At 34.2% G+C, this 72,089-nt stretch overlaps 1 protein-coding gene across 1 annotated transcript; it reads left to right on the forward strand.

Annotated features, from left to right (window-relative positions):
* Positions 1 to 24,194: 24,194 nt before the first annotated feature.
* LOC116141173 (protein PHLOEM PROTEIN 2-LIKE A1-like) lies at positions 24,195 to 25,214 on the forward strand. The gene is made up of 2 exons (XM_031426703.1): positions 24,195 to 24,320; positions 24,696 to 25,214. Exons 1-2 carry the CDS (start codon positions 24,195 to 24,197, stop codon positions 25,152 to 25,154), a joined length of 585 nt encoding a protein of 194 aa, XP_031282563.1. The 3' UTR covers positions 25,155 to 25,214.
* The last annotated feature ends 46,875 nt before the right edge of the window (positions 25,215 to 72,089 follow it).

Here is a 72,089-nt window from a genome sequence, read left to right on the forward strand (position 1 = left end):
CTTGGATGAATTGTAACTTTTTTTTTTTATCATCGAAGGTGTCTGCTTATTCTATCTTCTATGTGTGAAACCCAAAGGCTACTCATCGTATCGGTAGTGAATAGTATTACAATTGACAATCAACCAATCGTCCCACTCGACACAGACCAAGATTGCCATCTAGCCAAGCATCATGGCCACCTAATAGATTCAGATTCAGTGAAACAACTACCTATCAACGATATGGTTACTATGAAATTCAATCCTTTCATCATTTATTATCTCATCAAGGTCGAGGCATAGAAGTAGTGTCAACCTCGGATGTCCTTGATATCTCAATATTTGATTATTGGACTAACGACCATAATATATTGGATTGAGCTACAACTCAATCCCGTTGTGGCCACAAATTTAATGTCGTTGCCATCTATCGAATTATTTACTGAGATAATTTCTCCCATACCCAGCAGTGATGAATCCTCTATCGATCCACTGTTGTCTTGATACACTCCTCGATGTAGCCAATCACTACTATATTGATAGCTCTAAATAGAACTATGTTGGGCTAGTGTCAAACTACACCAATCGGTGCACAAGGCACTACGGTGACCTCAAGTCTAAGGATCACATGCACCACTATTGATTAGAGGATTTATTCCATAGATACTAGGGTTACAATCCATATGGAATCCCCTGGTGGGTCGGTCTGGTAAACTTGCCTATAACAAGCACCTATATGTTGCACTAGTTTGTCACCAAACAACCTTGACAAGCGAGATCTATCACTGTCTTTCAACAGGGTTGTCCAACATTATGATAACCTTACCGTATTATTTGTGCTCTAGGTTAGGATAATATTGGGCTATGGATGTTTCTAGAATGGCTAACATATGCGTTCATAGGGTTCTCATTAGTGAGATTTCAAACACTCGATGCCCTCGTCACAATTCTACCATCCTAAGGACATATACCATTTTCTTATACAACATAATCTGATCATATGGTATAGATAAATGCCTTTTATTGATAATAAAACATGTTTACAAAGAGTCAATTTACACAATTGGATTGGCTCTACGGCACCTACTCTAACACCTTTGACATACCACAAAATTCTCTTGCAAGCTTGCCACTAAAAAGTAGTAGGAGTAGACAGAAATTGGCTTAGCTTATTGACAAGGACGCTAGGGTCAGGCCTGGTGAGTGCAAGTTATTGCAGTGCCCTGATTGTGCTTTTGTAGTGGCTGGGATTCTCAAACAACTCACTATCATCAAAGGCCAATTTTGTGCCAACAGCCATAGGAGTGGAGCAAATATTGGCATCTAACAGTCTGGTTTTTGTTAACAGATCAAAAGCATATTTAGTTTGCTTCAAGTGAATACCATTGCCATTTCTTGTAGCCTCAAGACCGAGAAAGTAATGCAAAGAACCAAGTGTTTTTAGTGCAAATTGATCATTAAGATCCTGCATCAGTTGAGAAATATAAATTGGATTCGAACCTGTTAAAATGATGTCATCTATATAGACTAACACAAAAATGAGGACATAGTCTTCGTTGAGAACGAAGAGACTAGAGTCTGAAACAAAATTTAGATACTTTTGCTATGCAGAGCTGTTTTCAACTTGTCAAACCAAGCCCTTTGAGCTTTTTTAAGGCCATAAAGAGCCTTATTTAATTTATATACATAGGAGGAATTGACGGAATCTTCAAAACCAGGAGGCTGTTTCATGTAAACTTCTTCATTCAATGTTCCATTAAAAAATGCATTGTTTAGATCAACTTGTTGCACATCCCAACCATTTGTAGTTGTCAAAGTGAGAATGATCCTGATGGTTGATGGTTTGACTACGGGACTAAAAGTTTCAAAGTAGTCAAGACCAGGGGTTTGTTGAAAACCTTTGGCCACCAACCTAGCTTTCTACTTTTGTAGGGTCCCATCATAATTAAACTTTGTTTGAAAAGCCCATTTATTCCATACCACATTCATGTGAGAAGATAAAGGAACAAAGGTCCAAGTGTTGTTGTGAATAAGAGCATCAAATTCAGCTTTCATAGCTGATTTCCAAGTAGGATTGGCTAAAGCTTCAACCACTGAAACTGGTTCTGATTCAACTGGACTTTGTTTAGTGACCAAAGATATGGGAGGACTCCAATCAATAGGCAGTAAAGAAGATATAGTAGCAACTTTAGACCTTCTCAACATAGGATGAATATTGAGAACAAGTGACTTGTTAGCCTGTGTAGCTTTAGAGAATTGAGATAGTGTAAGATCAACTTCAATTGGGCAGGATGGAAGAGTGGTATTTGAGGATATAACAGGAAGGGAGGAAATATGTAGAGAACCAGTTGCAGGAGAGTTTTCAAAAGAGAAAGAATGAGAATTAAAGGTAGTATCGAAAGAACAAGATGGTATGGATAATGAAGATAAGTTGTCAGGTGAAGGTAAGTTAATATGTGGAGAGGAAGAGATATTTGCTATAAAAGATTGAGAAATAGAAACAAGATATGATGGAGAGAGAGTTTGAGAGTGAATTACCTCTTGTTGTATTGATGTCAATGGACTTGTTTAAAGAGGTTTGTACTGCAAAGGGAATAGAAGATTGAACTGGAAAGGTAGATAAAGACTGGACAGTAAGAAAAGGAAAAGAACAAGCCAGTTATGAAGAGATGGTTGACTCAGACAAGGTGTTCAATGTTGATGTGGAGCAAAAGGGACCTTTAGAAAATGGAAATTCGGACTCATTAAACTTAACACTTGGAGTGATAATGATTTTTCCATCTAGTTTTAAACACCTATAGCCTTTATGAACTAAACTTTACCCAACAAAAACACACTTTATAAAGTGAAAATTAAACTTGTTGGTATTATACATTTGAAGAAAGGGAAAGCAAGAACAACCAAAAACTTTCAAAGTATCATAAACAGGCAAATGATGGAATAATTATTGATAAGGAGACATGTATGCAAAGGTGGTTGTAGGCATCCTATTGATTAGAAATATTGCGGTTTCAAAGGCTAACCACAAAAAATATAGAGGCATAGAAGCATGAGCTAGAAGGGTCAATCCTGTTTCAACTATATGATGATGCTTCTTCTCACGTCTTCCATTTTGTTGATGAATGTATGCACAAGGATGTCAAAAACTAATTCCTAATTCAGTAAGATAAGGTTTCAGGGCAATGTATTCCTCTTCCTGATAAGATTGTAAGCATTTGAGATTGTGACCAAATTGCCTTTCAACAAGATGCTGAAATTTAGCAAAGACAGATTTGATTTCAGTTTTGGTTCTTAGTGGGAATAGCCAAGTGTACCTACTATAATTATCTAGGAACTACGCATAGTATCAAAATCCCTCAACTGATTATAAGGGTGCAGGACCTCACACATCACTACAGACTAATTCTAAAGGGAAACTGGCGTGAGAGGATGAAGGGAAACTAATAAGGTGTGATTTTCCTAATTGCCAAGCATCACAGAAGGCAGGAGTTGAAGATGATTTAGTGAAAAAAAAGTTCTTTGGTAAAGTTGAAAGTATTTTTTGCAAGACAATGGAATGAGGATGTTCAAGTCTTTTATGCCATGTCATGAGTTCATTTTCAGTAGTATGAGCTACGAAACAAGAAGTATCAGTATCAATGGTGAGAATTTGTCCTTAATGGATGACATTTTATTAACCAAACTAAAATCTTTATTGTTAACAGAATAAACATTATATTGTTTAACAACATGTTTAGTAGATGCATCAATACAAGAGGAACAATACACATCAAATGTTGACTCTGCATTTTTTAACTTGGCATTATTAACAATAAGAGATACATCTTGAAAACTGGATTGATTCTTAGTGTAGGAATGGATTGAATTTGAAACAACCATAGACTCTGACATACCAGGACTTTACTCAACCTTGCAAGGTACATTATTATAGGACTCAAGACTACATATAATAGCTTTAGACTCAGCTTTATTAAGAATAGTAGTACAAAAACACCAAGACATGACACAGTAAGATTAGATAGAATGTTCAACTGGTAAAAGCCTCCTTTAAGTTCCCCTTGCAATAATGTTGCTCAGGTTAACTTGTCTTTGACAACACAACATCAACATTAAACTTGACCACTACATCATTATCTTTGGTGAACTTAGAGATACTTAGCAAATTTTTGGTAATTTTAGGAACACATAAACTATTCTTTAGAAGTAAACATATAGAATGAAGGGCACTAGTAAGTTGAGAATAGCCAGTATTTGAAATATTTAGAAACTCACCATTTCCCACTTGAAGTTGATTTCCACCATCATAATTCTTGTTAAGGCTCATGTGGCTTAAGTCTGTTGTTACGTGATCTGCTACTCCATAATCCATGTACCACACAAGATCAATAGGTGTAAGAGAAGTAGCAAGAGCAGAGTAAGGAACCTGCTAATTGTATAACGACAACGAACCAGTGTTGTTAGGTAGTGAAAAACTTGAACCGACAGTTGCAACAAAGGCTTGGCTTCCTCCTGTCAGTTGTTGACTAGGAACACTTAACAGAGATGCATTAGATATATCAGAAGTCGGATGAGAAACATTAGGTTGCTGAAGATTGCTATCTAATGTTTGCACATCCTTTTGTTTAAGCACATTCGTATCTTTAGCTCACATATGTCATGACATATAGAATTGATGTGTGCATTATCTCTTAGTTTGATTTTATAGCATATCATGTGGGCACATTAAAGTCAGATGTGCCAACAGTTGTCTAATCAGCTTTTTACGCAAATGCTGAGTTTTCATTGGTTGTTAGGATTTTATCCAAGATTGAAATATGCATGAGTGGTCCATATAACAAGTGTCAAATATTTCAAACATTGTCCTAGAATTTTTTTTTGCTTTTCAGAAATGGTCCTAACAAAATTGTTGACAACTTTCCTTTTTTAGCTAAACATGTGTAAGGGTTGTCGGCTAGTTATCTAAGGGTTTCTTGCGCAAGGATTCTATTTAATCTTCTTCATCCTTGCATTTTCGTTTGAACCTGAATATTCTTCTTATTGTTCTCTAAAAATTCTTTGAGGTTTATTTCATTTTAGGTCTAGTTCCATTATGCTTTGGTAAGCTTAAGATACCTTGCTAAACTTTGTTGTAAGAGTTGTTGGAACGTGGTTCCATTAATGAAAGCTTGATGGGATTTCAAGTTGTTGAGCTAAAGGGTGTCTTTGGCATTGAAGCTTGAGTGGACTTGAGCTATCCAAGAGGCGTCTTGGATTCAAGCAAGTTGTGGCAAGACAATGGATCATCCAAAGGGTGAAGTTGGAACGTTGTTAAAATAGGGAGTGTTTTACATTTGTTTGCTTAGCTACAACTTTGTAATGAACCTTGAATGTTTGCTATAATGTATTTGCTTCATCTGGACTTGGTCCCATGGATGTAGATAGTTGGCTAAACCATGTAAAAATCATTTGTGTGCTTTACTTCATGTCTTGGATGTTTAGCAATGTGTTGATGATGAAGAGACATGCCACAAGCACAAATGAACTTGATTAATTTATTCTGCATAAGTTTAATGAACTTGACTAAGACATAAACTTTCAATTTCTTTTTTCTTTTTTCAAAAGTTACATAATCTAGACTGTTATAGTACTATATAAAGATTTTGCACACCACCACTATTGCTAGAGACTTTGTTGGGCATTGATCACTTACAAAACCATGTTAAGATTATTGTTTTCGTCAAAACAAAAACTCATCCATGACTCTCATAATTCTTCCGACGAATCTAAATAAAGTTACATAGTTAAAATTTCTCCAGTACAATTTTCATTGTTGCCAGTCTTTCCGCCATTTTTGAATTCCAACAAGTGGATATACAGCTCAGCATTTTTTGAGAGATTTACTATTCTTCTAGCATCAAACTTCTAGCTAGTTGATATACATTCCTCTGATTTGATTTATTTCATTTTCTGGTCACTGGGAAACAAAAGGAAAAGTAAAACGGTCGTGCATTTGGTTTATTACATTTTAGTCTTATTCCTTATTTGAATGTGGTCCTCTAATTCATGCTTTACATCCATTTGATCTTAAATTGCATTTATTAAATTAGTTAAATAGACACATTTCAATTAATGGATGGCCTAGGATACCAGCCTAGAAGTTGTACCGTGCATATCTTGGCAGATCATCTCGGAGATCACCCTTCGTTTCTTGTTGTATACATAGAGTATTTAAACTGCAAAGTTGGATAGCTGAGTAGGTTGTGTTGAACAGAGTACATAATCTGTTCCAAATTTTTACATAGAATGATAGAATATCAATTATTTTCTCTCATTCATTTTTCTATCAATCACATATTTCTAGTTAATGGCATACCAGCTAGCTTTTGATGTTTAAAAGCTTCTTTAACCTTTTTTTTATTTATCCTTTATAATAAAAGCATTATTTCAAAATTAGCATTAGGCACACTTAATTTTCATTTTTCAAAATATTTTTTATAAAAACTTTTTTGGTATATAACTTAATTAAAAATCAATAATTATTTTTTTTAAGATACAACAATTGGAAACTCGACAAAATTTTCTGTTTTTTATTTGACAAACATGACTTCAAAAATTTGAGAAATATTTGAAGTATACTACTTTTTTTTAAAACCTGGACCAGATCGACCGGTCGGATCGGGATCCGACAACCTCTCCAGTTCCGTTCGGTTCAAGTTCATGTTCTAGAGGGTTTTCTGATTTTTTTCAAACTTGTAGGGACCAATTTGTAATCGTTTGGGGGTTTTTTTGAAATATTTCAAAAAATTAGGGATTAATTGTAATTGTTTGTGGTATTTTTGAACTAAATTAAAAATTTTGGGCCTAATTTGCAATTTTTAGGGGTATTTTTGTAATATAATAAAATTTAAAAGATTAATGTGTAATTTTTTTTAAAAAATTTGTTGATGATGTCATCGTGTAATAGCCACTTTCTACTCAAATACTCATAATAAAATACAAATAAAATAATATAAAGAAATTGGGCCCAAAATTTTTCTTTTTATTAAATATATATATATATTCTTTACAAACATATACATTTTTACACAAACTTATAATGTGTACAAAAGATATTAAAACATGGTGGACAGTGTAACCGCTTCCCCTCGCATGTCGACGTCCATCCGACTGCGTTCTCACCTGGATCCTGCAAAACATAGGAAAACAACGGGGTGAGCACTAAAATAATGCTCAGCAAGTAAATCGTTTACTCATTCTATCCCCGTAACTCTCTCTCTAATTCTTTCCTTACAACTCTTCATTCAATATCTCTTTGGGTACTTCTCTCTCTCTCTCTCTCTTTCTCTTTCTCTTTCTCTTAGAACTCTTTTCTAATAACTCTTTCATAATTCACGGCCCCATCTTATCGGGGGCACGGCCGGGACTCGCTCCCACTCTACGTGACCTCTACTCATTCTAGCCGACCGGACTCGGTTATGCATGGATTCGGAACCCTTGGCCATGTAAGTGTATAATCTCTCTCTCTCGGGTACTCGGGTATAGCCCTCATCCGCATGCACTCTCACGGGCTACACCACTTCTCTATCTCATACTCATGCCGCTCTCTCAATGCGGCGTACATGCGGGAATACTCTACCCATTACTCACGTGTTCCCCATCTCACAATCTACTCTATTCTCTTTCTCTTAACTCTTAAAGAACTTATACTCAAATTCTTTACTAAATCTCAAGCTACTTCTTAAGTGTATAAATAAAGGTGTAGAGCTATCTCATTCTCACTAATGCACTAATGAAATGCCAAATACAAGATTTCCTCAAAACCGTCATTCTGCACAAGTCACACTAAAAAGACCATAACTTTAATTATACACCTCGGATTGCTACGGTTTTGGTCTCGTTTTAAAGCTTAGAAACAGGGCTATAACTTCTATGTTTTGGTCTCAGCCCAGTTCAGTCTGTAAGATTCCCAAAAATTACTTAGAAAGTTACGGTAGTGACAGGGCAGATTTCACTTAGGCATTTCATCAAACATAATGCATGCATACTTTAATTCTATTTTTGATACCTCTTTACTTCTTTCTTTAACCATCCATTAATGGAGCAAAACTACCCCACAATAAATCTAAACATGGCCAAGAAAAAACACTTCAAATATTCTACTCAAATTCTTCCTAAATGTAACAAAACTTCACTTGGTTACCACAACTTCATTTCTACTTCTCATGGCTCAAATCTTCTCATCAAAAGCCATCAACTCATCAATAATATCATTCTCAACAATCAATCTCAAGCTCATAAACATAAGCATACATATGCATCATTTGATTGCTTGAACCTTAACTTGGGTTGGATTTACTTACCTTGTCAAAATGTGACTTCTTTAGCACTTTTCCTTTCCTTTGTTGTCTTGTCTCTTCTCTGCAACTCAAAACAACAACAAGAACAATAACAACCAAATAAGCCTTCACGATAACTATAAGAAAACTCACATCTAAAGCATGCATCCTTACCTTAGGAAGCTTTAGATGAAATCTCTACTCAAAATTACCCAAAAACTCTCTTAAATCCCTTAGAAATCTTGGAAGATTGGATGGAGAAAATGAGAGAACTTAGGCAAATGGAAGAGGCGGTGGAAATGAATGAATAAAGGGTTTCTCTACACTTAACCCTTTTTAGCTCATATTATAAGCATCATTTCCCATTTTGCCCTTTCCCTTCCTTGGAAATTCCATCTATATCCTTTGATTCTTTTCAAATATATCCCCATCCAAACACAATCTCTACTAAATTTCCTTACATTTTACTCCCCACTTTTCCTACTAATTAGGGGTAGAATGGTCATTGTGCCCCAAAAGAAGAATTCTCTAGAAAACTCAAGAAACTTTGTATTAGGCTCGTCGCCGCGGCGAAGAACTTTCCGTCGCCCCGGCGAAACAGGGCAGAACCTACCCGTGGGTGCAGCTCCTCCTCGCCGCGGCGAAGCTTCTTCTTCGCCCCGGCGAAGATTGGATTTCCAACTTCACCAAAACTCAACCAATTTCAAGGCAACAAATCAACCAACTCAACATACATGATAACAAACAAACTCAATTGAAGCTGAAACAGTAAACTTTTAACTAACACAGCAAATCTTAAATACGTACCTCAAGTGGGATATTACACATCGGTCCAACTGGTTGGACTGGTTGACCCCTGACCCAATCACCTTGTCGGGCCTCACAACAAGTCAGGTTTTAAAACAATGGTATAGTACCATTTATGGGTTACAAAGATTTTCATTTATGTCATGAACAGTTAATAAGGTTTTGATTATCAGAAAACATTATCATACAATTAATTAATTAATTTTTTATTTGTTAAAAAGATACTGGGCAAGGCGAAGTCTTGCGCTTTATTCCACAACTAGGTGTAAAGCCAACACACTGCACAGATATACGTTTATTGCTTGTATATCAAGTATTCAAGTTTACCAATAAGATATGAAGACTTACTTCACATTTTGAATCACACAGAAAAGACTATTTATCGCAGAGAGGTCTACTGAAAATTATGGAAAAATGTCAACAGTTGCTATTACATTTGTCAAAGCAAAATAGAGTACGTTATACATAATTAATTAGTCAGTTGAATATTTGGGAATCAGTAAATCGTTAATTTGAAATACAATTTGAAATATTTGATTTATTAGGTTTTGAAGTGAATTTTATTTAATATATTTTTCTCAAGTACTATTCAATGGTGTAGATAGAGGTTATTTATTCTTCTCCTCATGAATTTTCAGTTCCTCTTCATTTGCAAGAACCAAATAATCCTATGTATTTAGATTAGAAATACTAACCATGGCAGAATCCATGATATCAAATGTAAGTTATTTGTCAACTTATGAACCTAGAGTGGTAACTCTCAATCCTGGTATGATTATCTTACCTTGTCTTAGCACAATCAATTTTATTTAAACTTCCAGTATGACCACCTCATGCTTAAGGTGACCACCTTCTCTTACGTTGGTTATATGCAGTATCAGGTGAGCACTTCTCAGTCAGAGTGATCACCTCATATCTGGCAGTCTTTTTGAGTTACACATATTGAGCTTCTAGAATGCATGAGCTATATTATTCCTTTTTATGATATTTGTGTGGTTCTTAACATCTGTCAAATTTATGTTCAATGTGATGGAAAGTTGTTATTCTCTTTGATAGGTGGCATCTTGATATTTGATTTAACTTTTATAAAGGTAAATTCAATAAAATGATGCTTCCCACCTGTCCTTGCAATGGCCAGCTGTTTTCCTATATAAACTCTTGTCCATTGCACTTTTTCTCAAGCCTGATGTTTACTCTAAAATATGTACTGAAATTCTCTGAATTTTTCTTTGCTTTTGTCAGGTTTCTATGCTTAGGTAAAGCTTATAAATACCTTCACTCAAGTACCCAAAATATGTCCTTACTTTCTACGTGTTTTTCGTAGCTTATGTGAGAAGCTTGTTGAGCTTCTTCAACCGAAGTGTGCCTTCATTCTGCTCCTTGAGAGGAGCTCAAGATCAACTAGTTGTTTGGGTGTTTTTGTAGCTAGATATGGTTGTACGTGGTTTAACTAAAGGGTAGAGATTGAAATGTTGCAAAACAGGGGGGTTTTGGCAACTGAGGCTTAATCTCTAACTTTGTAATTAAACTATAAAGTAAACCTACTGATTAGCTTTAGTTATGGACTTGGTCCTATGGATGTAGACATTTTGCCAAACCATGTAAAAATCTTGTGTTTTACTTTATGTTTATGTAATTACTTTATGTTTATGTTTAATGGACTCTTAAAATCAACATAGCAATCCATTCCGCTTAAGTTTTGAATCATTTGGTAAATTTAAAATTTTCAATTGGTATCAGAGCTTGTTCTGGAAAGTTATTTCAGCTGATCCTTACTTGTTGATTTTTTTTACTGCATTTTTTACTACTTATTCTAGTTTTTTTTTCTTTTTTTGCTTCAGACCTTAGGTGACCACCTTGGGGATTGTGTGATCAGCCCATGTTGTTTTTGTTGTCCTGTTTCTATTCCTTTTTTTTTGTAGGTGACTAGCGTTATCTTGTGTGATCATTGACGCTTGTTCATCATGGGTTCTTTTGGTGAAGGAGGGTTTACCACTAGACCACCCTTGTTGGAGGAAACTAGCTATACATTTTAAAAGCCTAGGATGCGTGCCTTTCTAAAATCAATTGATGAGAGGGCTTGGCATACGTGTTTGGTTGAATGGAAAGAACCTAATACTGATGAAGCTAGTGGGAGTGAAGGGAAGTCAATTGATAAATGGACCAAGGAGGAGTTAGAAGCATCTAATTTTAACTCTAAGGCCCTTCATGCGATCTTTAATGTTGTTAGCATAGGACAAATGAAAAACATTTCAAATTGTGAAATGACTAAAGATGCGTGGGATAGAATCCAAATTAAAAATCATGGAACTGACATTGTGAAAAAGACCAGTCTAAGAAGATTAATCATGGATTATGAGAATTTTGTTATGCATGATAATGAAACCATTACTAATTTTCATGGCAGATTGTGTTATATCACTAATGAGTGTTTTGCTTTAGGAAAAATCATTTCTGACGCTGAACTTGTTAGGAAGGTGCTATGCTACTTACCTCAAAGATTTATGCCTAAAGCAACCTCTATTGAAGAATGTCGCAAACTTGATGAAATGCAACTTGATGAACTAATCAGATCTCTGCAGAACTTCGAACTTAACCTGAATCAATGAGAAAAGAAATCAAGTAAAGGGCTTGCATTAAGGCATTAGGTAACTTCTGATTCTTTGGTTTTTTGTGATGTTAGTGATAATGAAGATGATGAACTTGCCCTAATCACTAAATTTTTCTTTTGAAATTCTTGAAAAAGAACATGAGAAAATCAAATGTGGCTAAAAAGGGAAAACAACCTTTTGTCAAAAGATTTTCTGACCAATCTGGTCAAGGAGGATTTTTGAAAAGATTTTCGAAGGAAAATGAAAAGAAAAATAAAAGGTTCAGATGTTCTGAGTGTGAAGGCTATGGCCATTTTCATTCTAAGTGTGTGAACACTCTTAAGAAAAAGGGAAAAGTCATGGCTGCCACCTAGAGCGAAAGTGACGACTCTGAAAGTGAGGCTGATGACACACTATAAAATAAACAATTCCTAGCCTTTACGGCTAATCAAGAGGACATTAACAGTGTGTCCTCGGATGACTCTAGTGATGTTTACAAAGAGCAACAGGAAGCTTATGACAAGATGTATGAAGCTTGGTTAAAAGGCATCAAGAGAATTAAATCTTTGAATATGAAAAATCTCACTTGTTAGAAGATAAGAAAATTTTGAATGACAAAAAAAAGTCTTGTTTTCTGATTGTCCAATAAAGAAATTTGTTAAGTCAAGCTTTAAATGAATAATGAGGCCAAGGCCATTGTTGACAGGTTAAATGCAGATTCATACAAGCTTGATGAAGTTCTTGGAGAAGGGAAGATATTTGGTGATAAAACAGGGATGGGATTCTCTCTTGATGTTAGCAGTTCCGAACCTGGAGTGACCACCTATGTGAAAGTCATTGAATCTGTTAAAAAATATGTTGCTACCCCACATGATCAGACCTTGGTGGTAAAATGTTTCATTCCTATCTATCATTTTTGCCAAAAGAAAGGTCATATCATACCAAAGTGTTTTAAACTCATTTCATATTTGAAAAGATGCATTGGAAATAATTATTTTAATACAGTAAGGTCACCACCCTAGTTTCTCGGGTCATCACATCAGAAAAATTCGTTCAAAAACCATAAAATATGGAAACCTAAGCTTAGTGCTAATTGTCTTGTTGCTCATACCTCGTTGCTTGCTTTTTAAAATGATTTGTGGTACTTTGACAGTGGATGCTCAAGACACATGACTGGTAACAAAGCCTTATTAATCAATCTTGAACTTGTGAAGGAAGGTCATGTTACATATGGTCATGGGAAAAAAGGTAAGATCCTTGGAAAAGGTTCTATTGTTTTTTCCTGATTTCCAAATGTTAAATGATGTGTTTTATGTTGAAGGCTTAAAGGCAAATCTTATTAGCACTGGTCAAATCTGTGATAAAGACTGTGTTGTTTAATTTTCAAAAAATAAGTGTCAATAAACATTGGAAAAGGAAAATCATTGGCTAAGGTATATAATAAAGTCGCATGAAAGGTGTTTCATGGTGGCATGTTTAATGTATCAATTAACAATTTGGATAAAGATTAAGTAAAGAGTTTTGACATATCATGAACCTATTCTTGACAGAGGGTGTATGGTATGTACAGTTGGTTAAAAGGTTCATTAAGGGAGTTTATTCTTCATTCTGGTCTAGGTTTATGGAACATTGCTAGATGTCTACCATAATCGATGGGAGTTTCGATCATAAAGAGTTATAACAAAACATATCAAAATCCGATATTGGGCCCACGGCTAGATCACAATGAACGAAAATGGTCACACACAAAAACCAAGCTCAAGGAGAGAGAGTAATGCATATCATTAATTAGATTAATGATGTTCTGGCCTAAAAGGTTACATCCAAATTAATGTGTTGGTGAGAAATGATTATCCATGGATAGGTAGTACTAACCTTGGCTAATAAGCAAATTCAAATAATATTGAATTAGAATCAATAATAAAAGTGCATTGGCTTTATTCTAAAAGGTTAGAATATCTAATGGAATTAAAATTTGTGGAATAATTATGAATTAACCATAAAACTAAGGACTTGACAAAAAATGTTATTTATCAAGTTATTTTTATATTGTTTGAGGACTTCCCAAATTAATTTTGAAATTACACATTGCGCCTATGGTATATAAAACAAGTTTTATATCCTTTTGAAGAATAAGAAACATAACCACTCTCTTTGAAATATTTTCTTGGAATCAAAGTGTCTCAATCTAACAAAGTATATTTCTATCACAAAAAAAGGTATGCCTTGGATGTGCTACAGGAGACTAGTATTTCAGCATGTCAACCAACTGATACACAATAAAATAAGGTTTGAAATTAGCAGTTTAGATTGATCAAGTACTAGTTGATAAAGGGAGATACAAGAGATTTGTGGGAAGATTGATGTATTTATCGCACACTAGGCTAGATCTTGCTTTTGCATTGAGTATAGTCAGTCAATCATGCATAATCCTAGAGAACAACTTAAGAACGCAGTTATGCACATCTTGGGATTTTTAAAACATGCTCTTGGAAATCCTATTTACTAAAAATGAGGACTACCAAAACGTGAATGCATATATTGATGTTGATTAGGCTAGAGGAATGGATGATAAACGATTTACTTCTAGTTATTTCACTTTTGTAGGTGGTAATCTAGTCACTTGGAGAAGCAAAAAATTGAATGTTATGCCACGCTCAAGCATTGAAGCAGAATTTAGGAGAATGACACTTGTGATTTGTGAAGCTTTGTGGCTAAGATTTCTCCTGCAAGATTTGGGCTATCAATCTAATCAACCAATCCAGTTATATTATGACAATAAACTAACATGTGACATTGCTCATTCAACATGATCGTATAAAGCATGTAGAAGTAGATAGATTTTTTATCAGAGAAAACTGGATGAAAAGATTTTTAAATTGCCCAAGATTCGATCAGAAGATCAATTGGTCGATATTCTTACCAAGGTTGTCTCCAAACGTATTTTCTCACAAGTTTTAGATGGGTTGGACATGTGTGACATCTACGCAACAACTTGAGGGGGGGTGATGAGATTTCAACAATATTTCCTGAATATTTCAATATCTTATTTTGTCAATTTTAGGACACTCATAATGTTCTTGATATCTTATAATCTTCTAATTATGTCTATATATTGTAATTTAGATAATTAAGAGGTTTTGTAGATTGTATGCTCCTTGTTAACCAAAAGGTGATATGGTTCAAAGTACAAGTCCTCAAAGTATGAAGAACTCAATTGCAATTTCCACAAACGTTGTCGTTTTGAATATGTTTGTAAATGTTTCTACAACGATTTAGCCCTAGACTCATGTCAATGGCTAGAGCAATGGATGATAGACAATCTACTTCTAATTGTTTCACTTTTGTAGGTGGTAATCTACTCACTTGGAGAAGCAAAAAACAGAATTTTATGCCACGCTCAAGCGTTGAAGCAGAATTTAGAAGAATGGCACTTGGGATTTGTGAAGCTTTGTGGCTAAGATTTCACTTGCAAGATTTGGGCTATCAATCTAATCAACCAATCCAGTTATATTGTGATAATAAACCAACATGTGACATTGCTCATTCAACATAATCATACAAAGCATGTTGAAAGCATGTTGGAGTAGATAGATTTTTCATCAGAGAAAACTGGATGAAAAGATTATTGAATTGCCCAAGATTCAATCGGATGATCAATTGGCCGATATTCTTACCAAAGCTGTCTCCAAACGTATTTTCTCATAAGTTTTAGAAGGGTTGGACATGTGTGACATCTACATACCAACTTGAGGGGGAGTGATGAGATTTCAGCAATATTTCCTAAATATTTCAAGATCTTCTTATTTTGTCAATTTTAGGACACTCATAATGTTCTTGATATCCTGTAATCTTCTAATTATGTCTATATATTGTAATTGACATAATTAAGAGATTTTGTAGATGGTATGCTTCTTATTAACCAAAGGTGATATGGTTCAAAATGCAAGTTCTCAAAGTATGAAGATCAATTCCAATTTCCACAACCGATGCCGTTTTGAATATGTTTGTAAATGTATCTACAACGATATTCAACTAACTTTGTTAGCTGCTCTTTCTACTCACTGTTTTCTTCTCTTTTGTATAAAAGCAGCTTCTATAATCAAAGTTACTCAATTAATGAAAAAGGCATTACTCATTTACAGTTTCTACTTTTATTTTCTCCCAAATTAACATGGTATCAAAGCCCTAGACTCATGTCAATGGCTAAATTTTCTGGTGTTAATTTTTTTGCAAATAGCATGAGTAAGCTTCTAAATTCATCTAATTTACGTTCATCAGTCTTCTCATCAAGCCTACAAGTGATAACTCTGAAGTTGAAAAGAGAAAATTACTCTGACAATTACCAATTTTGGCGGTCACAAGTTCTTTCCATAATTGGAGCTCATGAGCTCGAAGAACACCTGACAGGTTTAATTCCTTGTCCTGAACCTCTAATTTTGTCAAAAATTACTGATTCTTCTGAAATAGAAGGTGTTCAATCTAAAGATAACCTAGTCAAAAACAAAATTAATACGGCGTATATTGCTTGGAAATGAACTGACAAGTTTCTAGTTACTTGGCTCCTTGCTTCAGTCTCTGAATGCATGTTTAGTTGTGTGTCAAAATGTCAATTCTCCTCTGATATTTGGTTCACTCTTGAGCATGAATTTCAAAGTGACTCCAAAGCAAGAGCCTTACACTTAAAGAATTTGCTTCAAACTATGCAAAAAGGCAATTTGAGCATTAGTGAATACATAAAAAAATTAAAAAAAAAAAATGAAGAGTATAGCAGAGAGCTTGTCTACTAGTGGTCTAGTTATCTCTAATGAGGATATTTTACAATATGTCTTAGACAGTTTAGGACCTGAATTTGATGTTGCAGTAGTTAATTTGACTACAAGATTAGAGTCTAAGTTTGATACAGTGACTCTCCAAGAAGCACAATTTTTGTTGCAAAAGTATAAGATGAGACATGAAAATTTTAATTCGGTGGACTTCTCAACTAGTTCTATCAACATTGCTGTTGTGAGTAATGGCAATTTAAAATTGTCCAACTTTACCAATAGTAGCAACACTCCAATTGCTCCTATCAATTTATCTAGCTCCTTTTCTTCATTTGCTCCATCCTTAAACACATTGTCAAATCCATCATTCACACAACACTATCCTTTACCTACTCTAGAGCCTCATGTACAACCTAGTTAATTTTTTCACTTAGCACCTCATAATACCTTTGGTGCTTTAGTCACTCTCTATCAACCTATTGGTTATATCAATTATGGATGAGATCATGGCAGAGGAAATGGTAAAGGCAGGCCAATTTGTCAATTATGTAGTAAAGTTGGTCACACTGCTGTGTAATGTTACCAAAGATATAATTCTAACCACAATGGTGCTTCTCCCCAGTTCAACTCCAGTAATCATCCTATAGGTGCTGGAAGCGGTGCTCCTTCTTAATTTAGCACCATTAATCATTCCATTGGTGTTAGACCTCTTAATCCTAGTGGCCAACACAACTTTATCTCTTCTGGCAACTTATTTGGTTATGGTTCATTTACTAATCTAGCCAGTCAGAGCAATCAGACTCTTGCACAATATCCTACTCAACTTTTTAGCTTGGAGCTATTCTTTTTAATACAGGACAGTCACATTGTGCCTATCCTGGTTCTACTCAACAGTCACAACATTTCATTCCATAGTAACAAGCACAGCAACAAGGTTTTAATGTCCCTAGTCAATAGATACAACAAGCATAACAACAAGGTTTTAATGTGCCTAGCCAATAGATGTCAGTGCCTTCTTAAGCCTATTTTGCTTCCAAACAGCCTATACTCAACTCACAAAACTCATCCTTTGTACCTGTAGCATCCATTGCCTCAACATCTTCTCAAGATCCTGCCTGATACATGGACTTTGGAGCTACAAACCATGTTACCTCTGACCTTAATCAGTTGGCTATTAGCAGAAACTGTGATGGAGTTGATTAGCTACAAGTGGGCAATGGTGTATTCCTTGATATATCCTATATTGGATTTACTACTTTACCTAGTTCTTTACAATCTAAATGCTTACACTTAAAGAATGTTTTGTGTTTCCCTGGAACAACTAAAAACCTTCTTAGTATATCTAACTTCACTAAGGACAATAATGTTGTTGTTGTTGAATTTAACTCTAATTGTTACATTGTCAAGGACAAACTTTCCAAGGCACTGTTACTGTACGAAGAACTTAATGCTGGACTCTATTAATTAAGACTCCCTTCTGCTAATTCCTTACCTCATTTTGGTCACTCCACTGTCTCCTTCAATTCTAAGAGTTTTGTTTCCTCTGTTGAACGTCGGCCCTCTAAGATTAATCCTACTGAATTTGTTATCCAGAATGAGTCTGTAAATTGTACTATGAATAGCTATACTAAACTCTTAAGTTATGGTGATCACCATACTTGTAATAACTTTGTGCCCCTATCCAAGAATAAGATTACATATTGTCCTATAGGTAGTTCCAATAACAGGCTTACTGAGTCTATTTCGAATACTTGTAATGATCATGTTTCCAATAAAAGTGTTGATTCTGTTTTGCCATCTTGCTCTGTCAATAATAATAATTCTGTTTCTTCTGATGTTTTTGTTGTTACTGGTACATTGCACACTACAAATGTTGTTCTACTCCTAGCAATTCTACTTTTAGCATCACTGATAATAAAACAAACGTTGCTTGTTCATTGCATAAAGCCAATGACATTAATGCTATTGATGTTTCTGCGGTTTCTATTCCATTGCACACTACACATGTTAATTCTGCTCATAGCAATCATGCTTTTAGGACCACTAATGTTGACACTGATATTAATTCTTTATAACATAAAGTCAATTCCATTAATGCTAATGGTACTACTCATATCAATACTGCATATAGCATCAATAGTTGTTCACAATATTTTTCACCCTTAGCCTTGCAAGCTATAAATCATAAAGAAGCCATGTCATCACTATGGCACAATAGGTTAAGTCACCCTCATTTAGTAGTCTTTAACAAAATCATGCAAAAAATTCATTCTGACTTACCAAGGTCTGTTCTAGCCCTGCCTTTTTGTGATGCCTGCCACCTTCGTAAGATGCAAAGAAACCATTTTCCCATTTCAAATACCAGAGCTACTAAGCCCATAGAACTAATCCATGGTGACATATGGGGCCCTACTCCAATTGCCTCCCTAGAAGGATTCAAATACTATGTTCATTTCCTGGATGACTATAGGTTATTTACCTAACTATTTCCCTTAAGAACTAAGGCTAAAGTTTAGTCCGTTTTTGTTAAATTTCACCACTTAGCCAAGAGGCAATTCAATCATAAACTTCTTTGCCTACAATTTGATCAAAGGGGTGAGTATAGGGGTTCAGTTCCTTATTTAGTTAAGTCAGGTATTCAATTTCGATATTCTTGTGCACATGTTCATCAGCAAAATGGACGTAGTGAAAGAAAGCATAGGCATATTGTTGAAATGGGTCTAACTTTGCTTGCACATGGTTTCATGCCTATGCATTTCTAGTGGCTTGCTTTTGACACTACTGCTTTTCTAGTAAATAGAATGCCATCTATATTTTGGACTTTGTTTCACCTTATCAATTGTTGTTTAATAGACCACCCTTGTACATCTCTTTAAAAGTCTTAGGATGTGCTTGCTTCCCTTACTTGAGAGACTATAACAAACACAAACTTAACTTTCATTCTTCAAAATGTATATTTGTGGGGTATAGTTTAATCCACAAAGGTTATAGGTGTCCTAATTCTAAAGGGAAAAATTTCATTACTCCTAATGTTAAGTTTCATGAAGAGGACTTTCCTTTTCAATCTGGTTTTTTCCAACCTATTGTTCCTACTTCTCCAGAGTCTAGTTCTAATGTCTCAAATACTAGTTTTACATACACTAAAGTCTCATCACTAGTTGTGTCCAAAAGAAAAGTTTCTCCTACAGTTGCAAGATCTCAAGTTAGTCTTTCTCCAGTAAATGGTGCACAAAATTCCTTTTCAACATTACCATCCTCCAAATCCATTCTTGTTCCTGATACTAATCCAAGTCCAACTTCAAATTCCTCTCCCGATCTTCCTTTAACTAGTCCCTGTTCTGCTCTTTTACCAAATTCAGTATCTCTTTCAATTAGTCCTTTCCTTACCTCATCTGAAGAACTACCTCATATCTCTCAAAGCCTGATCCCAAATCATGCAACCATATATATATTTGCAATTGATTTAACCTCTTATTCATACCCTCATTCCTCAATTAATCATCCAGCCACCTTTGATCAGGAGCTTACTCACTGTCCTCTTGTAGTTGATCTAACACCCTCACAATTCTCTTCTTCTTGAGCTGATTATCCACTATCTCTTAACACCCATCCCATGATAACAAGGTCAAAAACCAATATTCTAGGCAAAATTGCACTAATTCTCTCCAGTACTCAACTTGTTCTCATTTAACCTTGCTATATGAAAGAAGCTCTAGCTAGTATAGAGTGGAAAGAAGCTATGCAATTGGAGTTTGATGCCTTAGTCGAAAACAATACCTGGATTTTTTACCAAGAACCTGTGATGTGCATGTGGTTGGCAATAAATGGGTGTTTAGGAAAAAATTTCATCTGGATGGCTCTATGCAAAACTACAAAGCTAGGTTGGTTACTAAAGGGTTCCAACAAACTCCTAGTTTGGACTATTTTGAAACCTTTAGTCCTGTAGCAAAACCTTCCACCATTAGAATTACCCTCACCCTTCCTATAACCAATGGTCAGGACATCCAACAAGTGGATGTTAACAATGCCTTTCTCAATGGCACCTTGAATGAAATAGTGTACATGCAGCAACCTAAGAGGTTTGAAAGCTCAGTTGGTCCTTCCTATGTTTGTAAATTAAACAAGACACTTTTTGGATTAAAACAATCCCCTAGAGCCTGGTTTGACAAGCTCAAGTTTGCACTACTTTGCTAGAGGATTTCATAACTTTGTTTCTAACTCAAGCTTATTTATTTGTAAAAGTTTTACCCATATTCTCTACATTCTCATTTATGTGGATGACATCTTTGTCACTGTATCAAGTTCTTCATCAATACATCAACTTGTCCAAGACCTGAATGACCAATTTGCTTTAAAAACACTTGGTACTAGTATGTATTTTTTAGGGTTAGAAGCTACAAGGACACCTGTTGGTCTTCATCTAAGGCAATCCAAGTACATTGCTATTTGTAAAGACACAAATGTTGGATGCTCATGCCTGTTCCACCCCGATGGTTGTTGGGACAAAACTTTTCTCTACAGATAATGACTTATTCAAAGATCCTAGTCTTTATAGGAGTACCATAGGAGCTCTCCAATCCTTACACTCACTAGACCTAACATGAGTTTTATAGTAAATAAACTTAGTCAATACCTTCAAGCTCCTACTAAGCTATAATGGCAGGCCTACAAACGGGTGTTAAGATACATCAAAGGCACTCAATGTCATGGGTTAATCTTCAGGCCAATAACATCCCTCAGCATTGAATGTTATGCCGATGCTGATTGGCGCAATAGTTTAGATGACAGACGGTCTACAAGTGGGTATTGTGTGTTCCTAGGTCCTAATCTCATTCAATGGAGTTTAAGAAAGTAGAAGGTTGTTGCTCTTTCATCAATCAAGGCTGAGTATAAAGCTTTAGGTCACATAGCAACTAAACTGCATGGCTATAGAGCATGTTCTCTGAATTAGGCTTGAGGTTGAAATCTCCTTCTGTAATCTGGTGCGATAATGTAAGTGTTGGTGCTCTTGCTGCAAATCCTATCTTCCATGCACGCACCAAACACATTGTAATTGATGTTCATTACATCAAAGATTAGGTGCTACCAAAGAATATTGTGGTGCAGTATGTGCCTTCTCAACTACAGATTGCAGATGTGTTAACTGAGGCCTTATCAATGGTTCAATTTCAAGAACTTAGACAAAAATTGGATGTTGTTGTTGTACTCAGTTTTGAATCAGAATATGCAGTTCCTTAGTAAAACTTATTTGTAACTTCTTCTGCCATTTTGTAGAAGTTTTGGTTGTGCAACTAAGTCACTATACTTAGCAAAGCAATGGTTGAATGAAATCCCCTGCCAGCCAACTCCTCTTGTGTGGATTTAGAGTTTAATGCTGCAACTGAGTTACTTAGCTCAATGACGCAGTAATGAAGTGAATTTTTATTTATTTATTTTTTTGAAATAGTTTTAACAGATCATATTGGGTGCAGTTCAGTTCAATTCAGGATCAATTTAGTTCAGTTTTTGTTCTGGCTATAAAGATTTAATAAAGAAGCTTCAGTAAGGCAACAACAAGAGTTTCTCTATAAGCTCAAGAGTCCAAGCTAATACAATTGCTCAGTTTCTTTGTGTTAGTACATAGGTCTGAGGCATTAGTCAAACAAGAGAAAAAAATAACTTCAGCTAAAATAAGCAGCTCAATTCTAAGGGAAGAATTGGAGAGTAAAGCAGCTCAATTTAAGGGGAAAAGTTGGAGGATACAAGTAGCTCAGTTTAAGGGGAAATGTTGGAGAATAGAAGCAGCTCAGTTTAAGGGGAAACGTTAGAGAATAGATGCAGCTCAGTTTAAAGGGAAACGTTAACCAAAGGTGATATGGTTCAAAGTGCAAGTTCTCAAAGTATGAAGAACTCAATTGTAATTTCCTCAAACGATGCCGTTTTGAATATGTTTGTAAATGTTTCTAAAACGATATTCAACTAACTTTGTTAGCTGCTCTTTCTACTCACTCTATTCTTCTCTTTTGTATAAAAGCAGCTTCTGTAATCAAAGTTAATCAATTAATGAAAAAGGCATTACTCATTTACAGTTTCTATTTTTCTTTTCTCCCAAATTAACACTCCCTATATAAAGAATGTAACTCTTACTAAAATATCAATGAATTGAAAACATATAATTCTTCAATTTAAGATGGTATTAGAGATCGTATACTCCCTATATAAAGGGTGTAATAAATCAATGAATTGAAAACATATAATTCTTTAATTTAAGATGGTATTAGAGATCGTATACTCCCTATATAAAGGGTGTAATAAATCAATGAATTGAAAACATATAATTCTTCAATTCAATCGAAACCACTCTTTAGTTAATTTTTTGAAATTATATTATATTAATTCTCATATCATGAGTGTAAAGAAACGTTTTACTCAACAGTTTTTATTTATCTTTTTATTTTTGTGTTTATAAAATGAAAAAATTATAAACCAGTGTATTAGTTAAGAGTTTTTTGATGGACTTTATGTATCACATATCCTTCCTACTCTAATCCAAAATAAATGTTCTACCATAATTTTTACAGCCACCACCACTGGACGAAAAAAATATTTGCACAACACAAGAACACAAACAACAAGTCCTCTGTTTGAACTTGTATTTCAATTACTTAGATTTGTTAGGTATATAACAATAATGACTTTGTTTCAATTTTGCATTAAATTACTATAAATTTTCATGGTTTGAGTATATTTGAGTTAGCAAGCTTTCGTGGAAGGAACAACGGCAAGTGTGAGAAATAAGAGAAATTAGTCTTAATTAATGTTTAATGAGACTGACACATGTCAACTTTTAAGTGGCTTGTGGTATCACCATTATATTATAGCATTTCTTTTGAAAACTTATATGACAACAATGTATGGGTTGACGGTGCAAATGATGTGATACCTCTATAATACCATAAATGTTAAGGACCAATATTCTACAGTGTTATACGGAAGCTCTATATAGGGACCTGCCATCAAAAGAATGTTATTCAACCGATAAACTAGGATGAGGAAAATCAACAACTCACTCTATTCATCATTATTGGACTAATATAATGGTGAGCCCCTCATCTATTACCTCAAGTTTTTAGATGGAATAATAACTTAATATGGTACTAGGATCAAATGTCTAAAGATAGAATGCCCATATTATATAGTATATATGCATAGTCCAAATGATTAACACTCACATCCGATAAATCCAGCTACAGATGCGTAGCTCTGTCTCACCAAAAAAAAAAAAAAAAAAAAAAAACTGGGGTAGATGGACGGTTGAAATTAAAAGTTAAAAGCCAAATTGTCAATGGATAGCACTCTCCAAAACACCTGGAAAGATTGGAGACGAATTTGTTCTGTGTCTCAATATATATGCCGTCCAAGTTCGTTATGAAGTACATCTGGAAAGGTGGTAATAAATGGTGGATTAGAATCATAAATAAATATCTTGTAGTGCCCGAATTTGGAATACAACGAAAGAAGAAATACTATTAGGAAAACGTACCGAATACGGCCTCTTTGGTGGGTTGAGAATATGATTCATCCTTGGGAGTAAAGTGATTCAAGATGCTTAATTATCATGATTAGGAAAATCTTTTCATTCGGTTGAAAGAATAATTTTAAATATTCTCTGATGCATGCTATAAATACAGGACTGCTTGAGAAGGATCATTAAGAGTTAAGGAAATTAAGAGTATACAGTACAAACAGGTCACGAAATGGCTCAACTTCCACACAACTTACATGACATTATTAAAGATGCAGACTCACAGATTGACACCTCTTCTCCACAGAAGGTGTTTAAACAGCTCCAGAATGGAGTTCTCTTGAATCAGAACACACAGGTAAAGGCCCCATCTTACAAATTGTATTAGTATCATATTATTTTCGTGGTTACTCTTCTCACAGTTTAGTAATATGTAACTAAGTTTTAACTTCAAGGTAAGTACTTAATATTTAGAGAAATATTTCCAAGGTACAGTCGTACCATGTCATCTGGGCGACGTGGTAAGACCCTCCAATAGTCAACAATCATAATGGTAGTTATTGATGAATGGTAGAGGATAGTTATTGATGAATGAGAAAAATCAGCATATACATAGCAATATCTATCATTATATCATTGGACGGTCTCATGTCACATCAACCAGGTGGCTTGGTAAGAATGTCCCATGTAATTTTTTCTTATTTTTCTAATATTTTACATATTATTATTGCAGCTGTGTAAGCATAACGAGGACTCCGATGCCATCGACTTTAGGCTTTTTTCAAAGGGTCTCACATACCATGGGGGAGACTGGAAAAGGTGCAAAATAAAGGGCGTGGAAGTGAATGAACTAATATGTGGAAAGAGCATCGAGGTAAAAACGAATTTCAAGACACGTAAACTATCTCCAGACAAAACCTATGAAGTTTCTTTCCTTATAATGATGAAGGACAGAGCCAAGGGATGGGATAAACCCGTCACCCTGAAATTTCAACTCCCAAATGGAGAAACTGAACAAACCACCGAAGATCTAAGTGATCTAGAAACCAATGTTTGGATACAACTCACAATTGGAGAATTCAACAGTACCAGTTCTGGTATGTCTGGTGATATGAAGATCTCTTTGTCTTCACCGGATGCTCAAGAGAAGACCAGACTCGTTATCAGGGAAATCGACATTACTGCCAAGTAATAAGCATGAGGATGATCGAAGAAAGGACGTTTGTAGAACTAAGTTTGTAGATATATAATGAATAAATTAATTTAGTTCTCATGCGTCATATATTAGTTGTATAAGTAGCGGTCTCTATGACTGCGACATAAATAAAAATGTATGGGACTTTTGTGTAATAATCTATGGAGTAATCAAGAGTCTCAGTGTATGTATATATATATATGCTCTACTTTCTCATTCTCCTTTTGAAATCTAAGCTTGTCAAAACCGTAAACCGTAAATTTGCTGTTGCATCAAAGCAAATATCATCCCATCAAGCAGCTTATCAATCCCAAATATTAATGTTGAGCCAAAGGCCAAAAGTTCAAATCCTCACATTTTTTATTGGACAACAAACATAATCCAAGTTTCATGTGAAAAGGTCTAATCCCTAACTACTAGCTTAAGTTTTTTAAGGTATAATGGCAACTTAAGACGGTTGAGGTAATAAAATATTTGCACCGTCAATTGTATATAAAATACGCGGGTGACGAAAAAGAATCTCATGTATATATCCTTTTTGGGTACTTACAAAACCTTCTAGAAAATCACCTTTATAACTGCGAAAAATCATCATTCGCCAGTTCGTCGGAGAACTAAGCATGAGGATAATCAACGATGAGGCGTTTGCAGAACTAAGAGTTTCTAGATACTAAATAATGTAGTTGGCTTGCGTCTCATGTTGTAATCAATAAAAATGTGAGAGATATATGTGATAATGAATAACAGCAGTAATATGAGATTGCTTCATAAAAATAATTTCCCGCATTCTACTTTTTCCATTAATTCTACTTTGAAGTGTGAACTTGATCTGAGCTAGCTAGAAGCACAGCATTGTATTATCCTGATAAATTTGATGTATTTTTCTTTTTTTTCATTTCATGATAGCGTGGAATCAACCTTCAGTTAATTAAACTTATGAAATTATGTTCATATTCATATATTGTGAGCATAAGCAGACGCATAAAATGAGAGAGCATAGAGGAAGTAAAACATTTAAAATCAAATTCTTGAATTGGAACCTAACAAGTATTAATACTTATCTGCCAAATAAAATATTGTATCTATTATCTGTGTAAGCATTTTTGTCAACTTGTGAGTTTAGTGTGGTAACACTAATTTTGATGTGGGGACTTCATATTATATTCGCACAATCATTTTTGTTTTTATTCCAATGTCATGACTCTCTATATCGATGTGACCATATTGAAGTAAAGAAATGAAAGTAGCGACCGTTAGCCTAGCCAAGGGGAGTTTGATTAAAGGGAGAATATTGAGATAAAGAGACAAAGAACTGGGGTCATTTTTGTAACAATTAAAGCAACTAGGACTGCTTAGAAATTAGTAGTTATTAGCAATCTTATATGCTACGTTTCAGAGTTGTATCTTCAGTATAAAGGAGCTCCTTCTTTGTATGAGCTCAATTAATGAAATACATATACTCCTTTAAAATTTTTCAGCTTGTGTAACTAACTTCTCCTCATCTTTTGCGTGTGTGATTTTTCTTCTTAGATTCTAGTAGAATCTCATCATGGTATCAGAGCCCCAGACCCACGTCGAAGGTAGATCTTGAAATCAATCCTCTTAATCGAACAAAGCTTTACAATCAAGTGATTTGACAATGGATACTGAACAATCAAACAGTGCAAATGTTCAAAACTCTACAGCTCACTCAAGCCTTTCGAATTTGACAGTGAAATTGATTGAAAGAAACTACAATTACTAGCACTCACAAGTCTTACCAGCATTAGCTTCTCACAAATTAGATGGATACATCACAGGTACGAACTCTTGTCCTTCTATGTTTGTAATGAAGAAATTAGATAAGAGTGAGAAGTTGATTAAATGTCCAAACCCTAAGTATCTAAACTAGAAGAAGATGGACCAATTCTCGGTTAGTTGGTTGTTTTCGTCAATTTCAGAGTCAATGTTCAAACATGTGTCTAAATATAGTAGCGCCTATGAGATATGGAACACAATGGAATTACACTTTCAAATCATTTTCTAAAGCAAGAACTATGTACCTATGAAATATGTTGATTACAACTAAAAAGGAGTCTCAAATATGAATGGCTATGTGTTACGTATGAAAGAATTTGCGGAGAGCTTAATGTTAGTAGTGTTCACATAAAAGATGAAGAATTGTTAATGTAATTCTAGATGGCTTGGGATCTGAATACGATGCTATAGCAGCTAACCTTACATCAAATGTGAGTCAAACTACCTTTAAGGAAGCTCTATTCCTGTTGTACAAACAAGAATTGAGGTTAGAGAAACAGAACAGTGCATTACTGACCTTTCATGAGCAGATGTCTTCTGCATTGATGGCAACGAAGACTAGCACTTCTGAAGGAACTGCATCTTTGTCTCAACAAGGTCTACCACTATCGAATTTTCAAGAATCTGGAAATATGCCTCAACAACCTCAGCAAACTCAGAACATGTTTTTAGGAAACCCAGGCATTCCTCATTATGGAAAAGCACCTATGTTTATAGGACAATCTGAAAACAATAGAGATAATTCGTATCCTATGAATTCATAGGTATTTGTTGGTGGTTTCTCCCTTTTTAATAAAGGGAAAGGCAGAGGAAGAGGCTACTCTAAGCCAAGATTGATGTGCCAAGTTTGTAGCAAACCAAGCCATTCAGCTCTTCATTGTTATCACATATTTGATTAAGACTATCAAGGTTTTGCAATTGCAAATTATGAAAATCCAGGGCAGCAATCCTATGTCAATAATACTAGAGCAAATCAACATGTTTTGCCAACTGTACAACATGTTTATTCAACTTCTCCAAATGAAACTCCTCTAGCCATGTATGCTAGAACTACGGTACTAGTTCAGTACTACAATAATCATGTTGTACAGTTTCATGATTACTCAACTATTGGAGCACCAGCAATGCATCAACTTGCTCCTAGTCTAGCCTTCACCATGTAAGCATCCCTTCAACTTCCACAAAGCACTTCTGGTGTTTCCACCAAACCAGATGCTATCTTACTCGCAGGACATGCTGGTTAAACACTTGCTACACTTCAAATAGTGAAGGATCAGTCTGGTACATGGACTCAAGAGCTTCCAACCATATGATTGCAGACACTAATGCTATGCTGGTGACATTAGGATACTCAGGGAGCTCTAAGGTGCAAGTTGGGGATGGTGAGTCCTTGCCAATAATTCACACAGGTATGATAATGACTGTCATAGGATTTTACATCTCAAGAATATTCTTTGTGTGCCTAAGATTGCAAAAAGTTTGTTAAGCACTTCTCAAATCACAAAAGATAATAATGTGAGTGTTGAATTCTATTCTGACCATTGTTTGGTAAAGGATAGAGGTAGCAAAGCTATACTGCTACAAGGGACTGTCAAAGATGGTCTTTATCGGTTGGATCTTCCATTCACTGTTGTTTTTCCTACTGTTACTTCAGTTGACACTATTACTGCTTCAGATAATTCTACATCACTTCACTCATCACCAATGACCTCTTCAAGTTCATATAAAGTTCCTAATAAATCTTTAGCTAATTCACAATGCTTAAACACTACTGTTTGCAATAATGTTTCTATTTGTAAAACATCATCTACACTATCGAGTACTACCTCACTTAGGCATGCTAGACTAGGACAGCCTAGTACTAAAGCACTTCATTATGTACTAAATAAGCTGAATGTGAGATTTATTGCTGGTGATAATAACAATTTTGTATGTGAAGCCTATGCTTATGGCAAATTGTCGCAATGTAGTTTCCCTTCTTCTAGTTCAAGAGCACCAGCCCTTTTGGAGTTGGTATACTCTGATTTATGGGGCCAGCCTTGTGTTGCCCACTGAAGGGTTTAAATACTATATTATTTTGGTTGATAACTATAGTTGATACACATGGATATACGCCTTGAAATTGAAAACTAAAGCCTATGGAGTGTTTGTTCAATTTCATAAATTTGTTGAAAATCAATTAAGTACTCGCCTTAAGTGTTTGCAAACTGATTGGGGAGGAGAGTTTAGAGCTTTTTGTAAGTATTTACAAGAGCATGGAATCATGTTTAGGCATCATTATCCCTATCTACATCAACAAAATTGTAAAGTAGAAGGCATAAGTCCATTACTGAATTTGGTCTCTCTCTATTGGCTCATGCATCTATGCTTTTGAAGTTTTGGTGATCAACCTTCATGACAGGAACCTACTTACTCAATAAACTGTCTTCTTCTATCCTAGATATTTCTCACCTTTTCAGTTGCTGTTTAATCAAGAACCTCAGTATAATGAGTTAAAGGTATAAAAGTGTAGTTGTTTTCCCTACCTCAAACCTTATCACAAGCACAAGCTCTATTTCCACACTAAAAAATGTGTTTTCCTTGGCTATAGCTTAACTCACAAAGGGTAAAAATGAATGACTTCATCCGGCAAGGTTTATGTAGTCAAGCAAGTTAGATTTGTGAAGATGAGTTTCCTTTCAAGCATGGTTTTCAACAATAGCCCAACTACTCCATGTCAGATCTTTTCCATCACATCCTCAAGGAATTTGTTTCTGGTTTCTGCCTTCCTCATCTGTATCTCCTATTCTCACTTCCTCAAGTAATCATTCTGATTTACAAAGCACCACTTTCTCACAATCTCACTTTGTCCCAACAATGTTCAAGCCTAAGGATAGCCTTGAGTCTGTAGAACCACATTCTGCCACTGCTGATTCTTTAGCTCAGCTTCACCAACATACTCAACTCGAAATTAGTCCATCTTTTGTAGCACCTATTGTTGATTGTTCAACTTAGCCTAACCAGCATAATCCACTTGTGGTTGATCCATTGATAGCAGCACCTCATGAGTTGACTAATCTAAATTCAAACTCTGAATCAACCTTCTCTTCATACCTATCTTCTCCTCATGGTATTCAATTGGAGGTTGTTTTGCCATTAACAACTCCTAGTGTTCCACTTGGTTATAATTCCAACTCAACTCATAATGGACACCCCATGCTTACATGTTCAAAAATAGGTTGCTCTAAAGTGAATCATAGAATTGTTCTGCTAGCTCAACCTTCACTTTCCACTCATATTATTCTTCAAGAGCCAAAATTTGTCAAGGAAGCTCTAAGTACTCCCAAATGGAAAATAGCTATGGAAGTAGAGTATCAAGCTTTTCTAAATAATAAAATTTGGTAGCTAGTAACTTATGAACTTGGTATGCATGTGGTTAGTTGTAAATAGGTGTTCAAAACCAAGCTTAATTCTGATGGGACTCTTCGAAAATACAAAGCTAGATTAGTTGCCAAGGGTTTTCAGCAGACCCTTGGCTTGGATTATTTTGATAACTTCTCTTTGGTTGTTAAAGCAACTACAATATGCATAATTTTGTCTTTGGCTATAGGATTTGGCAAGTTCAACAACTTGACGTTAACAATGCCTTCTTGAATGGAGAGCTTACCAGAAAGTTTACATGATGCCACCTGATGGTTTCTCAGATGATGCTAGTCCACAACAGGTTTGCAAGGTGAATAAGGCCCTGTATGGTCTTAAGCACGCTCCACGAGCCTGGTTTGATAAGTTGAAAGTGGCACTTATGGCTTGGGATTTCCTGAATTCCAATTGTGATGTCAGTCTCTTTTATTACAAAAACGTTGATGATGTGATCTATCTATTAGTCTATGTAGATGATATTTTGGTGACCAGTAATAATTCTCATCTTATTGCTCCAGTGGTTAGAGACCTCAATGATCAATTTGCTCTCAAAATTATGGGAGAAGTGAGCTACTTCTTGGGGTTTGAAGTCTGTAGGAACAAGGCTAGTTTGTTACTCACACAAACAAAGTATGCTTAAGAGCTTTTAGATAAAGCTAATATGGGAGAATGTAAACCATGTCTCACCCCTATGACTATTGGGACAAAATTGGTGAAAGAAGATGAAAAATTATTTGAAAATCCAACTCTCTATCAGAGTATCATTGGAGGCTTACAGTATCTCACATTGTCTAGGCCAGATATTGTGTTTATAGTCAACAAACTCAGCCAATTTCTTCAGAGTCCCATGATAGTGCATTGGACAACTTGTAAAAGAGTGTTGCGATATATTAAAGGCACCCTTCAATATGGCCTTGTGTTTAAGAAACATAATCATTTTAATCTTGAAGCCTACGCTGACGCTGATTGGGCTAGAGATGTTAATGATCATCGATCAACTAGTGGTTATGCAGTATTCCTTGGGGACAACTTGGTTCAGTAGAGCTCAAAAAATCAAAAGGTGGTTTCCTTATCATCTACAAAAGCTGATTATAGAGCCTTAAGTCAGGTTACAACCGAAGTGGTTTGGGTCCAACACCTTTTTAAGGAACTCAGAATTGAAGGGAAAAATATTTTCATCATTTGGTGTGATAATATGAGTGTTGGGGCCTTATCTTCCAATCTCGTCTTTCACACTTGAACCAAACATCTAGAGATAGATGTCCATTACGTTAGAGAGCTAATTGCAGAGAAAAACTTGGCTGTTCAATATGTCTCCACCAAATTTCAGAAAGTTGATATCTTGACCAAAGCTTTATCAGGCAGTAGATTCAATACACTGCAGGAGAAACTAAATGTGTCCTCTATCTTACCTGAGTGAAGTGGCTATGTTGAATGTTGGAAACAATTCAATAAAGTCAAGAGCTCACATTTTTTAGTTTAGGAAGTAAAAGAGTAGACGTCGGCTTAGTTAAGGGAGTTACTACTTCAGTCAAGGGAGCAAACACAAGTTCATTTTACAAAAGGATATTGCAGAACATAAATGAAGTCTGAATAGTCATGAAAATTTATAGAATGTAAGAGAGTCCACTTTACGAGAGTATATTGAAGTAAAGAAATGAAAGTAGCAATTGTTACGCTAATCAAGGGAGTTTGATTTAAGGGAGAATATTAAGATAAAGAGACAAAGAAATGAAGTCATTTTTGTAACATTAAAATAACTAGGACTATTTAGAAATTAGTAATTATTAGCAGTCTTATATGCTGCGTTTCAGAGCTATATCTTTAGTATAAAAGAGCTCATTCTTTGTTTGAGCTTAATTAATGAAACACATAACTACTCCCTTAAAAATTTTCAGCTCATGTAACTAACTTCTTCTTCTCTCTTGCGTGTGTGATTTTTCTTCTTAGATTCTAGTAGAATCTCTTCAACACCTAGTTAAGTCTGTTTTTATGCATGTCATGTGGGCACATCAAAGTCCGTGTGATGACACTCATCCAACCAGATTCTATGAGCACATGTTGCATCTCCATTTGATATGCTAGGATTTTATCCTTATCTAAGACATGTGTAAGTGGTCTATGTACATGTGTAATTAGCTCATTAGGTGTACCAGAAAATTTGTTTTAATTTATAGTGGTCCCTAGAAAGTTTGGTGAAAACTTTTCGAAAATGGCTAAACATAAAACATGATGTTAGCTGGTTGTCCGCTTGCATTGGTGAGCAAGTTTCTTTATATTCATCTTCTCCAATGCATTTTATTTTAAGCCTGAATATACCTCTAATAGTTCTCTGCATATTCCTTAAGGTTTCCTATGTTTTCCTTTGGGTTTCATATGCTTTGTTTGTTCATGGCTGGAACATTGTTCCATTGGTGATGCTTGATCGAGTTTCAAGATTTTGGAGCCGAAGTGCATCTTTGGTGATGAACCTTGAGAGGAGCTCAAGGCTGACCAGGTGGTCTCATGTGTGAAGTAAGCTATGATGGCTTGATGTTCAATGAAAGAGTGAAGATTGAAGTGTTGTCATAAACAAGGAGTGTTTTGCAATTGATGCTTATCTTTAGCTTTGTATTTGAACACTAAAAGTTTATCATAATGGATTAGCTTCTTCTAGACTTAGTCCTATAGATATAGGCAAAATGCTGAACCATATAAGAATGTGTTGTGTGCTTTACTTTTTGCCATGGATGATTTGTTTATGTTGATGATGATTGTGATAAAATATTCTACTGTAGTTTATTCAATAAAATAATAAAATGATATTACACCCTATATATATTTTCACTACCTTACATTTACACATATACCCCTAACTCTATAGACATAATTTCTATCACTCCCCTTCAAGTTGGAGCATATATATCTATCATGCCCAACTTGATACAAATATAGGTTACCCTTTTTCCAACTAGAGATTTAGTAAAGAGATTAGCTAGTTGTTCCCCTGTTCTAACATGCTTAGTGGAAATTAATTTATGTTCAAGTTTCTCCTACACAAAATGATAATCGACTTCTATATGATTTGTCTACTTATGAAAAACTGGATTGTTGGCTATATATATGGCTGCTTGGTTATCACACCACAAGTCCATAATCCTTAGATCACCAATTCCAACTCCTCTAAGGAGATATCTTGTCCATACAAGCTCACTAGTTAATTGTGTCATAGCTCGATACTCAAATTCTGCACTTGATCTAGTTGCAATAGGTTGTTTCTTACTTTTCCAAGAAATAAGATTCCCTCCAACAAAAACACAAAATCCAATCACAAAACGCCTGTCTATAGATGATCTTGCTCAATTTGCATATGAAAATCCTTCTACTTTACTATGGCCATGATTACTATAAAGGATCCCATGTCCAAGAGCCCCCTTGAGATATTTCAAAATATGAAGAACTGCATCCCAATGAGGTGTCCTAAGAGATGACATAAACTGACTTACCACACTCATTGAGAAAGCAATATTTGGACGAGTTATTGTAAGATAATTCAACTTCCCAACTATTCATTTGTATTGTTGTAGATCATCAAACACCTCTCCATCCTCAGCATTCAATTTTACATTAGGAACCATAGGAATATCCTTGGCTCCAGTTAGACCTGTTTTAGTCAACAAATCTAACACATACTTGCTTTAAGACAAGACAATCACTTTCCTACTTCGAGAAACCTCAACTCCCAAAAAAATACTTTAAATAGCCTAAGTTTTTTGTGTGAAATTTGGAAGCCAAAAAGATTTTCAAACTATGAATACCACACTACAAGAAAAAGGTCTTTCTTGATAGAAAATTTGACATAATTTCTTAATTGTTCTAAAAAAGGGTCAAGAAATTTAATCCTTGACAAATTCTTGACAGTTTATGAACTGTCAAGAATTTGAAATTATCTTTGACCGTTTTATAAAATCTTTGATAGTTATTAACTGTCAAGGATTTTGTAAAAAAAAAAAATTGTACAAATTTTTTTCTTAACTATTATAGTCTCAATCATTGATAGTTGTTAACAGTAAAGGATTAAGTTAAAAAAAAAAAAAAAATATTGCACTAAGGCAAAGTTTCCCATCTCAAAATTTTCAATTTTTCGTTTAAGGCAAATTCTCCGACCCTTTTTCCGTTTAGTCAAAGCTGGTATAGTGTTATAAAATATTAAAATAACCCGTTTCTTCGGCCCAAACTTCATGAGCCCAAAAGCCCATTTCTTCCGCACAAAAACTAGAAAATTTTCCCTCTCTTCCACCCAAAATCTCTCTTTCTCGCTCTTCCACTGATCAAAATCCTACTCATTAATTGATCTTTTATTAAACGCACGCTTGATTGATCCAATCGTGATCGAAATAATAGCCAGATGAAGAAACCTTACACTGGTTGTGAATTTGATCTTGAGTATCGACATCCACGGTGTCGTTTTCTTGTCCTTCATTGACGTTTTCGAGTTCGTGGATCTTGTCCTCGATGGAGGAACTGAAGCCCTTGGAATCAAAGTCACCGTCATTTAGCAGAGGGTTAGGGTGGTCAAGGAGGTGTTGCGGTTGATAAAGATGCATGTGGAGGGGAGAGACTGAGAGAAGGAGGAGGAGCGCGACGATAACAGCACACACGTGTGATGGTGTCGGCAACGAGATCTGAGACTTCGTAGCATTTTCGCTATTAAAGATACCGGAAAATGGTGACAGTGACGGACATGATTGATGGTGTTATTTTGCTAAGAGAGAAGGTGAGCAGAGATTTGGAGTTCGTTGTGTATCTTGTGTACTGGCAGTTTATGCCTGCTGCTTCGTGAAGCCTAAACAAGAAATAGTTGCTAAATCTACTACTCAAATGGTTCATGAACATCATGGAAAGTGAGTATTTTTCCTTTTTGTTTAATGTAACCCAAATGTTGTGAATGTTGTTGGTGTAACAGAACAAAAGAAAGTGCAGAAAATGCACCAAGAAGAATGAAACCAGAGTAAAGAGGCCAAGAGCGATGGAGAAGATGAAATACTGTTATTCCCCTCTTTGAATATTCAGTACAGTAGCCAAAGGCTGTGCTATATACAGCTAACAAATGTAACAAACTAACCGTCTATACAAATCAATGAATGCCATCTGTAAAGTAAAGAAATATATAAAGGAAAAGAAAATAAAGCAGCAGCTTATATACAAATTAAACTACAGCTATACTACATGTCGTTTTATATTTGTCCAGTGTCCTCTAACAGTTGGGTTTTGGCATAGGTAATTAAATGTTGATGTTTTATTTGCTAAATCTCAGTATGGCTCCTGCCGCCCGAATGACTATGACTAGAATAGTTCATCCTCTTGTTTCCTTGAATCCCTACCAAGGCAATTGGACAATAAAAGTTCATGTTACAAGCAAAGGGAACATGCGTACTTACAAGAGTGCAAGAGGAGAAGGGTGTGTCTTCAATGTGTAGTTAACAGATTAAGATGTAAGTCAAAAAGTTAATCTACGTAAACAATTTTTCCTTTAGGGTCATGTATATGTGAAATTATAATAATGTTAGGGGTGTTTCTCGTAGGCAGGAGATGTACGGGTTGCCTATTTGTAGTCGGAATATAAGGATTAGTGGGGCTGATGGGTTTGGTGATTGTGTTGGGATGGTTAATAGCTGCTGGGAGTTACCAAATATTGTGTTAGCTAGTGCAATTGCAGTTAGAATCTGTATATATAAAGGGCAGTATAGTGGTCTACTTGATACTTTTTTCTTTTGTATTCTAGATGGTTATTTTGGTGATTATGTAGATCTGAAATTTACTGGGGTTTTGTTGCACTGGTTAGAATGGATAGCAGTTGTATATGGCTGTTTAAATTTTTATTTTTGCTGTCATTGTATAGGGCTAGGAGTGCAACAGAATGGATCATTGCTTTTATGTTTTTCCCCCGCTTTTGCTTGTGATAATAGTGCTAAAAGCTTATATAGCAGGAATTTATTTTTTGTCTTGAGATTGCTTGGTTTTATCGAACATTTTTGTAGTGCTGAGTTCAGGGGGCAGATGCTTTTTGCTGGTTTTGTGGATACTACTGTCCGTGTAAAGGGTCTGCTGCTTTATTTTTTATTTTTATTTTTTAGCAATCTAGAGTGCTTTTTGCTCTGCTGTAGATTGCTTTGCTGCTGGGCACCAAGTTTGGATGTCTTTCTTTGTGACCCTTTTTTGGTTGTTCCGTAGCTCTTTGGCTTGTCAAGGGTTGACAATAGGTTGTATTTTTTTTTTATTCTTTAATTAAATTATTATCTTTTAACATGTTAGTGATGAATGGTTAAAATTGATTTGTTTGGTGCATGGTACACAAATACAAGCAACAATGTTCAATGAAGCTGCAAGGAAATTCTATGACAGGTTCCAATTGGGAAAGGTGTATTACATATCTCGGGGAACACTTAGGGTTGGCAACAAGCAATTCAAGACTATGCAAAATGATTATTAAATGAGCTTGAACAAAATGGTTTTGGCTGCACTTTTGGGGTTGTCTGCGTTCTTTGGCCTTGGAAGGTATAAAGTTCTTGAGCTAGTTTGTGTTTGTTTAATGTTTATGTAATTGTGTTGTCACAAAATATGCATTTAAGTGTTTGTTATTATTCTGGTCTTGGAAGTGTATTAGCTTAGTTTGGTGTCATTTTGATGTTGGTTGTTTATGGAGTCTACAACAATTTATTGCACATTGTGTTATTATTTGGAAAAGCAGATTATTTAATTTTATTTGTTCTAGTGCTACTTTACTAAATGTACTTATAAAGTCCAATTATATTATGTTGGGTATAATATTAGACCGTGTTCCGTTGAGGTGTTGTGAATGCTATTTCTTTTTTGGGTTTTAGTTGGCTGAAGTTGAGGGATAACCGAATGAGAATATATGGACTAATAAAATAAGCACAAGCTCTTTGAATTCTAAACCATATTACCTGGTTCAACATAAAAGATGTTAACTGAAACATCATATGGTACTTTATCCATCTCTTCAAATAGTTTTATTTGTTCTAATTGGCCATTTGATATTATTTTGATTCAGGTGTGGGAATTGGTAGAAAAAGAGCCTGATAATGGTGTCTTTAAAATGCTTCGCTGTGATGTTACTCGGTTTTTAACTACTATTCTCATTGGCACAATGTATTACCCTCCCCTTAATGTTAGTGTAACTAATTCTTTTCTTTTCACATTGAGTTTGAAAATTAATTCTTTTATAGATTCTATTTACCTATTCAGTGTGGCAAATATTCGAGCCACTGCATTGGTCACAGAGGTAGCAACAACTTTATTTGGTGAGGCTAGTGTCAGTGCAGCAATAGGAGTAATGACTGTAAGTATGTAACTTTCTCTCTCTTTTATGGACAGCAATACTATGAACTCATATTGAAATAACAGGCAATGGTTATAGTCGACATCTAAGTTAGGGGTGCACAGGATACAGGCTGTCATTAATATTTATTCAATTTTTAGTTTTACTGGTTTGTTTTGGGCTAATTAACTCTTGCTGGGTGATTATTCTATTGCTTTCTTGTGGTTGTTATGTTGGGTACTTATGCAAGGAATTAGGAATTAAAAACTACACAAATAATAATAATAATAATAATAATAATAATAATAATAATAATAATAATAATAATAATAATCTTCACAAGACTCTAAAGATTGTGATTGCATGGGGCCTTGCTACTGTGCACTGAAATCAATAAATATGATATCAACATCTAGACCTAAGTCAAATGTTATTATTAAATCAAAAGAATTTTTATTAGATATCAATGATAAGATTCAAGATGAAGATTTTAAAAGAGAATATTTATTAAAACTTAAAGAATTAATTTTATCTAAAGAAATACAAAAAGATGTATATTCTTATAATTTAAAAGATATATTAAAAAGATTTGAAAAACCTGCACAAATTATTTTAAGTGACTTGCAAGGAAAAATTAATATTCTGAAAAATCAAGTTAAAGATTTACAAAAAGATAATTTTGAAATTAAGACGGATTTATTATACTTAAAAGCCTCTAAAGAAACTATAGGACAACCATCAATCTCAAAATCAGAATTACAATTTGTTGAAGAAACTGAAGAATCGATTATAAATGAAATCTCTAAAATTCAACTTCAAAAATGGCATGCTTACATTAGAATCAATATTAATCATGAATTATATATTACTATACAAGCTTTAGTAGACATAAGAGTAGATCAACATTGTATGAGAGAATGATTAATTCCAACAAAATATTATGAAAAATCAAAAGAAATATTACACGGAGCTAATGATCAACAACTAAACATTAATTATAAATTATCTAATGCTCACGTATGTATACAAATTTTTTGTATTAAAAATATTTTTACTTTAACAAAAGATTTAGATCAAGATGTTATATTAGGTATCCCATTTATTACCCAAATTTACCTTTCACGATAAACAATAAAGGAATAACAACAAATATTTTAAGACAATATGTAACATTTGAATTTGTTAATCCACCATTAGTAGAAGATATTAATAATTTAAAAAATATTTCAGTATCTAAGATAAATACTATTACTAAATTAGAGAGTCTAGAAATTGTTCTTACAAAAAAATAGCTCGATTCTAATAAAATTTTGGATGCTTGCATTACAAAAAAGTGTTTTCAACTTTTTGCAATAAGATTTAAAAAGTTTTAAAATTATGTTTTCAATGAAATGCAAAAGCCAAAAAGTTTTTCTTCTAATAGTCTCTCTCATCATAATAACTTTTAGGACACGAATTTTTTTGAGAGAAAATAAGGAAAAGATGGGCACTCCCATCAAACGCCAAAATAATCCAAAATCAAAAGCATATGCGATGCTACCACCTCAACAACCTATTACCCCACAATCAAAATCTTCAAAACCCAATAAACAAAAAACCATTATTATCCAACCAAATCGGTTCACTCTTCTTGATGAAGAATCTGTTTCTTCATCATCACCAAAAAATTACCAACAAGCCCTTACAACACCAACATCTTATTCACCTTCTCCATCAAAACTTATTAACATTAATCCGACCTTTCAATACATTGAAAAAGAAACAACCCAATCAATTTGTATTGTTGAACTTGAATTCTGGGGACAAACTTTTCAAGAAACCATATAAAAAAATTTCCCTCCAGATTTTTATTTTGTTCTTGATGATCTATTAAAAACAAGAACTTTTTATGAATTTATTTTAGTTGATACTGATTCAATTGAAATTACTCATAATCCTGATAAAAATGATCCAAATAAAATTGCTTTTCAAAATGCAAAATCAAAAAAGTCTTGAGACTACAAGATTGGTGTATTGGCATTTATAGAAAACGCCCATTTTCTCAAACCTTTACTCCTTAAGAATTTTCATATAAAGATGATCAAAACTCCTGGTTTTATGCTTTTTGTTTATCACATACAACACATTCTTGGTTTTTTATATTTGACAAAAACGGTTCAAAAACTTTTCCAAAATGGTTTCAACAATGGTTCAATTTTTTTAGTTTAAATGAAAAAATTCTTTGACTTTTCGTTTGGGAAGGATATTAATTATTTGTCAAAAGTTTCAATAACAGTGAAGAACTTTGCTAGCATTTTCCAGCAATTTCTTAATTGTCTAGACAATGAGTTGGCAATTTTATATCACTACACCTCCTTCAAAATTTAGAGAGTTACAAAGAAAATTCTTTATTAAATGGTGGTCTAGCTTTTCCATCCAAAATGTTAGCCCACCAGCCGTGTAGATCTGGATTTCTCAACACCCTCATTTATGTCAACCTCAACAACAGTAAAATTTTTGACACAAAAATCAAAACTTATGGTTGAGTTGGCTCAATGCCAAACCCTTCAAGATATGGACAAAATAATTATGGCCATTGGATCTTCCTTATCTCAAAAAGCAAATTTGGACAATACTAAGTCACCAAGTGATCAAGATGAAGATGACTATTTTGCAATATTTTAAAATCAAATCAATTATGATTTCAATAAAGGACAATGACTCACCACCACCTTTACCACATGTTTAAAATTTTCGACAGAGTTCAACATTTTCAAGATTCCCTTTGTTTACTTTATCACATGCCTTGTGCAAAAATGAAGACTTTCAAGATTTCCCTTATCAATAAGAAGATTTTTCAAGATTCCCCTTATTAACAAAATCATTTTATCGGCTAATATCAAGACAAGTCCTCAATAATTCAAGACATATTTCTAAGATAGCTCATCAGACAGTTTATCAATGGTAAACTGCTACAATGTGTGAACAGTAATAGTGAACAATGTTTTTGCTACAGTAACTATGGTAATGGATGTTAATTTGTGCAGTTTTTAATTCCTAAGCCCTTCTATTGACACTTCTTGGCTTTGATACCATATAAAGCAGGATCGTTAAAATCTTAAGGGATGTAATAAAACTCAAGTAAAGTATTTGAAAAGTAAATGATTGATGTTTATGGAAATTGAAAAGCAAATGCTATTGTAATAATAAGTCAAGCCAAAAGGAATCAAATAATGTAAATAGTGTAATAAATGTGAAAAGAAAAGGAATAATGAGAAAAACTTATAAGTACTAATTTGATGAAGAAACGTTTTATTGCTTTGATGATGTTTACAAAGGACATTATAAATTTCTGCTCCCTCACTTTTTTGTGCTATTGTTTTTCTCTTTATTTTTGCTTTCTACTCTTGCAATCTACGTGATACAAATTTATACTACAAAGGAGCGGATTTCAAATACATTTGAATTCGTCTTCATAATTACAGTACAGAATAAAAGATAAAGTAGTTGATACTTGATAAGTTGTCTTGGATACGTATCTTGAATTATTGAGGACTTGTCTTGATATTGATCGATAAAACGATTTTGTTGATAAGGGGAATCTTGAAAAATCTTCTTGTTGATAAGAGAAATGTTGAAAGTCTTGATTTCTACAGAAGGCATGTGATAAAGTAAGTAAAGGGAATCTTGAAAATGTTGAACTCTGTCGAAATTTTGGAACATCTGGAAAAGGTGATGCTGAGTCATTGTCCTTTATTGAAATCATAATTGATTTGATTTTGGAACATTGCAAAATAGTCATCTTCGTCTTGATCACTTGGTGACTTGGTATTGTCCGAATCTGCTTTTTGAGATGAGGAAGATCCAATGGCCATAATTATTTTGTCCATATCTTGAGGGGTTTGACATTGAGCCAACTGAGCCAAAAGTTTTTATTTTTGCGTCAGAAATGTTGATTGTTGTTGAGGTTGACATAAATGAGGGTGTTGAGAAATCCATATTTGCACAGCTGGTGGGCTTACATTTTGGATGAAAAAGCTAGGCTACCATTTAATAAAGAATTTTCTTTGTAACTCTCCGAATTTTGGTGGAGGAGGATTAGCGATATAAAATTGCCAACTCATTATTCAAGCAATTAAGAAATTGCTAGAAAATGCTAGCAAAGGTTTTTCACTGTTATTGAAATTTTTAGCAAATAATTGATATCCTTCCCAAACAAAAGGTGGAAGAATTTTTTCTTTTAGAAAAAATATAACCATTGTTGAAACCTTTTTGGAAATGTTTTTGGACAATTTTTGTCAAATAAAAAAAACCAAGAAAGTGTTGTATGTGATAAACAGAAAGCATAAAACCACACTTTTTGATAATCTTTATATGAAAATTCTTGAGGAATAAAGGTTTGAGAAAATGAGTGTTTTTTTATAAATGCCAATACGCCAATCTTGTGGTCTCAAGACTTTTTGGATTTTCTATTTTGAAAAAGCAATCTTATTTGGATTATAGGTAATTTCAATTGAGTTAGTATCAACTAAAATAAATTCATAAAAAATTCTTGTTTTTAATAGATCATCAGGAATAAAATAAAAATCTGGAGGGAAAATTTTTTATAAGGTTTCTTGGAAAGTTTGTCTCCAGAATTCGGGTTCAACAATACAAATTGATTGTGTTGTTTCTTTTTCAATGTATTGAAAGGTCGGATTAATGTTAATAGGTTTTGATGGAGAGGGTGAATAAGATGTTGGTATTGTAAGGGCTTGTTGGTAATTTTTTTATGGTGATGAAGAAATAAATTCTTCATCAAGAAGAGTGAACCGATTTGGTTGGGTAATAATGGTTTTCTATTTATTGGGTTTTGAAGGTTTTGATTGTGGGGTAATGGGTTGTTGAGGTGGTAGCATCGCATACGATGCTTTTGATTTTGGATTATTTTGGGGTTTGATGAGAGTATTCATCTTTTCCTCATTTTCTCTCAAAAAAATTGTGTTCTAAAAGTTATTATGATGAGAGAGACTATTAGAGGAAAAACTTTTTGACTTTTGCATTTCATTGAAAAAATAATTTTGAAACTTTTTAAATCTTATTGTAAAAAGTTGAAAACACGTTTTTGTAATGCAAGCATCCAAAATTTTGTTGGAATCGAGCCATTCTTTTGTAGGAACAATTTCTAGACTCTAATTTAGTAATAGTATTTATCTTAGATATTGAAATATTTTTAAATTATTAATATCTTTTACTAATGAAGGATTAACAAATTCAAATGATATATCTTGTCCTAAAATATTTGTTGTAATTCCTTTATTGTTTACTGTGAAAGGGTAAATTTGAGTAATAAAGGGGTACCGTAATATAACATCTTGATCTAAATATTTTTCTAGAATAAAAGTATTTTTAATACAAAAATTGTGTATACATACGTGAGTATTAGATAATTTATAATTAATGTTTAGTTGTTGACCATTAGCTCCATGTAATCTTTCTTTTGTTTTTTTTTATAATATTTTGTTGGAATTAATCCTTCTCTCATACAATTTTGATATGCTCCTATGTCTACTAAGACTTATGTAATAATATCTAGTTCATTATTAATATTAATCCTATTATAAACATGCTTTCTTTTAATTTGAATTCTAGAGAGTTCATTAATAAATGATTCTTCGGTTTCTTCAATAATTTGTAATTATGATTTTGAGGTTGATGGCTGCCCTATAGTTTCTTTAGAGGCTTAAATGTTGTAAAGAAAATTTGTATTTTTTTTTATTATAGTTTTGTAAGAATTCTTGTTTTAATAATTCTTTGTTAATTTCAAAAGGTTTAGTTATTGTGTTAATTTGACTATAATTTCCTAATACTTCTAATTGTGTTGGTGAACTAGGTGGACTTGATGTGTTTTCATATGCAGGTTTTGTTACATGAGAGGAATAATTTACTCCTACTAATTTACTCCTTGAACTTGCTGATGAGGGCCTAGGTGTAGTAATTTCTTCAATCCTGGGGTTGTGATGATTTTTATTAGTAATTATGGGTTGATTTTGTTCTAAGAGAGTTTTTTTAAATTTTAATCTTATTGTACCATCTGGTTCTTGTATTATTCGTTGTATTTCAGATTCATTTTGGTCATGTAAAGGTTTTGGAGGGCATAATTTTTCTAATTTCCTATCTGTTTGTGTAACACCTACATCAAGATACGTAACTTTATTTATGCCCCAATACCCTTAGTTGAATCTCATTGGAGTTATCTTGGACAAATGTGAACAAATTTTTTTAAAACTTTATTAGGGGTAAAATGGTCATTTCACTTATAATTAGATGAAAGAGTGGGGAGTGAAAGGAAGCATAATAATATGAAGAAGATTATAGAAATGATGGTAATTATGTAATTATATAAAGGACATAGATGAAATTTCTTAGAAAGTGCAAAGGTAAAATGGGAATATAAATATAATTATGTAATATTAAGGGTTCAATAGATGAAACCCTAGTTATTCCACCTCTTGTACATGCCACCCTTCACACAAGTGCTCTCAAATTTCTTCAACCAATTCCAAAGAAAATTCATGGGATTTGACTTAATCTTTGTAGACTTTCAATCCTAGACCATCCATAGGTAAGATTCTAGCACCAAGATGTGAGATTAAACTTTAAAGATTTAAATTCTTATGGTTTTATATGATTTAGGTTCAAGAGGAAGAGAGTTTTAACAAAGGGGAGTTATATTACTAGTGTTGCTCAAATTTATGGTAAGTAAATCCAACTTTAGTTTTGATTTGAGAAATAATTGTGTAGAGTAATTTTTGTATGTTTGTATGTGATTGTATGGTGAGAATTGTTGGTTGAATTAATGTTGAATGATGTGAAAATCCAGCCATGAGAAGTGGTTCATTGTATGTGGTGAATTGATAGAGTTTTGGATGAGATATGGAAGAATTATTGTTGAATTGTGGAGTATTGATTTTCGGCCAGGTTAGAGATTAGCTTTAGGGAGTCTTTGCTCCAATTTTGGTAGATTGGGAGAGATGTGTGGAAGTGTAGCCAATTTAGTATTTGCATGTGCATGTAAATTTTTTTATGAAAATTCAAAGAGAATTGCTTGCATGAATATGTTAGATTGTTACTTTGATATGGTGTTGTTGATGGTAGAGAATATTAAGGAAAAATGTAAGCAAAAAACTGAGAGAAGGAAAGAAAAGAAATTTCTTGTAGATTCATTTATTAAAGAATACAATTGAAGAATTCGTATAACCTGAACTTTATTTAGAGTTGTATATAGAATCTTTCTGAGAAATATAAAATGCTATGTAAGAAGGTTGTGGCGATGGGGAACCCGTGAGTGACAGAGATGCAGAAAATTTCCTGCATGCACGCCGCCATCAGTGAGTGGCCTCAGAATAGAAAACAGAATATGTACAGTCCGTTAAAAGTGCATGTGGATGAGGACTATACCGAGAAAGAATTTCAGAATACACTCACATGGCAAGGGTTCCAAATCCATGCCTCAATCTAGTCTGATCGGCAAACCAGAATAGATTAAAGAAAAAGAAACGGAAACGGAAACAGAATAAGAAATATAAAACAAAAAAGAAAATTTATTTATTAGAGAAAGTTTATTTATTTTTGCATATGTATTATGTACTTCCACTAACCAGAATTTCTTATGTGCTCAGTGACATTCCAGTTTTTATTAATTGTTCTTGTACATTGGTAAGTAACAAATTAGAATATTAGAAAAGAATGGAGAATAATAGAAAAGCTTGATGTGAGAAAAGAAAGTCGAATATGAGTAACGGAGGAAGAATAGTAGTGTAGTTGGTTTACTTACTAAGCAATTAGTGCTCACTCCATTAATTTTACTATTTTGCAGGTACTAGATGAAATACGGTTGGGTGATTCATCAATCAGCAGAAGAGTTTGACAACATTGTCCAAATATATTTTGTACTTATTTATGTAAATTAGTTGTTTTACATAGAGATATATATGTATATATTAAAGTTAGTGTTTTTGGACTTTATATTACATACACATATATGTTTTCTAAAAAAAAAATATTTAGTGAGTTTTATTTTATATCTCTCAAAGAATTATTAGCTAGAGAATATATTACAGTTTGTTTGATAATTTCATCCCAAGCTAATCTTTTTGGTGTAAAAGTTATATGTTTTGTTTCATCGGCCTCCATAATAACCATGTGTTCTGGTGGGGACATCCTAATGGCTCTTGGACTAATTGTGGTATTTATAACTTTGTAATAAATCCTATATATTAATACTATTGGTTGAGCTTTATCTTGATAAGTAAGATTATAAGCTTTTAAGTTAATAGCTAATACAGACAATATTATTGGATCATATAAACCTACTGTAAAGTTTAAATAACAATCAAAATATACTGGACTACTTTCTAAATTAGAATTTAATACTGCTAATAAAGAGTTATTGAAATTTAAATTTCTTGCATCTCTTAACATTACTAATATTAGAATGTTTTGTCCTAATCAAAATAATGGTTTTACTGCTACTTGTACAAATCCTATGTGTAAAAATTTATAATTGTTTTGTTTGTGTTTATGTATTGCTTCTTCAGAAAGAAGTTGAATTTCTTCAACCCTTTCTTCGGTTATCATTATTGTGTCTTCTGTTGTTTTAATAGAGTAATTTGACATAAATTCAAAGCTACCTATTTGATATATTGTGTCTTTTTTAACTGGTGGTATGTTCCAGTTATGTAAGTGTTGATCGATTTTCTACCATATTAATTTCTTGAGTATTAATAGATTTCATTAATTCTTGATTATTGTTTGTCCTTTGTTGTTGATTGTTAATCCTAATAGCGATACTACTACTACTATAATCTCGTCTACTACTACTTCTTAATTTTCTTAAGAAATTAGACATCTCTAAAACAATTCTAACTTAAAAGTTCTAGTTTTTCTCCTAGATCACGGGACCACCTCCAGGACCACCTAACACATGGCTGACCAGTGGTTACAGGCTGACTAAGCGTACCCTCCAGGCTGACCAAACGTAACCTAGAATCAATTCTAGAGTTCTTCTAGATTAAAACCTTCTAGATTTAAGGGTATTTAACCCTTAATTCAACCAAGAAATGAACAGGGCTACGGATGAACAATAATGAATAGTAAACTGCTATAGTGTGTGACAGTAACAGCGACTAGTGATGAACAGTAATTTTGAACAGTTTTTTGCTATAGACTACTGTAATGGATGTTAATTTGTGCAGTTTTTAATTCCTAATTCCTTACTTCTATTGACACTACTTATCTATTAATAAAATGAGAAGTAATACGAAATATTCTAAAACTCAAAATTTTTACCCAAGACCTTTCTTTCCAGATATACAATTCGAAGATGTACTCAAATGTCAAGATCTACCTATAATGAAACAGGAATAGATGAATGGAATATAGATGGATTAGCTGAACATCAAATATTAAATGTTTTATAAGAAATGACAATGTCAGCATTAGCCCATAAAGTCCAAGAAAATACTGATCACCAAATAGCAAAAATATTAGTTTCAGGATTCACAGAAATACTGAAAAATTGGTGGGATAATGATTTAACTGAAGCTCATCGAAAATTAATATTAAATGCAACAAAAAAATTAGAAAAATTAAAACAGAAGGTACAAGTCAACTAGAGTATGAACATTGATTGTGAATAGTAATTTTGAATAGGTTTTGCTACAGTAACTACGGTAATGGATGTTGATTTGTGAAGTTTTTAATTCCTAATTCCTTACTTCTATTGACACTACCTGGCTCTGATACCATATAAAGCAGGATCGTTAAAATCTTGAGGGATGTAATAAAAATCAAGTAAAGTATTTGAAAAGTAAATGATTGATGTTTATGGAAATTGAAAAGCAAATGCTATTGTAATAATAAGTCAAGTCAAAAGGAATCAAATAATGTAAATAGTTTAATAAATGTGAAAAGAAAAGGAATAATGAGAAAAACTTACAAGTACTAATTTGATGAAGAAACGTTTTATTGCTTTGATGATGTTTACAAAGGACACTATAAATTTTTGCTCTCTCACTTTTTTGTGCTGTTGTTTTTCTCTCTATTTTTACATTCTACTCTTGCAATCTAAGTGATACAAATTTATACTACAAAGGAGCGGATTTCAAATACATTTGAATCCATCTTCATAATTACAATACAGAATAAAAGATAAAATAGTTGATAACTTGATGAGATGTCTTGGATACATGTCTTGAATTATTGAGGACTTGTCTTGATATTGGCCGACAAAACAATTTTATTGATAGGGAGAATCTTGAAAAATCTTCTTGTTGATAAGAGAAATCTTGAAAGTCTTGATTTTTACAGAAGGCATGTGATATAGTAAGTAAAGGGAATCTTGAAAATGTTGAACTTTGCCGAAAATTTTGAATATCTGGAAAAGGTGGTGCTGAGTCATTGTCCTTTACTGAAATCATAATTGATTTGATTTTGGAACATTGCAAAATAGTCATTTTCGTCTTGATCAGTTGGTGACTTGGTATTGTCCGAATCTGCTTTTTGAGATGAGGAAGATCCAATGGCCATAATTATTTTGTCTATATCTTGAGGGGTTTGGTATTGAGCCAACTAAGCTAGAAGTTTTTATTTTTGCGTCAGAAATGTTGATTGTTGTTGAGGTTGACATAAATGAGGGTGTTGAGAAATCCATATCTGCACGGCTGGTGGGCTTACATTTTGGATGAAAAAGCTAGGCCACCATTTAATAAAGATTTTTCTTTGTAACTCTCTGAATTTTGGAGGAGAAGGTGTAGTGATATAAAATTGCCAACTCGTTATCCAAGCAATTAAGAAATTGTTGGAAAATGCTAGCAAAGGTTCTTCACTGTTATTGAATTTTTTAGCAAATAACTGATATCCTTCCCAAACCGAAGGTGGAAGAATTTTTTCATTTAAACCGAAAAAATGAACCATTGTTCAAACCACTTTGGAAAAGTTTTTGGACAATTTTTGTCAAATATAAAAAACCAAAAATGTATTGTATCTGATAAACAAAAAGCATAAAACCAGACTTTTTGATAATCTTTATATGGAAATTCTTGAGGAATAAAGGTTTGAGAAAATGGGCATTTTCTATCAATGCCAATACGCCAACTTGTGGTCTCAAGACTTTTTTGATTTTGTATTTTGAAAAAGCAATTTTATTTGATAATTTTTATCTGGATTATGGGTAATTTCAATTGAATCAATATCAACTAAAATAAATTCTTAAAAAGTTCTTGTTTTTAATAGATCATTAAGAATAAAATAAAAGTCTGGAGGGAAAATTTTTGATAAGGTTTCTTCAAAAGTTTGTCCCCAGAGTTCGGGTTCAACAATACAAATTGATTGGGTTGTTTCGTTTTCAATGAATTGGAAGGTCAGATTAATGTTAATAGGTTTTGATGGAGAAGGTGAATAAGATGCTGGTATTGTAAGGGCTTGATGATAATATTTTGGTGGTGATGAAGAAATAGATTCTTCATCAAGAAGAGTGAACCGATTTGGTTGGGTAATAATGGTTTTCTATTTATTGGGTTTTGAAGGTTTTGATTGTGGGGTAATAGGTTGTTGAGGTGGTAGCATCTTATTGCAAAAGTTGTGTTCTAAAAAAAAATTGTGTTCTGAAAGTTATTATGATGAGAGAGACTATTAGATGAAAAACTTTTTGACTTTTGCATTTCATTGAAAACATTATTTTGAAACTTTTTAAATCTTATTGCAAAAGTTGAAAACATGTTCTTGTAATGCAAGCATCCAAAATTTTGTTGGAATCAAGCCATTCTTTTGTAGGAACAATTTCTAGACTCTCCAATTTAGTAATAGTATTTATCTTAGATATTGAAATATTTTTTAATTATTAATATATTTCACTAATGGAGGATTAACAAATTCAAATGTTACATCTTGTCTTAAAATATTTGTTATAATTCCTTTATTGTTTACCATGAAAGGGTAAATTTGAGTAATAAATTAAGGGGGTACCTAATATAACATCTTGATCTAAATCTTTTGCTAGAATACAAATATTTTTAATACAAAAATTGTGTATACATACGTAAGCATTAGATAATTTGTAATTAATGTTTGGTTGTTGACCATTAGCTCCATGTAATCTTTCTTTTGTTTTTTCATAATATTTTGTTGGAATTAATGATTCTCTCATACAATTTTGATCTGCTCCTGTGTCTACTAAGGCTTGTGTAATAATATCTAGTTCATTATTAATATTAATCATATTGTAAACATGCCATTTTTGAAATTGAATTCTAGAGATTTCATTAATAAATAATTATTCGGTTTCTTCAATAATTTGTAATTCTGATTTTGGGGTTGATGGTTGTCCTATAATTTCTTTAGAGGCTGGCAACTTGGGAAGAAAGGATCTCGGGAATACTGACCTCTTACGAGAACTATACTCGTAATGTATGCGGTGATTTTCAATCCCCTAGGGATTGTTGGCTAGCTCATGAGGAAAAGTGGAATAAATTCAAGTTAAAGCTAAAAAAGATGGAGGGAGGTAAATATTACTGCGTACACTATTAACTATGAAGCATAAGAAGGCATACACCGAAGACAGCGATTCTACTAGACAGTTATTGAATCGCTTGTATCAAAATATTGAACGAACAACACACCAAGATCCGCATCCAGGGTTAATAATTGCTTCACATCACTTCATTGAGCATAACCTTCTAATAAATCTGTCTTAATTTTAAAATTATCTTTTTGTAGATCTTTAACTTGATTTTTCAGAATATTGATTTCTTCTTGCAAGTCACTTAGAGTAACTTGTGTGGGTTTATCAAATATTTTTAATATATCTTTTAAATTATAAGAATCTACATCTTTTTGTTTTTCTTCAAATAAAATTAATTCTTTAAGTTTTAATAAATATTCTCTCTTAATATCTTCATCTTGAATTTTATCAATATTATTCAATAAAAATTCTTTTGATTTAGTAATACCATTTATTGACTTAGGTCTAGATGTTGATATCATATTTATTGATTTCATTGCACAGTAGCAAGGCCCCATGCAATCACAATCTTCAAAGTCTTGTGAAGACTCACTTATTGTTTCAGAAGAGTTTTCTTGAATTTGACAAATTATATCTTCATTTTCTATATTATAACTAGATTCATCTTCAGAGTTTGTTTGAATAATTTTTGTTTTAATTTTGAATCTATTTCTAGTTTTTTAATTCGATCTTTTATTGGACACTTAGTAGCATAATGACCCTGTTGTTTACATTTCCAGTATGTGATAAAAATTTTAGATATTTTCTTATTAGAAGATTTTTTCTTTTTATAGGGTTTATCGTAAGATTTTTGTTCATATTTATAATCTCTTTTGTAATAAGTTTTCTTTATTGTTTTTGTTTTTTTATCTTTTTTATATTTAACTAAGGGAGATAATATTTTCTCATAACCAGATTGACTACAAATCCACTTAATTCTGTTTTCTTATGTTTTAATTCATTTTTTAATTTAGCTTTTAATTTTAAATCAGTGCAAATTATTAAAGCTTTATTGCTAATAAAACTAATTAAATCTCCATACGTTAAATCTTCATAAGGTATATTTCCATCAAAATTTTTTATATAATGTATTTTTAACAGTTTGACTAAATAATCTAGGTAGACCATCCAGAAACCTTTCTTTCCAATAGGGTTTCCTACAGTCTGTTCTTGTAAATACTTTTTGCAAAAACATATCTTTATACCATCCAAAATCTGCCATAATTGGACATCTTAAGTTTGATAATATTTCTTGTGATCTTTTTCGAAAACTTGTTGGATCTCCTACAAAGCTTTTAGTTATTGCATAGATTAATGTAGAGACTGTGTATTCTTTTTCTTGTTCATACTCTAGTTGACTTGTACCTTCTGTTTTAATTTTTCTAATCTTTTTTGTTGCATGTAATATTAATTTTCGATGAGCTTCTGGTAAATCATTATCCCACCAATTTTTTAGCATTCCTGTGAATCTTGAAACTAATATTTTTTCTATTTGGTGATCAATATTTTCATGGACTTTTTGGGCCAATGTTGATATTGTCATTTCTTGTAAAACATTTAATATTTGATGTTCAACTAATCCATCTATATTCCATTCATCTATTCCTGTTTCATTATAGGTAGATCTTGACATTTGAGTTACATCTTCGGATTGTATATCTAGAAAGGAAGGTCTTGGGTAAAAATTTCGAGTTTTAGGATATTTCGTATTAGTTCTCATTTTATTAATAGATAAGTTTTGGAAATTTTTATTTAATTCTTCTACAAGATTGAATTCTGTAAGAACATTAATGTTTGATTTTAAAGGTGCTAATTCATTAAGTTTTTTGCTACTTTTTTCTAGAATAGTATTGTGATTTTTGAATTTTATTATTTCTTCTTTTGGTATATCGAAGGGTTCAAAAAATGGTTTTACATATTTTTGTGAATAAAGGGGTGTTGAATTAGATGGTTTTATTTGCCAACTCATACATATTGTGTTAATAATAATAATAATAATAATAATTATTATTATTATTAGCAAAAAATTTTATCCTTAAGAGGAGTTGGAAATCCCCCTCACAGGTCTGCAACTTCTTGAGTTTTCAAGTAATCAAGGGAAATCAAAATTCATCAACAGTTTCCCAAAATATAAGCATGGAAAAGTTTCAAAGTAAAGAAGCATCGGCTAAGAAAATCTAACAATTTGTACACATGCACCACCAGTCTAGATTATAAATTAGCTAATAAACAACCAGCCCTTTGTTTCATATTACAAAATTTGATCTCAACTAACAAAATCCCATTAAAAAAAATCGCCACCCAACATCACCAACACAAACACAAATAACCAAAAGTCTATTACAAGACAAATCAAACAGAAGAAAGAAAATAAACTTTGTTCCCTACTTATAAAATCCAGAGATTTCGTGACAGCATACAAAATTTCCCAAAATCACACAAAAATCAAAACCAATAACCCATAAAGCCCTAATTCATGCAAATTTCATAACCCCAAAACATGTAGTTAAATCAAATGGGTTATTGAGACTACAACAGTCACGAACAAGATTTACAAAGTTTATTTTTAACCAATTTCTTGACATTTAATAACTGCAAGAATCATCCAAAACAGTGAAGGATTATTTCAAAATTTTGACAGTTCATAGACTGTCAATAATTTGTCAAGAATTACAATTCTTGACAATTTTTGAAAATGGTCAAGAAAATCTATCTACTCTTTCTGTCAAGGAATGGGGTTTTTCTTGTAGTGAAAAGAGGAAATATGATAAGTACAAGAGCACTTACCTTTACATAGAGCAATGGGAAGATCTAGGTTAGAAGAAGAAAGATCTAGATCCGGGGGTAAGGTAGGCAGTAGGGGCAATGTCTCAGGTGTCTCAGATGCCAATACTGGTGCTAGTGCTGGTGCCACTTGCTGTGGTGGAGGGTGGTGAGAGTATATCTAAGTGACAGGAGGACGACACGGGGGTGGAGAACTATAGTGAGTAATGGTATAAATAAGAAAATCATTAGTGACTAGATAAGAAGATGAATGGAATCATCAACATAAGGAGTAATTTCGAAGAATGAAACATTAGTCGAGACAATATACTTACCCAAAGTAGGAGAAAAACAATGATATTCCTTTTAATACCATGGGTAACGAAAGAATATATACTTGAGGTATCTAGGGTCTAATTTGGAAAGATGAGGGCGAACGTCTTGAACAAAGCAAGTACACCCAAAGATTTTGGGAGTGAGACAGAACAAAGGTTGAGAAGGAAAAAGAATGGAGTAAGGTATTTGGCCAAACAAAATAGATAAAGGCATACGATTGATTAAGTAACAGGCGGTAGAAATAGCATCTACCCGAAACTCTTTTGAGACTTTCATATGAAAGAGAAGTGTACAAGTGACCTTTAACAAATGATGATTTTTTCATTCAACAACTCCATTTTGCTGAGGCGTATACACACATGATGATGTTAGGAAACGACCCGGTTGCGCAGCGGAAAACAAAAAATTTACAACCACGGATCGTTCCTTAGAACCCAAAATCAAGGCACAGATTTTACAGTTTATGCATAATAAGAATCTGCAGAAAATTAAATCCATATGTTTAGATTCATACCCACGTTTGGAGGCTCCACCAATGTTGTCTTTGAATGTGTTTGCTACCGATCCAAGTATAGGATCGAACCAAGAAGTCCACACGAAGACAACCACCANTTTCAGTTAGGTAAGTTTTGATCGATTTTTGCCATATTAATTTCTTTGAGTGCTAATATACTTCATTAATTCTTGATTATTGTTTGTACTTTGTTGTTGACTATTAATTCTAATAGCGTTACTGCTACTATTATTATCTCGCCTACTACTACTTCCTAATCTCCTTAAGAAATTAGACATTTCTAAAATAATTCTAACCTAAAAGTTCCATTTTCTCTCCTAGATCATGGGTACAAGTAGTAGTAAAACCATTATTTAGATTAGGTCAAAACATTCCAATATTAGTAATGTTAAGAGGCGCAAGAAATTTAAACTTCAATAACTCTTTATTAGCTGTATTAAATTATAATTTAGAAAGCAGTCTAGTATATTTTGATTGTTATCTAAACTTTACAGTAGGATTACATGATCCAGCAATACTTTAGGAAATTCAACACCCATTTATTCACAAAAATAGTTAAACCATGACATTCCAAAAGAAGAAATCGTTAAATTCAATAATCACAATACTATTTCAGAAAATATTAGTAAAAACCTTAGTGAATTATCATCCTCTAAATCAAACATTAATGTCCTTTCAAACTTTACCCCAATCACATAACAAAATCATAGGAAAAGAAAATGTTTCTTATACATATTAAAATAAAAAGAAAAAATTTTGGAAATGCTAACAAGAAGGACACGATGCTTTTAAATGTCCAACTAAAAGACAAAATAAAACTTAACATTAGAACCCAATATAATCCACACTGAAAAGTATCATTTGAAATGCTACCCCCCTCAACGACCTTTTACCCCTAAATTGTTAGGCCTAAGTCAAGACATTCTAACAAAAACTTTGACAAAAACTTCAATAATTCTTTAATAAGAAACTCGCTAGTTATTAAGAGTTAGCCTTTACAAACTTGTAATAATAGTGACCCCAGTAAGCCTTGCTACTGTGCAATGAAATGAATAATATGATATCAAAATTTAGACCTAAGTCAATAAATGTTATCACAAAATGAAAAGAATTTTTATTAGATAATTGACAAATTCAGGATGAAGATATTAAAATAGAATATTTATTAAAACTTAAAGAATTAATTTTACTGAAGGAAAACAAATAGATGTATCCTTACAATTTAAAAGACATATTAAATAGATTTGACAAACCCACACAAGTAACTCTACGTGATTTACAAGAAAAAATCAATATTCTGAAAAATCAAATTAAGGAATTACAAATGATAATATTGGAATCAGACAGATTTATTATGTTTAAAAGCCTCCAAAGAAACTAGAGACAACCATCAACCTCAAAATCAGGATTACAAATAAAGAAACAGAAGAATCATTCATTAATGAAATCTCAAGAGTTCAATTTCAAAAATGGCATGTTTACATTAGGTCAATATTAATCATGAATTAGATATTATTACACAAGGTTTAGTAGACACTGGAGCATATCAAAACTGTATAAGAGAAGGATTAATTCCAACAAATATTATGAAAAAACAAAGAAAAATTATACGGAGCTGATGGTCAACAATTAACATTAATTTTAAATTATCTAATGCACATGTATGTATAACAAATTTTTGTACTAAAAGTACCTTTATTCTAGCAAAAGATTTAGATCAAGTGTGATATTAGGTACCCCCTTTATTACTCAATTTTACCCTTTTAATATAACCAATATTTTAGGACAAGATGTAATGTTTGAATTCGTAAATCCACCATTAATAAAGATATTAGTAATTTAAAAAATGTTTCAATATCTAAGATAAATACTATTATTAAAGTAGAGACTCTCTTTATTATCTATTTTTTGTTTTAATATCCCATCATAACCTATATCAAGGCTCAGTTTCTATAATAGGATAGGCTGAGGGATCCAATATACTAAGGCAAGGAAGGAATTTAATTTTGGATTTAATTTCTCTAACTATTTGGGTATGAGACTCGGACCAACAGGAGGATTTTTTCTAAGTCTTTGACATAAAGGTTCACATAGTTTTCTAAGGTCTTGGAAAAAATCTGCTACATAATTTAGACATCCTAAAAATCTTTGTAATTGTTTCGGCTCTTAATTCATCAGGAAAATTATTTGCAAATTCTATTGTCCATCAACTGGTTTAATAGTTCCTTTATAAATTTCATGACCTAAAAATCTGATTTTTGTTTGAAATAATTTCATTTTGTGGCTGAAACAACTAATCCATTTCTTTTAATAATTTCTTCAAATATTTTTAAATGTTTCAAATGTTGATCTATTGATTATGAATAAACTAAGACATCATCAATATATACTATTGTAAGATGTATATAGAGATTAAAATATCATTCATAATGTTTTGAAATTCTAAAGGTGCTTTTTTAATCCAAAAGGCATAACATCCACTCATATTGACCGAAGGAACATTAAATGCCCTTTTGTATTTATCTAGTTCATCTATTTGAACTTGCCAAAATCCTGATTTCATATCAAATTTTGAAAATATTGTTGCATTATATATCTTTTAATTAAATCTTTTTTATTGGGAATTGGATATCTAATACATTGTAATACTTTATTTAATGGTTTATAATCATTACAACCTTGGAACTCCTCGTTCCTTTCTGCTGCATTATTGACATAGAAGGTAGAACAGCTCCATGGAGATTTACTTGGTCTAATTATTTTTTATCTTGTAAATCTTTGATTTCTTTATGACAGTATTCAAGTAATTCTTTATTCATTTATATGGGTCTAGCTTTTGTTGGTATATTTTTCTCATCAAAGTTCTTAATATAGGGAAGACAAACTACATGTTGTTTTCTATCCCAAAATGCATTTGGAATTGTTGAGCATATATCTTGTGAAAATCGCCTTTCTAAATTTTTAATTAATTCTTGATTTTTGGAGTTTCTAATTGTTGCTTATCCTTTCATGTTTTAATTCTTCCTTTAAGAAATTAATTTGTCTTTTCTTATATTAATAATATTTATGTTTGATATTGACAAGTCTTTTAAATTATTAATATCTTTTATTAATGGAGGATTAACAAATTCAAATGTGACATTTTGTCCTAAAATATTGGTCTTAATCCTTTATCATTTACTGTAAAAGGTAAATTTGAGCAATAAAGGGGGTACCTAATATAACATCTGATCTAAATCTTTTGCTAGAATAAAGTTACTTTTAATACAAAATTTTTGTATACATCATGTGCATTAGATAATTTATAATTAATGTTTTTGTTGACCATTAGCTCCATATATTTTTTTTCTATTTTTTTTCATAATATTTTGTTGGAATTAATCTTTCTCTATGCATTTTGATCTGCTCCAGTGTCTACTAAAGCATGTGTAATAATATATAATTCATGATTAATATGATCCTAATGTAAACATGCCATTTTTTAGATTGAACTCCTGAGATTTCATTAATGAATGATTCTTCTGTTTCTTTAATTTGTAATCCTTATTTTGTGGTTGATGTTGTCCTATAGTTTCTTTGGAGGCTTTTAACATAATAAATCTTTCTTGATTCCAATATTATCATTTTGTAATTCTTTAATTTGATTTTTCAGAATATTGATTTCTTCTGCTAGATCACTTAGAGTTACTTGTATGGCTTTGTCAAATCTTTTTTAATATGTCTTTTAAATTGTAAGACTACATCTTTTTGTTTTCCTTCAGATAAATTAATGTTTTAAGTTTTAATAAATATCTCTTTAATATTTTATCCTGAATTTTGTCAATAATATTTAATAGAAATTCTTTTGATTTTGTGATAACATTTATTGACTTATGTCTAAATTTTGATATCATATTTATTGATTTCATTACACAGTAGCAAGCTTACAAGGGTCACTATTATTTCAAGTTTGTAAGGGCTTACTCTTAATATCTAGAGAGTTTCTTATTAAAGAATTATTGAAGTTTTTGTCAATGTTTTTGTTAGAATTGTCTTGACTTAGGCTTAATAATTTAGGGGTAAAAGTTCATTGAGAGGTACTTTCAAATGATACTTTTGATGTTGGATTAATATGGGATTCTAATGTTAAGTTTTTATTTTGTCTTTTAGTTGGATATTTAAAAGCATCGTGTCCTTCTTGTTTGCATTTCAACATTTTTCTTTTTATTTTTATATTGTAATAAGAACATTTTCTTTTCCTATGATTTTGTTCTGTGATTGGGGTAAAGTTTGAAAAGACATTAATGTTTGATTTAGAGGATGATAATTCACTAAGTTTTTTACTAATATTTTCTAAAATATTATTGTGATTATTGATTTAATGATTTCTTCTTTTTGAATGTCAAAGGGTTCAAAAATGGTTTAACATATTTTTGTGAATAAAGGGGTGTTGAATTTCCTAGTGTATGTTGAATGTGAACTTGAATTTTCTACTAACTCCTTCCCAGGGTCTTTTGAATTTTTGTAATTATGTGTGTAGATTATCTTCTACCTATTCATTTGTTGACTCATAGTGTGGAGAATTTGATTAGAGTAATTGTTTTGATGTTGAATATTTTTGATGTCTCGTAAAGTTGGTGGTTTTTATCATCATCTATTCTATTAATTTTTTTTAAATTGGTGATGCTATTATTTCTGCTTGTTGATGTTCTATTTTAATTTCTTCTAAAGGTGGATGGATAGATGTAATAGTCTTATTGGTTGATGTTTGCCAATTTTTTGTTGCATTAGTAGAATGAGAGCTTGAAATAGAAAGAAAGGCAGCTAAGAAAGGTGCTGAGAAAGTGTGAGAAAACGCAAGAAAACGAGAGAAAAAGTTTGAATATTTCTGGGTATAAAACTGATTAACGAATACTGTTACAAAAGTGTGTTAAAAAGCAAACTGACCCCTGTCAACAAGTCAACTGGTTAGTCAGACTAGAATTACAGCTTTGCCATTTGTCTAACTGAAATTACAGATTTATCCTTCAATTAACAGTAAACATATTCTAACATCCCCTTGTAAACAGGATCTCCACTGGAAACTTTCCAGCCACAATGACCAACAACTCAATTTATTCATTCAGCAAACTAGAGCAACCAGAAAACACTCATCCTACAACATAATACCAGTGAACTCTCCAGCCGCAATAATCATCAGCCCAATTTGATTTTGTCCAGCAAGCCAACACAATGAGCACTTCAGTTCTATTTTACTTATTCACCAATCCAGAACACTCTGCCACATTCATTCTGCAGCACCAGCAACATGCATTCAACAGTTCACAAAATAAAAAAAAAATCTAGCTCATGCTCCAGCGTAACAGCACCAGTCAGCAGCTCTCAAACTCAGAACAGCAACAAACATATTCATCCAAACCAGAACATTCATCCACCATTATGACTACATCAGTTAGCTACTTAATCTAAAAAAAACTTCAACCAGAAACATAACAAATCACTCACCTCCAGTCAAAACATCAAATCACTCACCTCCAGTCAAAACACCAATAATCAATAGTATATAAAACTTCAACCAGAAACATAACAAATCACTCAGCTCCAGTCAAAACACCAAATCATTCACTCACCTCCAATCAAAACAGCAACAATCAATAGTATATAAAACTTCAACCAGAAACATAAAAAATCACTCACCTCCAGTCAAAACACCAAATCACTCACCTCCAGTCAAAACACCAACAATCAACAGTATATAAAGCTTCAACCAGAAACATAACAAATCACTCACCTCCAGTCAAAACACCAAATCACTCACCTCCAGTCAGAACACCAACAATCAATAGCATATAAAAATCAGTCAGCTACACCAGCAACCCCAACACGTTTATTTATCATAAAAGAAAAAAAATTCTACTCAACCAGAAACATAACAACCACTCACCTCCAGTCAAAACACCAACAATCAATAGCATAAAAAAAAATTCAGTCAACACGCAAGAAAAAAATTCTGCTCAACCAGAAACATATCAATTATTTTCCTCCAATCAAACCAGAGACATATCAACTACTCTTCTCCAGTCAAAACACAACCAGCACCAGTATACATTTTTCAGTATAATAAAGTAATAATATCACCTCTAATCAACTTCAGCAAACCAGCACAATGAGCACTTCAGTTCTAAAAAAAACTCTGCTCAACCAGAAATCAGCAAAATTATTCAAGTCATTTAGGAGGTATATCAGTGGGTGACTTTGAAACATCAGTAGGTGATTTTGAAACAAAGACAGGAGTAGCTCGAATGGCGAGATTATCCCTCAAATTTTCAAACTTGGACATGGAAAGTGCTTGAGTAAATATATCAGCCTTCTGATATTCAGTAGACACATACGGAACTTTAAGTTTATTGGTTGTAACTTGTTCCCACACATAGTGAGCATCCAATTCAATGTGTTTAGTTCTTCCATGAAAAACAGGATTTGAAGCTAATGATCCTGCACTTTGGTTGTCACACCATATAATAGGAACTTCACTAATTGGGAGACCAATTTCAGTAAATAGACTGCGGAACCAAGTAATTTCAGTAGCTCCTTGAGCCAATGCTCTATACTCAGCTTCAGTGGAGGATAAAAAGACCACTTTCTGTTTTCGAGAAGTCCACTGCAGTAGATTATTACCCAGGAAAACATAAGACCCACTGGTCGATCTCCTATCATGTAGACTGCTGGCCCAATCAGCATTCGTAAAACATTCTAAATTAAATCTATATGTTTTGCTGAAAAAGAGACCAAAACTCAAGGTGCCTTTAATGTATCAGAGCAGTCTCTTGCAGGCTTGCCAATGCATTTGGGTGGGAGGCTTCAAATATTGGCTCAATTTGTTCACTGCATAAGATATATCTGGTCTGGACAAAGTCAGATACTGGAGAGCACCAATAGTGCTCCTGTATAGGGCTGGATTTTCATAGGATTCACTATCATCCAAGGAGAGTTTAGCACCAACTGACATAGGTGTAGAACATGGATTGCAGTCAATCATATTGGTCTTAACCAAGGGATCCTTAGCATACTTTTCTTGACTCATATGGAGACTAAATTCATCTCGCGAAACTTCAAAACTAAGAAAATATTTAAAAGACCCTAATGTTTTCAAGGCAAACTGAGTATTCAGGTGTTGAACAGTTTCTTGAACCAATTGAGGATCATTACCAGTAAGTAGAATGTCATCCACATAGACTAACACATACATAATGGTGTTCCTATTTTGGTAAATAAACAGGCTAGGATCAGCAATTGAGTGAACAAAAACCCATTCAAGAAATGCCTTTTTCAACTTATCAAATCAGGCCCTAGGGGACTGTTTAAGACCATATAAAGCCTTGGTTAAATGACATACATGATGTGGAAACTTTGAGCTAGTAAACCCTTCAGGCTGAACCATATACACTTGCGCCGTAAGATCACCATTTAGGAATGCATTATGAACATCCACTTGCTGAATATCCCAACCATAACTCAGAACCAAACTCATGATTACTCCAATGGTAGGGGATTTTACAACAAGACTAAAGGTTTCTAGGTAATCAATCCCGGGTGTTTGCTGAAATCCTTTAGCTACCAGCCTTGCTTTAAACCTCTGAATAGTGCCATCAGGATTATGTTTAACCTTAAACACCCACTTACAACCTACAGTATGTATATCTGAAGTGATTGGAATTAATTCCCAGGTATGGTTAGACATCAGGGCATCAAATTCAGCTTGCATTGCAGCTTTCCAAGATGGATGAGAAAGAGCCTCTGTAACTATAGTTGGTTCCTTAGAATCCAGATAGGAGGAGGTTACTAAAGTTGTGTTATGTGCCCTAGCTTTGGACCTAGTGATCATGGGATGAATGTTTTCTGCCGAGGACAACTGATGTGGATAGGATAACTCAACTACCAGTGGAATAGTATCAAATGAAGTATTTGATAGGAGAGATATTGGTGAAGAGATAGGAGAAAACACTGAAGGTATGGGCTGTGTTTGGGGCTATGTTTGGTGTTCTATTTTGGATGCAGGGAAAGGTAAAACCTGCTATGTTTGGGGCTGTGTTTGGGATACAGGGGAAGGTAAGATCGGCTGTGTTTGGTGCTCTGTTTGGGGCTGTGTTTGATGTTCTATTTTGGATGCAAGGGAAGATAAAATCTGAGATATGGATTCAGGTTGTAATAACTATTGTATACTAATAAAATACATTTACAATAATAAAAGTAAATGGGCCCAAAAATTTTCTTGTATTATGTATATACATTCTTTGTACAAAAGAGTATCATTTACAAAATGCCATTCAAAACAGGGGACAGTGTGGCTATTGCTCCTCGCTTACCGACGCCCAACCGACTGCAATATCACCTAGATCCTGCAACCACAAAGGAAAAATAACGGGGGGAGCACAAAATAATGCTCAGTAAGTAAGTCCTATACTTGCCTATCCCCGTAACTATTTCTCTTAATTCTTTTTGTACACTATTTCTTTTTCTGTTTCTCTTTCACACAACTTTCTTTTTATTAACCTTTACTATATGTCATGGCCTCATCTTGCTGGAGGCACGACTGGGTGGAGTTCACACAACACCAACCCACTCTTCGTGACTTTCAGGTGGAGATCACAAAGCATTAACCCATTTCTCATAACTATCGGGTGGAGATGACAAAGCGTCAACCTGTTTTCTCATAACTATCGGGTGGAGATCACAAAGCATCAACCCGTTTTCTCATACCTATTGGGTGGAGATCACAAAGCGTCAACCTATTTCTCATAGCTATCAGGTGGAGATCACAATACACCTACCTATTTTTAGTGCTCTTCTCATTCACCTTACTCTAGAACTAGCGCTTCTCATTCTCTTTACTCTTAGAGTAGTTCATTCACAAAGTTTTCTACTCTTTCTTAAGTCACTCCTCAATGCACAATTAATGCATATGGATGGTTCATTTCCCCTATTGCACTTATGAGATTCCAACATGCAATATTGCAAGAATTTAGGCTTGCTACTCATACTCAAACCTCTTTTAGGCATTTCATCAAACAACTCAAGTGCATATAGAGAGTTTACTATAACAATAGCTCTATTCCTTTCTCTAACCATCCCAAATGGGAGACAACTCCCTCACATATTTATAAATCCTGCTAAGGAATAACACTTCTAAAAAGGTTTATTCAAAACCTTCCAAACCTCATCTCAACTACATCTTCTCAACACATATCAACACTTCTCTTAAATGAAGTGTATTCAATCACAACATGGATAATTAATCTCAATTTCATAGCATATAACATGCACATAACATGCATACATAATTGCTATTAAATCTCTACTCAAGAACGTTCTCAAATCTCAACTTGGGTGGGGATTTACTTACCTTGTAATGGAGAACTCTCACTAGTATTTTCTTTTCCTTTGCTTGCTTGACTTTTCTCTACCCTTTAACAATAAAACCATACAACTTTAATATACAAATATACACAAAACCTCACATCCAAAGCAAGAATCCTTACCTTAGGATGACTTAGCTTGATTTTCTACTCCAATCACTCCAAAAAGCCCTCTAAAAATCCTTGAACTAATGAAAGAGGAGTTGAGAGGAAGTAGGAAAGGAGAATGGCGGTAGAGAAGAAGAATGAAAGGTTTGCAATGACTTAAATCCTTTTAACTCAACTTATGGGCAAACATTCCCATATTGCCCTTACTCTTCCTTAGGAATTCCATCTATATCCTTTAATTCATCACAATCACACCCCCATAGCAACATATTTTCCATGAAATTTCCTTACATTTTACTCCCCACTTTTCCCACTAATTAGGGGTAGAATGGTCAAATTACCCTTACGGAAGAAAATATCTAAACTTCCATAAATTTTTCAGCCGACCCGTCGCCGCGGCAAAATACTCCAGCAACTTACCGCGGGCCAAAACACCTCTTCGCCGCAGCGAAGCTTCTTCTTCACCCCGGCAAAGCCTGTAACCCTAAAATTTTGCCAATTCTTCATAATTTCCAAGGCAAACACTTAACCAAACCAATATCTCCATTCAACTAAGGGCCAACCAAACAATACTAATAATAAACCGACTCAAATAAGAGCAAAATAAGAAACATTAGCTACATACCTCAAGTGGGGCGTTACAATTCTCCCCGCCCCCCTTAAAAGAATTTCGTCCCCGAAATTCATACAAACAACTCTGGGAAGCGATTCAGCATGTCGTGTTCTACCTCCCAAGTTGCCTCTTCGACCTTGTGATTTCTTCAAAGGACCTTCACTAACGGAATACTCTTATCCCGGAGCTTTTTAATTCGTCGGTCTAAAATCTGAACTGGGTATTCCTCGTACACAAGTTTCTCTACTAACTCAACAGCCTCTACACTCAGAATATGGGAGGGGTCACTTACATACTTCCGCAGCATCGAGATATGGAAAACATCATGCACCTTGTCCATACTAGGTGGTAGTGCCAATCTGTAAGCTACCTTTCCCGCTCGCTGTAAAATCTCAAATGGACCTATGTATCTCGGTGCTAACTTCCCTTTATTCCCGAAGCGCATTGCTCGCTTGTAGGGGGAAACTTTCAGAAACACTTTATCACCCACTTGGAACTCAATTTCTTTCCTCTTCAAATCGGCATAACGTTTCTGTCGATCTTGGGCTTACTTTATTCTGTTTCTGATTAGCTTCACATCCTCTATCATTTTCTGAGTCACCTCTGGCCCAATAGCTGTATTCAACTCATCATTTTCGTTGATCTCATCCCAATGTAGTGGACACCTACATCGTCTACCATATAAAGCCTTGTAAGGCGCCATTTTAATTGTAGATTGATAACTGTTGTTGTTGGCAAACTCCACTAAGGGTAACATCTCATGCCAGGATACTTTATAATCCATACAGCAAGCTCTCAACATATCTTCAAGCACCTGGTTCGTTCTCTCTGTTTGGCCATTCGTCTAAGAATGATAGGCAGTACTGAATGCTAAACGAGTACTCAAATTCCTCTGTAAACTCATCCAGAAAGCTGAAACAAACCTGGAATCTCCATCTGACATTATTGTCTTGGGCACACCATGCAATTTGACTATCTCCTTAATATAAATCTGAGCCAACTGATCTGTAGTGGTGCTTCCTTTATTGGAAGGAAATGGGTTGACTTGGTTAACCTATCCACAATCACCCATATAGCAGTATACCCTTTCTGAACTCTAGGGAGACCTGTGATGAAATCCATCGAAATACTCTCCCATTTCCACTCTAGAATACTAAGTGGCTGAAGCAACCCTAACGGCCGTTGGTGTTCTGCTTTCACCTGCTGACAAACCAGACATTTAGCTACAAACTCTGCAATGTCTCTCTTCATACCTGATCACCAATAGCCTTTCTTTATGTCTTGATACATCTTCGTTGCTCCAAGATGAGTGGTGTATGGTGTGTCATGAGCTTCTGTAAGGATTCTCTTTCTCAAATCATCATTCGAAGGTGTCACGCCCGAGGATCCACACACCCGAGGATCCACACAAGAATGTCTCTCGGTGCCCACACAGGTACATGACTCACAAAGTACTGTCCCCCCCTTAAGGGATTTCTTTCGCCTCCCCCATGGCTCGAACCCATGCCCAAGGGGCTATAGGAAAATGGGAAGCACCATGGGTACCATCAGGCTCCCTTGGGCATGGGTTCGAGCCATGGGGGAGGCAAAAGAAATCCCTTAAGGGGGGGACAGTACTTTGTGAGTCACGTACCTGTGTGGGCACCGAGAGACATTCCTGTGTGGATCCTCGGGCGTGACAATAAAAAGGTACCTTTTTATTGTCACGCCCGTGGCCCCACACAGGAGTTCCTCGCGGTGCCCACACAGGTACGTGACTCACAAAGTATTGTCCCCCCCTTAAGGGATTTCTTTCGCCTCCCTCACCACTCGAACCCAAGACTAAAGAGCTATAGTCATTTAGGGAGCATGGTGAGTACCATCAGGCTAGCTAGCCTAATGGTACTCACCATGCTCCCCAAATGACTATAGCCCCTTGGTCTTGGGTTCGAGTGGTGAGGGAGGCGAAAGAAATCCCTTAACGGGGGGGACAATACTTTGTGAGTTACGTACCTGTGTGGGCACCGAGAGACATTCCTATGTGGGCACTGAGAGACATTCCTATGTGGATCCTCGGGCGTGACAATAAAAAAGGCACCTTTTTATTGTCACGCCCAAGGATCCACACAGGAATGTCTCTCGGTGCCCACACAGGTACGTGACTCACAAAGTAGCCTGATGGTACTCATGGTGCTTCGCATTTGCCTATAGCCCCTTGGGCATGGGTTCGAGCCATGGGAGAGGCGAAAGAAATCCCTTAAGGGGGGACAGTACTTTGTGAATCACGTACCTGTGTGGGCACTGAGAGACATTCCTGTGTGGATCCTCAGGCGTGACAGAAGGAATACACAACCGATTTCTGAAATAGAGGACTCCATCTATTACTTGAAACTCTAATATCATACCCTCATGCACTTGCTGAACTGTTTTCTGACACCACCCATCTGCCACTTGCTTTTCTCTGACTTCCTCTAGTAAAGTAAACTGAACCTCTAAACTGGCAATCCTTCCTGGAAACACTTCAATCTGCTCTCTACACAGTTCTTCTAGCAACTCTTTTTGCTTAGTGAGCTGGAACAGATAAGCTTTTCTACTCAAGGCATCGGCTATGACATTGGCTTTCCCCGGTTGATACTTGATCTCACATTCATAATCCTTAACCAGCTCTAACCACCTTCTCTGTCTCATATTCAACTCCTTTTGAGTGAAAAAGTACTTTAAACTCTTATGATCAGTGTAGATATTACTCTTTACACCATAAAAGTAATGCCTCCAAATCTTTAAGGCAAAGACCACGGCTGTCAACTTTAGGTCATGCGTAGGGTATCTTGTCTCGTACTCTTTCAGTTGACGAGAGGCATAAGCTATAACCCTACCTAACTGCATCAATACGGCACCAAGTCCCTGCAAAGAGGCATCTGTATAAATATCGTAATCTACACCCTTCTGTGGTAACACTAACACAAGAGCTATTATTAATCTCTTCTTTAACTCATGGAAGCTTTCCTCACATGCTGCTAACCATACAAAAGGAGTTTTCTGTTTGGTAAGAGCTATCAACGGTTTAGCCAACTGGGCAAATCCTGCTACAAATCGCCGATAGTAACCTGCTAGGCTTAAGAAACTCCTGACTTCTTGTACTGTCCTCGGCCTCTGCCATTCAAGGATTGCCTGAACTTTACTCGGATCCACTGAAATCCCTTCCTTAGACACAGTATGGCCCAAAAATATCACCCGATTAAGCCAAAACTCATACTTAGAAAATTTAGCATACAACTTCTTTTCTCTCAATCGCTGGAATACTAATTTCAAGTGTTCCTCATGTTCTTCCCTTGACTTAGAATGAATCAGGATATTATCAATGAAAACAACAATAAACTGATCCAAATACTCATGGAATATCTGGTTCATCAAGTCTATAAAAATTGCTGGGGCATTAGTCAAAGCCAAAAAGCATCACTACAAACTCATAATGCCCATACCTTGTACGAAAGGCAGTCTTAGCTACATCTTGCTCAACCACTCTCACCTGATGATACCCTGACCTCAAATCAATTTTATAGAACACTGCCGCTCCTTTCAACTAATCAAAAAGGTCAGCTACTCGGGGTAATGGGTACTTATTTTTCACTGTAACTTTATTCAACTCTCTGTAATCAATACACATCCGTAGTGACCCCTCTTTCTTTTTCACAAATAGGATTGGGGCTCCCTAGGGAGAATGACTCGGTCGGATAAAGCCTTTATCTAAAAGCTCTTGGAGTTACTTCTTTAATTCCTGAAGCTCAGCTGGCCATTCTATAAGGGGCTTTAGATATTGGTACTGTTCCGGGTGCTAGTTCAATACTAAACTCAACCTCCCTTTCTAGAGGCAAACTCGGTAACTCTGCCAGAAACATATCGAGAAAATCTCGAACTACTAGCACCCTCTAAATCTCTGGCCGTGGAATATCACCACTCTGCACTACATGGGCAATATATCCCGAATACCCCTTTCTCAACATCTTTCTAGCCTTTACACTGCTAATCAGCATACTCAACTGATGACCCTCTCCAAAACAAAACTTGTCTCCACTATCGAGGTTGAATCTCGCTTTTTTTTCTGACAGTTAATTTCTACTCCATACCTCCCTAGGAAATCCATACCCAATATCACATCAAAGTCAGGTATATCAAAAACTATTAGATCAACTATTAAATCTCTACCCTGGATCACCACAGACTCTCCTGACAACATCTCTTGTGTCAGAACATTAACCCCATCGGGTAACTCTATCTTAATGGGTTGAGTCACTCTAATAGGTTTCAAACCTAACCTCTCAATCATCCCATATGATATAAAGGAATGAGTGGCTCCTGAATCAATTAAAGCATATAAAGGAACTGAATGAAATAATAATTGACCAGTGACGCTTTGTGATCTCCACCCGATAGGTATGAGAAAATGGTTGACGCTTTGTGATCTCCACCCGATAGTATGAGAAACAGGTTGATGCTTTGTGATTCCACCCGATAGTTATGGAGAAATGGGTGATGCTTTGTGATCTCACCCCCGAAAGTCACGAAGAGTGGGTTGGTGTTGTGTGAACTCCACCTGGCCGTGCCGGCAAGAGGAGGCCATGACATATAGTAGAGGTTAATAAAAAGAAGTTATGTGAAAGAGAAACAGAAAAAGAAATAGGTACAGAAAGAATTAGAGAAATAGTACGGGGATAGACAAGTAGAGGACTTACTTATTGAGCATTATTTTGTGCTCACCCTGTTATTTTTCCTTGTGGTTGCAGGATCTAGTGATGTTGCAGTCGGTTGGGCATCGGCAACGGAGGAGCAATAGCCATACTGTCCCTGCTAAGGAATAACACTTCTAAAAAGGTTTACTCAAAACCTTCCAACCTCATCTCAACTACATCTCTCAACACATATCAACACTTCTCTTAAATGAAGTGTATTCAATCACAACATGGATAATTAATCTCAATTTATAGCATATAACATGCACATAAATGCATATTAATTGCTATTAAATCTCTATCAAGAACTTCTCAAATCTCAACTTGGGTGGGGATTTACTTACCTTGTAATGGAGAACTCTCACTAGTATTTTCTTTCCTTTGCTGCTTGACTTTTCTCTACCCTTAACAATAAAACCATACAACTTTATATACAATATACACAAAACCTCACATCACAGCAAGAATCCTTACCTAGAATGCCTTAGCTTGATTTCTTTCCAATCACTCCCAAGCCCTCTAAAAGTCCTGATGAAAGAGGAGGATGAGAGGAAGTAAGAAAGGAGAATGGCGGTGGAGAGAGAGAAGATAGAAAGGTTTGCATGACTTAAATCCTTACATCAACTTAAGGGCAAGCATCACCCTATTCTGACCACCCCACTCCACGATAATCACCTTTAATTCATCAAAATCATCACCACACCCCATCAACATATTTTCCATGAATTTCCTTACATTTTACTCCACACTTTTCCCACTATATGGTTAGAATGGTCAAATTGCCCTTAGGGAAGAAAATATCTAAACTCCATAAATTTTTCAGTCGTCGCGGCGAAACATTCGTCCGCGCAAACACTCCAGCAACCACCACGGGCCAAAAACCTCTTCGCTGCGGCGAAGCTTCTTCTTCGCCCCAGCGAAGCTGTAACCCTAAATTTCGCCAATCTTCAAATTCCAGGGCAAACACTAACCAAACAATATCTCCATTCAACTAAGGGCCAACCAAACAATAATATAATAAACCGACTCAAATAAGAGTAAAATAAGAAACATTAGCTACATACCTCAAGTGGGGCATTACACAGGTGAGGATGGTGACTGAGAATTAGACTGACATTGGTGGCAGGACAACCAAAGGACGTAGAGTTAGTGGGCTGTTGTGAGACAAGTTTAAGGGTGGAAGAGGTCACGCCAAGCATTTAAAATAGGAGAATTTGATGAGTTACTAGAAGAAGTAGGAACAATAACAGGGCTGGAATATTTAAGAGGAAAATCAAGTTCATCAAATTTAGCACTTTGCAAATGTAGATCCTAGAACCATCTAAGATTTGTACCTTATGATGCAACATATAGCAAATGAAAGGCATTTGGAAGTATGGAAATTGAATTTGTGGAGCTATATGGTCCAAGAAAGGGATATACAGCACAACCAAACTTTAATATATGAATAATAGGGATTCTTATGAAACAATAGTGAAAAGGTGACTGATTAGACAACACTGGTGAAGGCGGCCTATTTGTGAGATATGTGCAGTTGGAAAGCATGCCACCAAATTTGAGAGGCATACTAGCTTGGGCAAGTAAAGTCAAGCCTTGTTTACAATTTGTCTATGTTCCTCTAAACCCTTCCATTTGTTGTTGAGTGTGAGGGCAAAGGTGCCTAAAGTGGGTTCCATGAGTTTTAAAGTAGATACTAGACTTCGATATTCCCCACCCAATCAGTTTGAACACATTTGAGAGTAGTGTCAAATGTCATCAACTAACTTATGAAACTGTGTAAACACTGTATAGGTTTCAAACTAGCTTTTAATGGAAAAATCCATGTAAACCTACTGTGGTCATCTAAAAATTGTATGTAGTATTGAACCTTCAGGTGTTGGTACTGGAGAAGGTCCCAAAGGTCAGAGTACACTATATCAAGGCTTAAGAGCCTGAAAGGTAGACCTAGGATACACTGTCTGGTGTAATTTACCATACTGGCAGGCTGGATAGAAGGAAACAGAATTTGTGACTGAATATGGTAGATTCAAGTCTTTAAGGATTTTAGTGAGAACTGAAATGTTAGGATGTCCTAATTATTGTGCCACAACATAATATCAGTTTTTGAACAGGAAATGATTCAAAAATATGAACTTTATTGAGTACAGTTACAGTGTAACAACTGTTTTCTACTTGTATTATCATAAATATGCATAGTAAAAACATGTAAAATGCATAAATAGTTGGGCCAAATTTTTTCTTTATTAAACATACACATTCTTTACACAAAAAGTTATATCATGAAAAAAACATTAAAAGCAGGGTGGACAGTGTAGCCATTTCTCTTCGCTAACGACGCCCATCCGACCGTGTCCTCACCTAGATCCTGCAAAACATAGAAACATCGGGGTGAGCACAACTAAGGCTCAATAAGTAAAACATTACTCATCTATCCTATAACTCTCTCTCTCTGATTTTTCCTTACAAGTCTCGTTTACTCTCTTTTATAATCTTTCTGATTTCTCTTTCTCGTAACTCTTTTCTACTAACTCTCTTAGTAAGTCACGACCATCTAACCGGAGGCACGGTTGGGACTCACTCCCACTCTACGTGACTTATACTCATTCTAGCCAATCGGACTTGGTTATGCATGGATTCGGAACCCTTGGCCATGTGTACATAATCTCTCTCGGGTAAACTCGGGTATAGCCCTCATCCGCATGCACTCTCACGGGCTACACCACTTCTCTCTGATACTCATGCCGTTCTCTCAATGTAGCGTACATGTGGGAATACTCTACCATTACTCACGGTTTCCACAACAACCTACTCCATTCTCTTATCTAGCACTACTTTCTCTTTATTCTCTAGTGCTCAATTTCTCTTTCTGTCTATTCTTAGAGTAGCTCAAACCAATTTCTCTACTCTTTTTCTAGTGCATAACTATTGCATGATAATGCATAAGATGACTCATGCTCATTAATGCATTATGAAATGCATTTATGCTATGTAGCAAAAATTAAGGCTTTCTACTCTTACTCATGCTTCTCTTGAGCATTTCATCATACAATTCAAGGGATATAAAGCTCTACTTAAACTATAACTTTTCTCTTTTTTATCATCCAAATGGAGAAAAAACTCCCTCATACACTCTAAATCCATGTCAAAGGAAACAATTCTATAAAGTTTACTCAAATCTTCCCTCAATCAAAACTCACCCAACATCATAAAAACTTAACACTTCTCATAAAGGAAAATACTTCAACAATCAACATGAATACTCATCTCATTTATCCTTAACAAGCATAATACAAACTCATACATGCATATATCTCTAATCAATTTCTACTCAAAAACTTATTCAAATCTCAACTTGGTTGAATTTACTTACCTTGTGAAAAAGTGACTTCTCTAGCACTTTTCCTTTCCCTTTTGTCCTGTCTCTCTCTACAACTCAACACAACAACAACAACAACAA

The sequence above is a fragment of the Pistacia vera genome, unplaced genomic scaffold (genome assembly GCF_008641045.1).
Source record: "Pistacia vera cultivar Batoury unplaced genomic scaffold, PisVer_v2 Contig394, whole genome shotgun sequence".
Classification (NCBI taxonomy): Eukaryota; Viridiplantae; Streptophyta; class Magnoliopsida; order Sapindales; family Anacardiaceae; genus Pistacia; species Pistacia vera.

Bases quoted from the DNA above. Each gene is read 5' to 3' on its own strand.
- LOC116141173 (XM_031426703.1), top strand. From the start codon at position 24,195: ATGGCTCAACTTCCACACAACTTACATGACATTATTAAAGATGCAGAC. The intron at 24,321-24,695 runs GTAAAGGCCCCA...TTATTATTGCAG, and splicing joins TCTTGAATCAGAACACACAG to CTGTGTAAGCATAACGAGGA.